The 71140-nt window shown below is 51.9% G+C and overlaps 1 protein-coding gene across 1 annotated transcript; it reads right to left on the reverse strand.

Moving 5' to 3' along the window:
• Window positions 1-22607: 22607 nt before the first annotated feature.
• GADD45G (growth arrest and DNA damage inducible gamma) lies at window positions 22608-24148 on the reverse strand. The gene is made up of 4 exons (XM_008156861.3): window positions 23990-24148; window positions 23625-23726; window positions 23310-23523; window positions 22608-23217 (listed from the first exon to the last, which is right to left on the reverse strand). Exons 1-4 carry the CDS (start codon window positions 24040-24042, stop codon window positions 23107-23109), a joined length of 480 nt encoding a protein of 159 aa, XP_008155083.2. The 5' UTR covers window positions 24043-24148; the 3' UTR covers window positions 22608-23106.
• Window positions 24149-71140: the final 46992 nt, after the last annotated feature.

The following is a 71140-nucleotide window of genomic DNA, read 5'->3' on the forward strand; positions in this document are numbered from 1 at the left end:
CTCGGGGAGAGGAGAGCCCTCTGTGGGCGCCCAGAGAGGAGGTGCGGGCCCTGCGGCCGCTCCCTGGCTTCTTCCTGCTCGTTCTTCTCATCTTCCACAGCTCAGCCCGTGCTGCTCGGGGTGGGCCCTTTCTGCTTTGTCCCCCCGAGTTCTAGAGAAACCACCCGCCACCTGGTCACTCCTGCTGGGGCACCGCACGCAGGCCACGACCTCACAGTCGCCCGGCTCTCGGTGCAATGTCCCTGCGCCAGGATGTGGAGTCGGCACCACGTGGGCTTGTTGATCACGCGTGTCAACTTCTGTGACCTCCTGACCTGTGCATGACACTCCACCCTGAGTCTGTCCCTGCAGGACCACGTGCCTGACTCCCAGCACAGCGCCTGGCAGGCAGCAGGCTCACAACATGTGCTGGGTGAGTAAGAGAATGCCAGGGGCACCTTAACTGAAGCCCCGAACCCACCTCCTGACCAGTCCCTGCCGCCCAGCGCTCTCCGTCCACACCACAGGCCACTCGCAGCGGCCGGCCCTGGGGTTTCCTGTCCACTGCATAAGGGCTGGGAAGGAGGACAGTCTCCCTCCCGGGATTCCGAGGTCTGCATTTGACCTTGTCAAAGTTCCCTGCATAAGCCGGGCAAGTTCTGACGTCAGGAAGTCTCGTCAGCCTAAGCCAGAGCCGCACTCGGCCACTCCTCCCACTTTTCAGAGGCCTGCCCTGTCCTTGCGGGCATTTCCACACCCCGGAGGGCACTTCCCTGATTTCCAGAAGAAATGTGAGCAAGCTGAACCTGACTCTGGCCGTGGCAGCCCCATTCACGTTCACCCACAAAGTCTTTTGGGAATTCAGGGCCACTCTGCCCAGTGAGCCCCCAGCCCCATCGGATGGGCTGCTGGAACCACCTGCAAGACACCCGAGCGGGCGGGCGGGCCCTGGAGATCCATGCGGCAGAGGTGAGGCGACTTCAGGTGGGCACCGCCTCTGGGGGTCCATCTCCTGGTGTCTCGGGTCCCCTTGGGCGGCACCAGGAGCTGCCCGGCGGCCACGCCCCTTCCCCTGAGCCACGGGCAGTGAGACTGTCAGCCTGCGTCTGATGAGTGCCGGCTGGGGAGGCCGGCTGGATGTTGCCAGGGCAGCAGGGAGCTGGGCTGCTCCTGCCCTTGGAGGAGCCACATCGATACCACGGGGGGAGCACCGTGGCAGGACAGACGCCAGGGAGGGGCCAGGCTGCAGGCCACGTGGACTTGGTCAGCACCAGAGAGACCCACACGAGGCCAGGCCGGATATGAGCAGGAAGGCCATCCCAGAAACGGGTGCGCCTCCAAAAAAGGGCTCACCTCCACCCCTGCCTGTACCCGAGGGGCGCAGGGCCACCGTGCCTCCACGTGCGTGTCAGCAAACTAGACCTGCTCACTAGCAGACCACAGGCCCCAAGTGATCTCTCTCCCCGCCCCCCCCCTCTCTCTCACACACACACACACACACACACACACACACACACACACGGGACCCAGTGCAAAATGAGAAGGGGGCCCTGGCTCACAGACATGAAGACATCAGGCCTTGCGCACAGGCTGCAGGCAGGAGCTGCCGGCGTGCACCTGAGGCAGCCGGCTCCACGGAGAAGGCCAGGCTGGACGCTCAGCTTCAGGCATGCCGCCTGCTGGTTTGGGGCTTCCTCAAATGTCTGTGGATGGGAGGCGTTTCCCAGGAGTGCACGCTGTGCCACGCAGGAGAGGGAAGTGCATCCGGGGCTGGATAACCCCTGGGCCGCCCAGCCCAGTGCTCCCTGCAGCCCACGGGACCCCTGGCCTCGGGCCTGGCCTCCCCCTGCCTCCTCTCTTCCCGCTCGCCCACTCCAGAGGACCTGAGTGGGCAATAAGGAGAAATCCATCCCCGGAAACAGACCCTTCGTGTCGCTCCGTATTTGGCACCGAGAGGACTTGTGCTGGGCCTAAATGACACTTTGGAAGCTCTGACTTGACGGCATCGCTGCTGTGTTCACTCTGCTGAGTTTCATGGACGGCCCACGGCTGCACCAGGCACCTCATGCTGGACTCAGCGGCTTCGATCACACTAACAGGGTGGCCACCGAACACTAAAGAGATGTGCGCTGGCAAAAGGCTTGAACTGCCCAACGGTGAATAAAAACCCGGTGAGACAGAAAGCTAACGTTTCTTTAAGCTAAACAACACTCATTACTGACAACCCTGAGAAGGCCAGTTTATTATCTCGTTTCCACGTGCCCAGTTTCAACAACAGTGGAAATGCCAGGTAACGGGAGAAAGTGCTCAGGGCCACTGGCGCTGGGCAGCCTCCTTCCAGGAATCCCTGAGCCACGCTGGCCACCGAGAGCGCAGTGTCCGTCTCACGCTGCCTCGTCGGCTGCCAGGGCCCGGGCGACCCACGCCACCCCCGGGCAGGGAGCTTCCCTGCAGGCCTGCCTCCTCGCCTCCTCACCTCCTCGGAGACAGTGCCTGGCGCTGATAAGTAAGCCCGTCACTGTGCCCTGGAGGCCTAGAGGAGGCAGCCCCCGGCTGTCATCCCCGCGGCGGCCACGCCTCCAGTCCGTCTCTGCAGCCTGGACCACAGCCACTGGCGGGCAGAGCAGACCCTCCTTCCCTGAGGCCAGGAGCCTGGTGACGGCCTCAGCCTCACCGGGCCCCACCCAGCCCCTCTGCAAAGGGAGCTTCTGAAACCTGTGCTGAGTGACAGAGCCGCCCTGCACCTGTGAGACGGGTCCCCAGGAAAGAAATCTGGGTCATCCACCAGGGAGGCCTCTTCTGTTCACTCCAGAAGGTTCCACGGCGGCGCAGGGGAAAGCAATCTCACCCTGCGGCGGCTTTGACTGGTGGCTGGGATCATGCACCACCATCCGCCGGTGTGCTGGTTCCCTCAGAGCCCCGCCCCGCCGCGCCGCCTCCTCTCCCACCGCCGTCCTGGGCCGCCCACTCCCACCAGGCACAGGAGGGGACAGGAGCTCAGGCTCACCCCTTCAGCCAGCGACGTGTTCCAGAACCGGCCCTGGAACAGAAGGACAGAGGAGACGTCGCAGTGCCCTGGGTCTGCTCCATTAGTATTGGGGCATTTCCGCCGAGCTGGGTTCTGGACGAGCCCCCACGAGCGTGCCCAGCCCCTGCCCGCAGGCTCACAGCCCTGCCAGGAGACACAGGGGGGCCGAGGAGAGCCAGGCATGGCACACACCTCTGGGCCATGCTCACTCCCAGTGCCCCGGGAAGTCCTGGAAAATCAGAGGTGAGGCCCTGGAGAGCTGCAGGCAGGGCAGGTGCCGGGAGGAGGTTGGGACTCGCTGGGTCTGAAGGCCTCTCCAAGTCCCAAACCCTGCTCCCAGGAGCCACGCCGCAGGCGCTCGCCTCCCCTCCCTGCCACCCAAAGCTCCGTGCCCTAAACCATGGCTCTTTAAAGCAAGTCACACACACCCCCGTCCCCCAGCAATGATGGAGCCCATGCATGTCCTTCACACCCTGAGCCAGGCCTCCGGGCGAGGGCCCTCTGAGCATTCTGCCAGCGGCCAGCTCCTCCTGCCTGACTCCCAAACTAGGGAATGCCCTTTAATGACTCCTACTCCTGCTGGTCCACAGGAAGGCCAACCAGCAGCAGACCAGCAGTCGCCTGCTGGGGGCGCCCTCTCACCCGGTTGCTGGAGGGGGCAGGGCACTGGGAGAAGGGTGAGCTGGTAGGCAGAGTTGCCCATGGACCTGTTACCGGCGGCCACGCACTTTGCTCAGAAGTAATGACAGCTATTAAGCTGCACGATCGACCCACAGAGGGAAGTCATTGCCGCTGAGAAACAAAGGGCCCTCAGTGCCACCGGGCTGCCAACCAGCTGGTGCAGGGCCTCTCGTGTGGGCAGCAGCTGCCCTCACCCATGGGGCCCTCTGTCCTCTCCGCTACCTGGTGTGGAACAGGTGCACACACCCCCGTACTGAGCAAACTGAACAGAGCCAGGACCCAGTCACTCCGGAGGGACACAGCCTGACAGTGGCCAAGAGGCCCTTTGCCTGCTTTCCATGCACTCTCTCACTCAGCCTGCCACTGGGGAGACCCCACTGGCTGCCCCCCTACACTCCCCTTAGAGCCTGGTCTGGGGGTTGGACATGCAGCAGGTGTGTGTCCTAGAGCCTGGGTCTGGGGGTTGGACATGCAGCAGGTGTGTGTCTCTGAGCCTGGGCCTGGGGGTTGGACATGCAGCAGGTGTGTGTCTCAGAGCCTGGGCCTGGGGGTTGGACATGCAGCAGGTGTGTGTCTCTGAGCCTGGGTCTGGGGTTGGACATGCAGCAGGTGTGTGTCCTAGAACCTGGGTCTGGGGGTTGGACATGCAGCAGGTGTGTGTCCTAGAACCTGGGTCTGGGGGTTGGACATGCAGCAGGTGTGTGTCTCTGAACCTGGGTCTGGGGGTTGGACATGCAGCAGGTGTGTGTCTCTGAGCCTGGGCCTGGGGGTTGGACATGCAGCAGGTGTGTGTCCTAGAGCCTGGGTCTGGGGGTTGGACATGCAGCAGGTGTGTGTCCTAGAGCCTGGGCCTGGGGGTTGGACATGCAGCAGGTGTGTGTCCTAGAGCCTGGTCTGGGGGTTGGACATGCAGCAGGTGTGTGTCTCTGAACCTGGGTCTGGGGGTTGGACATGCAGCAGGTGTGTGTCTCTGAGCCTGGGTCTGGGGTTGGACATGCAGCAGGTGTGTGTCTCTGAGCCTGGTCTGGGGGTTGGACATGCAGCAGGTGTGTGTCCTAGAGCCTGGTCTGGGGGTTGGACATGCAGCAGGTGTGTGTCTGTGAGCCTGGGTCTGGGGGTTGGACATGCAGCAGGTGTGTGTCTCTGAGCCTGGGCCTGGGGGTTGGACATGCAGCAGGTGTGTGTCTCTGAGCCTGGTCTGGGGGTTGGACATGCAGCAGGTGTGTGTCCTAGAGCCTGGTCTGGGGATTGGACATGCAGCAGGTGTGTGTCTCTGAGCCTGGTCTGGGGGTTGGACATGCAGCAGGTGTGTGTCCTAGAGCCTGGTCTGGGGGTTGGACATGCAGCAGGTGTGTGTCTCTGAGCCTGGGCCTGGGGGTTGGACATGCAGCAGGTGTGTGTCCTAGAGCCTGGTCTGGGGGTTGGACATGCAGCAGGTGTGTGTCTCTGAGCCTGGGTCTGGGGGTTGGACATGCAGCAGGTGTGTGTCTCTGAGCCTGGGCCTGGGGGTTGGACATGCAGCAGGTGTGTGTCTCTGAGCCTGGGCCTGGGGGTTGGACATGCAGCAGGTGTGTGTCTCTGAGCCTGGTCTGGGGGTTGGACATGCAGCAGGTGTGTGTCTCTGAGCCTGGGCCTGGGGGTTGGACATGCAGCAGGTGTGTGTCCTAGAGCCTGGTCTGGGGGTTGGACATGCAGCAGGTGTGTGTCTCTGAGCCTGGGCCTGGGGGTTGGACATGCAGCAGGTGTGTGTCCTAAGTGCTGAGAAGGAGGGCAGGAAGGGAAGGCTTTGAGCTGTGTTTATGGGGTACCAGAACAATAAAGATAAACTCCCACTCAACACAGGGATAAAAATAGCCCTGGTACAGGAGGTGCTGCCAGCAGAGGGCTGTGCCCTCAGGGCCTAATTGCCACCCAGCCAGGGGCCAAGGCCCAGGCAATGTGAGGACACGGGCAGGTCACCCCAAGTTGCCAAGGGAGTTGCCTCTGGCTCTGGCCTCAGTCGGGACGGATGGTTTCTCTCTCTCTCGTCTGGCTCCTTGGTTTGAGCAGACGTCCGAGAAGGCCAGTTGAAATCCCACCCTGGCAAGTAGAAACCACGCCTGGCAAGCAATTCCAGGAGCAGCTCTGGACGGTCGGGAGGCCGTGCTCCAGGAATCGCCCTCCCGCAGCCGCCCACCAGCACGCAGCGGAGACCGGGCACTGCAAGCCAGGCACCTCGATACTGCCCACCCCAGAAGGGGGCATGCCCGCTGGGGTCACAGCAAGGAACTCTAATTTGGAGAAAGTCCTTTGCTCACTGAGGAGCGTCCAGGGTGATCGTGATGCGAGGGGAAGGGCAGAGGTGCCCTGAGTGAGGGGAGCTGCGGCCACGGGCCCTCCCCTCCGCGCTCCATGAGGCACTGCCGAGCCCAGGGCCATGCTTCTCACTCCAGTGGAAGCTTTGGATCCAAACCAGGGGCCTGCTTCGTGCTTCCACGACAAGACGGACGAATATGCTGTTTCAGTTCCTCTCTGGCTCATGACGCAGTCGTGCTGCAAACCTCTCTGAACTGCAGAGCAGTTCCCCGTGCGTTTGGGTGGCCTTCTCTCTGCCAGAGAGACCGCGCAGGCCCCGGTACCTGGAGGCCTTCTCTCCTTCCTCCGATCAAAAAGAAATGCTGCCTCTCCGTGTACCACAAAGTTCGGTCCCACAAAAGCTGTTCCCTCCCTCAGGGGGGCTGCGTGGGCCGAGCCGGCTCCCCCGCGCCCTGGAGCACGCTTCTCTCGACGGCGCCCCTCCTGAGGTCACTTGCTGTGCCCCCAGCAGCCCCTCCTCCCACAAAATCGCCCACAGTGGCATGTTCCCCTGACAGCAAATGACGCAGACAGTCCTACAGAATAGCTGTCCCAGAGCCCACCCCTCCGAAGGGCAGGCGCTGGGCAGTCAGAACGCACTTGGGAAAGGGGGTCAGAGCCAGGCTTCCCTGGGGGTCAGCCTCACACACATGACTGCCACGGGCAGGGGGCCTGGGGTGAAGTGCAGGTGCAGGTTCAAGGTGCAGGAGAAAGTCAGCATCACTCACGTCCCCCGAGAGGGACAGGGAGCAGCTTTACTGGGCAACCGTGATGGAGGCCCTGCCGGGCGCCCCTCATGGCTCTGCTCAGTCCGTCCCTGCAGCGGCCCCGACTGTCCTCTGAGTGGGCTTGATGGATGGAGGAGACGAGAAGAGACCGGGAAGCAGGATCACTTAGTGAGGTCGACCCTGGGCAAGGGCAGGGAGTGGGGCTCGCGTGCCAAAGATCTGCTTTCCAGAAGGTTCCACCTGGAGTGCCAGGCCCCTTCTCCACAGGGCAGACACCAGCCAGAGATTTCTCCTGCCCCGCAAGCTCTGGAAGCAGCAGCTGCTGTGCACAGACATCTGACGGCGTGGCGTCTGCCCAGGCCAGCGCTGCTCAGTCGGGCGCACAGGCAGGCTCTGGAATCTGTCCCTGGGCCCGACTGGCCTGGAGGCTTCTGAGGTCTCGAGTTCTCCGTCACTCGCTGCAAACCTGTGCAAGACCCAGCGGGGAAGCCACCGTCTCGCAGCTCAGGACAGAACGTACTGTGGCCTGGCTGGCCACCCGTCACCTTACCCCGGGTTCCAGAAGGTGCAATGTTCCCATAATATAATCATTTAGTAGAAACCAAGCGTTCTAGCCATTACTTCTTCTGTCCTAGCCTGTTTATTTGAAGTAATTTGCAGATGTGAAGAAAAAAAATAATGAGTGTTAGGACAAAGAATGCTTGTAGGAAGAAGCGTGTTTTTAGTATTGCCATGCAGAAAAAGACAAAGACCTTTTGGGTCCTAGAGCTTTGAAATAGGATGGTCTCCTTGCATTTAAAATTGTTTTATGATTTTTATTTTTTATTTTTTTGAGAGAGAGAAGGGAGAGGGAGAAACATCAATATGAGATCAGCTGCCTCCTGCACACCCGCTACCGGGGATCCGCAGCCCAGGCCTGTGCCTGACCAGGGATCAAACCCGGAACCCTAAGTGCACAGGATGCTGCCCAACCGACTGAGCCACCCTGGCCAGGGCGTCTCCCTGCATGTTTATGGGACAGATGTCAGCCTCCCTGGGAAGGAACAGAAGCAAAGACAAAGGCAGAAAGCGCCTGGATGTTGTTCAGCGCGTGGCTGATGGGGCAGGGTCAGCGGAAGACAAGAGGCAGGAGCACCCGGGACCGCCAGGCTGTCCCGGAGAGCGCAGCCCGGAACGAAAGGAACCGAGACAAGCCCGTGTGGTTCCCCGGGCTCACCATTTTAAAAACAAGCGGCAGGCATGCTTGAAAGGCTCTCGCGGGATGTGGCCACACCTTCCAGACCGGGCTTCTAGTCCGTTCCAGGGCACCTTCGCCCTCTCTGAGAGGCGAGAGCAGACCCTTCTGCTGTCCCCATTGGTAAGCGAGCCCTGCTGACCTGCTTAAATCCTAAGGGGTCTAGCAAGACAGAGACTGGGCCTCACAATAGATGGCCGTGGAAATGTGTGTGCGTGCACATGTGTACGCATGTATGTGTGTGCATGTGTGTGCACAAAGGTGCATGAGTACATGTGTATGCCATGTGTCTTTGTGTCGGAGGAAGCTGCTAAGAGAACAGTTATTATGGGAACACAGGAAACCGGAACCCTCTAACTGAGTAACTTCAAGAGCCCAGTTTGCAAGCGGAAAGGCCCCGGCTCTGGCCAGTTCCCGGAGGCACTGAGTCACTTAGTGGGGCCGCCAGCACCGACGCCAAGCTCAGGTCCAGAATCAGTGGTCACTGTGAGAGGTCAGAATTCACTAAAATAAGGACATTAATGCTCGATGGGTGCCAAGGGTCATAGCTGGGAAGTAGTCAGGGGCCAGGAATTCAAAATGCGGGCCCCTGTCCTCACCCAGAGCTCTGGCCCAGCCTGATGCGATCCAGGGGCCGGGGCAGCTCCGTCTCTTGGTGTAGCTGGGACCCCTCTCTCTTCCCAACAGCCCCTCCACAGGGTTCACTCAGTCCTCCCGTCAGGGGTCGGGCTGCAGGTCGCTGCGTTTTGGATGACAGTGGAAACTCCTGTTCTGAGTAACTTCAGAGTTAGCCCATGCTGTGGGGGCTGGGCCTGTGCACCTTGGGGGGTGGGCGCGGCAGGTGGGGGGGGGGGGAGGGATGCTGCCTGGACCAGCAGCGGCCCTGCCCCCAACTCTGAGTCTGCACAGCCCCAGGGGATGGGCAGGCACTACGAGATGAGACGATAGTGGGCTGCGCCCCCAGGGCCAAGGAGACAGGCCAGCAGAGCTGAGGGAACGGCAAGTGGCCCTGGAGTGCGCCCACCTCCTCTCGGGGTGGCCTGGCCTTCCTCCTCGGGGGCCGCCCGCACCCCCGGCCTGCTGCCACGCCTTTGGCTCCCTCCTGAGGTCTGTCCTTGGCCACACTGGGTGGGTGCCCCGGGCTCGGATGCACAGCGCCAGGAGCCGCTCCTGCTGGTGGCCTGAGCCTTGGGCTGCCTGGCTTTTGAGCTTAGGGTTTAGTGGCGGACTTCCTGTGAGGAAAGCGCAGCGCACAGGAGCGGCTGCCCACAGTCCCCAGTCCTGTTCTTTTGCAAAAAAAAGGAGCAAGCCCCCTCCTTTAAAAACACACAGGCCACGGGGACTCCGCCAGCTCTCCCCGCCGCTTCGGGTGCAGGCGTGGTTCCAGGGGCGCTTGACGCCTCTGTCCCCCTGGTCCTCACACCCGCTGACGGGCAGGTCCTCCCTTGCAGGTGGGGTCACTGGACCCGAGTCACAGGGCCAGTGAGCAGGGGTTCCTCCCGACGCGGAGGGAAGGTCCTGCCTCAGGTCCGACTGAGGCGGAGACCGGGCATTGGTGCAAGTGGCTCCGGGATGTTCTCGGGAGAGGGCACAGGAGGCTGGAGAGGGTGGGGACAGCTCTGCAGACGCCCAGAGCGCCCAGAGTGGGTCCCGGGAGGCCATGGGCCGGCCTTCGTGCCCCCCTTTGACTGCAGGCTTCCCAGCCGGAGGCTCCCCGTGGCCCAGGCAGTTTTGCAGAGAAGGGTGGTGGGTGCACCTGCTGGGGAGGGAGGGAGTGGGCACCACGTGCCAGCTGCCACTGCTCTGTTCTGGGTTTGGCACAGCCACACCCTTGCTTTGGCCCTGGGAGTGGAGGGACAGGCCCGTTGGACTTGCCGGGCGATCTGCCCACGAGTGAGCCGGCCCGGGCCTGCCGAGGTGAGTGGAGAAGGAGGCCTCCACAGAGCACGTGGTGGCCGAAGGGAGGGGGAAGACATGCCAGACTCTCCCTGGCGCTCCCGATGGCCGGTCCGGGAGAAGCCCACAGGCAGGGCACAGAGAGAGGGCAGGAGTCATGTGTTGAAGAATGTGAGCCCAACACTAGATTCCGGATTTCAATGTGTTCGTTGTTACTGTTATGGCTCAAACCTCATTCATTGTGACCTTACTGTTTTTCTCACTGAGCAGGAAAGAGCAGTGAGTTCGCAGAGGAAGCCCAGGCTGGGTCTGAAACCCTGTCCCCAGCCCTGGCCTGCCCCCTGACCTCCGGCTGACTCCCTGGCAAATGAGGGCTCTCCTTGCATGATCTAACTGCCTCCCATCAATGCACCTGCTCACCTTCAGTCCAACAGATGCTCAGACCACCCAGATGTTTCCAATAGAGGACTTGTCTTTCAGAAATTTAAAACCATAAGCTCAGTGAGGAACATCTGAAGGGAGCTGGGTGAAGGCTGGGGGCTCAGGGAAATCGGGGCCACAGGATTTGCTTCTGGGGAGCAGGTCTGGGTGGGGAAGCCTGGATCAGGGAGACACTGAGACCACAGATGTGAGGCAGGGAGCGCTGGGGCCCAGTGCCTGGGGCAGGTGGCCGGGTTGCAGGCTCGATCCCCAGTGTGGGGTGTGCAGGAGGCAGGCGATGGGTGATTCTCTCCCATCATTGATGTTTCTCTCTCTCTCCCTCTCCTTTCCTCCCTGAAGTCAATAAAAATATATGTTAAAAAAGGAGAAAGACACACACCCGCAGGACTGCCTCCCATGCCAAGTGCAGGCCTGCCGCTCCGGTTAGCCAGCAGAATGCAGTGAGCTTGGGCCTGCCTGTCTGGGTGCTGAGGGCGCAGCGAGGGAGAACTGCCAGGCATCTCAGCAGCCCGCACTCTGGCTGAGTCCAGCCCCTGCCATGCTTTCCAGGGCTTCATCGCCTGAGAGGACTGCAGAGCCCAGGCCAGCCAATCATGAGAAGGGAAACACCCCACTAGTTTGGATGCTTTGTTCTTCAGGGGAACTAAGGCACGTGCCAAAGTCCCTCGAGAAGCTGAGGGATCGCTGGCCCTACATTCACTTCAACGCTTGCTGCCAGGTCTGCCCAGGCCCTGGGAGTCTCAACACACTGGGACCCCCAACCTGCCCCCCATAGCACCCCACATCCCCACGGATCCTTCCTGTCCGTCCTCAGTGAGTGTCCGTCACTCCCTCACCAGGAGGCCCATCTCACTTCTACAGGACACACTGCAGGTTCCATCTTCTTGCAACAGAGAGACAGGACCCTCCCATGCACGCCCCGCATCAGAGTCTCTCCCTGCCTGCACGCCTCCTCCTCCATCCTTCTTGAAGTCAGTGCTTCTCACTATTTGTCTTCCTACTGACTTAAAAAAAATGAATTGGTGTTGCTTCTCATAAAATGCAAGGTCTTCAAATCGTCTAGCACCTGTATTCCGTGACCAGGCGGGCACGCGGCAGATATGCCAGATGGTGGTGATGATGACGACAAAAGGGCAAATCCTACCCCAACTCCCACACTGGTATCAAACCAGTGTTCCTGCGTACATGGTTCTGCTTCTCCCCTTGCAGGAAGCATCTGAAGTGCAGTCCTGAGAGATTATATGGCAGAAAGCAGGCTTGATGTGCATACGTGCTCCGGAGAACATGGCATTCTTCCATCCAGGCAGTGATGGAGTGAGCTGCCCCAAGTCCCCCCTGGATTTAAAGTAGACACTCTGTCCCTCTCCATGAGGAGGGCTCGAGCTTGTCAGCAAGTCTCCGTGATATGTAAGAAGAGCCTTGAGAGGGGAGGAGACTTGTGGGGAAGGGGAGGAGACCCCCCCCCCGCCCCCGCCCCTTGACTGGAGCAAGGCAGGCAGAGGAAGCAACCGGATCTGTTGGTCCAAAGGGAAAGGGGGTAACATGAGGATACTGGCGTCAGCCAGCGCTGTGAAAGGTGGGTAGCAATAGTGGGCAGACAGGAAGCCTACGGCCAGCACAGAGGGGGTTGGAGAGCCGATATCTTAAAAGAGGAGACCCTGCACCAACAGTGTGGAGGGGGGAGGCAGGTATGGAGAGACCGGTGTAGACGAGAGAAACAGCTGTGGAAGACAGATGTGAAGGAGACAGGTGTGGAGGAGAGACAGCTGAGGAGAGGCAGGTGTGAGGGGTGACATGTGGAGGAATAAACAGGTGTGGGGGGAGATGTTTCTGCAGCAGGAAGGGCAGGCCAACCCTAAGGGCACTCCTGGTGGCTGGTGACTAGAGAGGGAGCACCAGGTCCAGCCCAGGCCTCACCGAGCACCGGGCCTGCAGGGGTGAGGGGGTGAGGGGGTGGCCCCTTGCCCTGGAATGAGGAACTTGGTGAGGGCTTCTTCTCCATCAACACGATCAGGGTTCTGAGCAGGGGCTTCGCATGGACGGACGAGCTGAGGCCGGGCTGTGCCGGCCACAGGAAGAGAGCACCCCTGGGCCTGGCCTTGACCTGCAGGAGGGCTGCGAGCCTGGGGCTCCCGCAGACCTCGGCCAAGCCACACTGAGGGCCTGGCAACTGAGGGCCAACCACCCCATTCCCGGGGCTGTGTCGTGTCATTCTTTTGGCCCCCACAAAACCAGAACCTGAGCGACTGGGTGCAATCCGAGGGCAGAGCATGAGTGCGCAATGGTCTCGGTGAGCCTCCCGGGCTCTGCCTGACCCCAGCAGCGTCCTCCTTCCTGGGATGTTTCAGCACCAGGTCCCTCGGGGCCCGGCGCTCCGGGAATGGCTTCGCTGCGGGGATGAGTCTGAGGAGCTTGGATCCTGCCGAGAAGGAGGAGGCTTCTCCAGTCTGCTTCGTCTTTCCCTTTTGCTTTGTATTGCTGTGTGAATGTGGATGCTTCGAATTCTATTTGTCTGTACTTCATCATAATAAAAAAACAATTTAAAGTCATCCTCCTGAAATATCCCCACTCAGGGAAGATCGGATTAAGTGAGTGCCACCCAAGCCACGGTCCCAGAGGCAGGGACAGCTGCAGAGACCACGTCCAAAAGCTGGAGCAGCTCACCCACCTCACCGCGAAGCCGAGGCTCAGAGCAGCCCCGGACCTGAAAATGGGAGTCAGGACCCGGGTCCCCTTGAGGGAGGAAGTAAAACCACATCAGGCGCCTGGTGGGAGAGAACGAGATGGCCAGTGGTTGTAGGACCAGAGCCCGCTTTGGGGGGCAAAGGAAAAAGCTTCTACGCCCTTTTAAGGACGTTCCCATAACTGACTTTGCTCTCCCAGCTGCAGCTCTCACACCCCAGAGACCCGCTTTCCTGCGTTTCATTGATCTGCTGCCCTCACAGCAGAGGCTGGGAGAAGCAGGTGTGTCGCCTCGGTAACAGGAAGCCACAAGCAGCCACGAGAAAAGGGCTTGGCTTTGACTAAAGTACTGCACTACCAGGTCTCAGGCATCAGCGGCAGGGTGACCCCATTCCAATCCCATTTCCCAGTCACATCCTCCCGGTCCTTTCTCCCTCTGAGACTTCTGGGCCCTCTGGCCCACGGCCTGCGTCTGCGTGCACGGGCCTCAGTGGCCGGCTCCCTGGGAGAGGGACCAGACCGAGGGCCAGTTGCTGGCACAGAGCTTCCTAACGGCTTGAAGACCTGAGTGATGGGGTGAGAGCTCTTCTGTCCTTCGTAACAAGCCCCTTCAGACTGTTACTGAGTACGCTAATGAGATGACTTAAATAGCTTCAGGACTGGGGCTGGTCCCCAGAAGAACAACCATGGAAATAGATGGATAAACTTACAGCCCCACCCCAAGCTCCAGGGAGGGAGGAGGGGATGTAGATGGAGCTGTCTCCACTGGCAACCATCTCATCAATCGTGGCAAAGTCCTGGAGCCTCCGGGACAACCTCCAGCCGTTGGAGAGCTTCTGGTGGTGAACACATCACGGAGCTGAGAGGGTGACGCCCAGGCACGGCGTGGAAACCCCGGGCCCTCCCCACGCTGTGCCCTGTGCATCTCTCCCCTCGAGGTTCCTGAGTGTTCGCTTCACAATAAACTGGTAATCTACTAAGTAAACTGTTTCCCTGCGTCCTGTAAGTTGGTCCAGCTAATTGCCAAGTGTGAGAGGGGTTGTGGGAAGCCCCACATTTGTAGTTGGCCATGCAGGAGAATGGGTTGCCTGGGCCCTGTATTTGTGGGAGCAGCCTGGTGGGACCAAGCCCGTAACCGGTGGCAGTCAGAACCGATGGAATTGCTGGACACACATAGGCACTGGAGATGTGGAGAGCTGGTGCGGAAAACACCAGGTGTGGGGATTCGGGGAATGACTCACTCTTTTTCTACAATTAACCAGAGAAAAGTCTCTGCTTCCCCTGGTCTCACGTGACTAGGCTTGGCCAATGCACAGCATCCCCTACTTTCTGATCAACTGATTATTAACCCTAATTACTTAATGAGATTAAATGCCTTAGACTCACCCTCAGTAACACAGGGCAGTGGTGGAACCCTGCCTTCCCGGGCGGCCAGGCTGGGCCAGGCCTGCTGGGGAGACATCTGCGACGAGGGCGAGCAGGACACATGTTTCCTCTGGCCGCTGGGCTTCCCGTGAGCTGCCCGTGGGTCACGCAGGGGCAGATCTGAGGTCGGCAGTTAGACAGACACGAGAGAGCAAGGACGACCCTCCAGGCACAGAAGGTCACGGGTGGGAAGCCCCAGGTGGCTAGCAATGGACAGTTGTAGGGTGGGACCTCACCCAAGGTCACCTTTCCTCTTCTGGCATATGGCTGGTCATGCAGTTTCACCCCTGACCTCTCCTCCCCAGAGATATCATCTGGGCCTCAGTTGTATTTCAGCTCCAGGCCCAGAAAAACAAGAAAACCAGACCAGTGACCCCATGGCTGACCTCAGGACCACCTGCATTGCATAATGACCCCTGCCCTGCACCCACCAATCAATCAGTGGAGACCTAGACCCTGCAAGGGCACACCTGGGAAGCTGCTGACTATTCACTGAGACCTTCCCCCGGGTCCTCCCCTACAGCCTCCACCCGGGAGCACGCCAGCGCCTCGCCCTCTCCCTTCCCCTCTGTCACCTTCTCTTCCTCACGTCTAAGCTCCAATGGCCCTTCCTCGGCCTCTATAACTTGTCTCCTCAGCCCATTTCTTCTAGGAATTGCTTCTCCCACCTCTGTGATTTTCCAAGTAAATGTTCTCTTATAGTTTGAGGCTTAGCTCTGAATTCTTTCCGAGCCAGAACCCAAGTACCAGGGCTGCTGTCTAACACCCAGTGCCAGTCCGCCGCCTACAACAGACCAACCAGTGGCCCATCGCCCGTTCAGAGAGAGCCGCCTGTCCGGGCCCAGGATGGGAAAGGCAGCTGGGCTTTGGTGGCCCCTGAGATGCTCACAGGATGCCTACCCACAGAACGCTGCTCATCTCAAGAGACGGTTTTGTGAGCTCCTGTGCTCCCCAACAGAGAAAAACTCTTCCTGTAATCTTCCCCGCACTGCAGCCTGACTCTCAGTTCAGTTTCAAGTGTTCGTTTCTTCACATCCATCCAAACGCTGCGCCTCGCTTAGGAGACACTCTGCCGGAGGGGCCTGCCCTCCCAAGAGGCAGAGAAGTAATTGGGCGCTGGTTCCACACCGAGCCACCAATATGTCCCGCCACTCATTCCTGGTCGGGTGTATCCCCTGCCCCTCCTGAGATGTTAGAGGCACTTTCCTCCTGTGAGAGCCTGGGAGGACACGGCCCCCTCCGCGCCCGGCAGCACCTGCTCCATCCAGAGCTGAGAGGCCAGCAGGGGAGGGTGGCCTTGGCCTGCTGGGACAGTCGCCCATCTGCCTCCACTTTGCACCACTAGCCTGATGCCTGTCTGAGGGTGAGACAGGCCAGTCAGCCAAGACAAGCAGAACAAGGAAACCCAGACAGATAGTTAAACCCAAGTAGCTCATAGCCACCTGGTAAATCGCAAAATCCTGTCTTCCTTAAGCCCAGACACTCAGAGTAAGTGGTTTACACTCTCCTCCCCAGCCAGAGGGCAAAGACCTGAAATCACCCACCTCGGGGAGACAGATAGCAGCAGTCCAATTAGTGCCATTTGCCAGCCACACCCAAGGACAGATGAACTTGGAGAATAAACCGAGTTTTAGTCCCCTGATCAAGCTGATGAATATTCTACTAAGATCCTCCCCTAAGACCTCCCCTAAACTCCCAGCCTTTAAAACCTTCAAATATCAAATTAAAAGTTTCTACACTACAAAGAAACCAACCAGAAAACAGAGAGGAAGCTGACAGAACGGGAGATGATATTTGCAAACAATAACTTCGTCAAAGGTTTACTATCCAAAATCCTATATAATAAAAGCCTAATATGCAAATTGCCACTTGGACAGTTGTTTGACCAGGAGTTCGACCATTCACTATGACGTGCGCTGACCACCAGGGGGCAGCGTGGAACATGGTGGGCGTCAGTGACGTGGCACTGGCAGCGGGCAGCAGTGGAGGTGCTGCCGGCCCCAATGGGCCCTGACAAGAGCAGGACTGTGGTAGGATGGTGGAGCAGGTGAGTGGGCAGCGCCAGGCCAAGGTGGGTGCAAGTTGGGGCCCAATCACCCCACCAATCGCCCCGCAGATGGCAGCCAGCAGTGGTGGCTGTGGGGACGTTGCCCAGCTCCCAGGTGCTGAGGGAGCCGGGGCGGGGGGGGGGGGGGGGGGGAGGCGCTGGCCCTGACCGATCGCCCCGCAGATGGTGACAAGTGGCAGCAGCAGGGGGGCCCAGCTCCGATCGATCACCCCACAGGCAAGATGGTGGAACAGGTGAGGGGGCAGTGCCAGGCCAAGGAGGGGTGCCAGACAGGGCTGCGGGGCTGTGAGGCTGGGGGCGTGAGCTAGGGTCTGTTCTCCGCAGGCCATCCCAAGGGACTCCACCCATGCACAAATTCATGCACCAGGCCTCTATTACTATATAAAGAACTCATAAAACTCAACACCAAACAAACCAACCATCCAATTAAGAAATGGGGAGAGGACCTGAACAGACAACTCCCCCAGGAAGACATATAAAAGGCCAACAGTTATATGAAAAGAGCTAGACTTCATTAGCTCTTAGGGAGGAGGGAGGAAGAGCAAACCAAAGCTACAACGGGCGTGCTAGCCAGCTTTGCTCAGTGGTTGGAGCGTCAGCCTGTGGACTAAAGGGTCACGGGTTCGATTCCCATCAAGGACATGTACCTCGGTTGCAGGCTCCATCCCCAGGCCTAGTTGGGGCATGTGCAGGAGGCAACCAATTGATGTGTCTCTCTCAAATCAATGTTTCTCTCTCTGTGTGTCCCTCTTCCCTTCCATTCTCTCTAAAAAAAAAAAAATCAATGGAAAATAGTGAGGATTAATAACAATGACAACAACAAAACTGCAATGAGATACCACCCACACCTGCTAGAATGGCCATTACCAACAAGACAGGCAATGACCAGTGTGGGAGAGGTTGTGGTGAACAGAGAACCCTCACTCACTGCCCTGGGAATGTAGACTGCTACCGCCACGTGGATAGCAGTCTGTGGGGTCCTCAAACAGTTAGGAATAGAGCTGCCAATGATGCAGCAACCCCTCTCCCGGTTCCCTACACAAAAAACTCAAAAGCGTGTATTGGCAAAGTTATATGCACGTCTAAGTTCACTGCAGCATTCTCCTCTGTGGCCAGGACATGGAGACGCCAACGCGCCCTGCGACAGGGGCTGGACAGAGAGGAGTGGTCCCCATGCACATGGAACACTGCTCAGCCACAGAAAGGATGAAGTAGCGCCATTTGCAGCAACATGGGTGGACCCTGAGAACACGGTGCTAAGTGCAGTCAGTCAGTCAGCAAAAGCTAAGAACCACATGATCTCACTCAGATGTGGGATATAAACCCGAAGCTCGTGGACACAGACAGCAGGGGGGTGGTTGCCAGAGGGCAAGGGTTGGAGGGGGCTAGATTGTGGTGACAGAAGATGGTTCCACTTTGTGGTGGGCACACAATGCAATATACAGATCTGGTATCATAGACATGTACACTCGAAATCTATATGATCCCATCAACCAATGTCATCCCAATAAATTTAATTTTTCAAAAACTCATAAAGAAGGTCCCATTACGTACTTCCCTTTCCCCTTCCCCTTCTTGTCCCCCCACAGGCATGCGTCTGCTAAACTCTAAGGGACCCCACGACTCTCAACCGGGGAGCACAGGGCAGCAGCAGCTTGGCCAGGCAAACCCCTGACCCTGCCTCCAAGGCCCCCTTTTCTCCGGCTTCTTCGTGAGCCAGAGCTGCCAGCCTGGACTCACCCCCCGGCCTGGTCCCTCTCCTGCTGCTTCTGCTGTCCTAGGCCCTTCCTGTTCCACTGTCCCCAGCTTTAATAAACGTCCTCGCAAAAGCCCCTGGACTCATACTGTGAAATCTTTCCTGCATGGAGTCTAGGGCCCACACACTACAGGCTGACAGCCGGGTCCCCTTTCCAGTAACAAGGGGAGGCAGCCCCCACCTCCTGCCCTAAGTGAGCCCTGCAGTCCTGGGCACTCGGTCCCCCTCCCCCTAAGGTGACCAGGCTATCAGGTGCCAGCCTCTGTCCATCATGCTCAGGGGCTCAGGCAAAGGCAGGAAGAAGGAAGAGGAAACAGAGGAGGAGTGGTCTGCTGGGGTCAAGGCCAGGCTCTGGCATCCTTCCCACTTCTCCAGGGTCTCCTTGGACCAGGCCCTAAACCAGATATTCTTACACCTGGGGAGGGCCCAAGTCACTCATGGCCAGGCAGGAGGTGGCAGGTAGACTAGACAGAAGAAAGGATGGAAAGCAAGAGCCAAGGAGGCTGGACGGGACCCTGAGAGTGTCCGGGAGACCTGGCTGTGGACCCCACATTTGCCTGGGGTGGAGTCTCACTGCCTGGCCCCCACAGGCCTGCCCTGGGTGCCGAGCCCACTGCAGAGGCCAGGACCCTGACTCCTAGGAGGACGCAGGAAACTCTTTCACTGGGCTCTGGCCCAGGGCAAGTGGACTTGAGGCTTAACCTCCAAGAGGTCAGGGCCTGAGCAGTGGAAGGGGAGGGGGCGACAGAGGCATGGGCTTGGGTCACCAGGGATTAAACAGCAGGGGCGGGAGAGCTGAGAAGGGGGAGAGCTGGATGCCCGGCTAGGGAGCCGTCACACCACAGGGAGGGCATGGCTCTGCCCCCAGGGCCTGGGCAGGGCAGGAGCTCAATAATTTGGGGTGGAGGGAGGAAAAAAGGAGAGAGGAAAACCAGAAGGAGGGAAAGAGGAAAAGGAGAGAAGGGCAAAAGGGAGCTAAGGACTGAGACCGAGAGAGGGTGGGAGGAGGCGGGGGGAGGGAGGGAGGGAAGCATAACTTGGTATGAGGTGGGAGGTCACTGAATGTTTTGGGGAAGAAACAGGTGGTCACAGCCCGAGAAGGTTGGACTGGAGAGACACCAGAAGAAAGGAAACAAATGGGAGAGGGAGCGGCAGAGCAGTTAGAATGCCATACGGCTGCGAGGCCAGTGTGACACATCTGTTAGGTGGTCTGGGTTCTCATACATCATCTACCCGCATGGGAAAACGGTGTTGCTGTGTCCCCATCTCACTTTCCTGGTTGAGTGCTCTGGGCGGGAGAGTGAGTGACCCGAGGCTGCAGCCCTGGCCCCGCACAGCAGGTCAGACCCCCTGGGCTCCTCCTCTGCTGGAGCCCTTCCTGGGAAATGCCCGGACAGTAAATGTCCACGGAACGAATGGAAGCAGCAATGAGGAGATGAATGAATGAATGAATGAATGAATGAATGAATGAATGAATGAACGAACGAACCATCCACCTCTCCCACCCCCAAGCCCAGGCCCAGGGCCATGCCTTCCTCCCCAGCCCAGCTCACTCGGGCTCTGAAGACCTTTGCTGCTGTTGGGTGGAATCGTGCATCGCTGGGTGTTTCCAGCCGCTCCCAGCAGCCACTTGCTCCCAGAATCCAGACTGCAGCCCTCGCCCTTCAGCGACGGCAGGTGCCATAGCCTCCCCCATGCCTGGGAGAGAGGCCTCAGGCGCTCTTTACATGTACACTTCACTTGCCAAAAGAAGTCAATTGTCCCGCATTCTTTTTCTATCAGTTAAAGAAGGAAAGGTTGGCCTATACTAAAAAATGGGCTCCTTACAAAGACCAGGATTACTTTGTCCTAGCACAGGCATCGAAGGCGTGTCATGGCTGTGGGCATCCCGCAGGCCCCGGTGGTCTCGCCTGCCAGCTCCACCCGCCTCCGCGCCCTTCAGCTGCACCAGGCGGGCCTGCCTCGCTGCCCCACTTAAGTAATCAAGTCTCCTCTGTGGCTGAGGAAGGACGGTTCCCTCTTGCCCTTTGGGGTCACACCCCATGAGGAGTGCAGGGTCTGGGAGCCGTGTGTAACAGCGTTGCATGTTTAAGTGTGGGCACCCAGGAGAAAGGAGAAGGTGAGAGGGAGACCAGAAGGTGACAGCTCTTTTCCTTCACTTCTGTTCCACAAAGTGGATAAATGGATACGAACAGATGAATGCCTGCAATGAATGCATAAAGCTTTGATAAGCTTACAAAGTTATCTTATGAAGGCAGCCTTCCTTCCGATGCCAGCGGCTGGCGCTGGGATGTGTGGCAGCAGGTGAAGTGCTGGGCTCTGGACCAGACAGGGTCCCAAACGCACATCTGCTTCGGGTCTGTGACCTGTACTAAAAAACGGAGCCCATTTTTTAGTGTAGGTCAAACTTTCCTTCTTTATCTGATAGAAAAGGAATGTTGGACAGACGCTGCCAGACACTTTTAAGTGTCCTTGTCGTTAATGTCAGTTCGGCATTTTCTAGATGCAGAGGACTGTGCCCAGCAGTCCACAGGCTCGACTCAACATACATGTGATCATTAGCTTATGTGTGCCACACTTCAGGTTGTCAAAGTATGACTGCAGTAATGTATTTTTAAGCACTGTGCATTTTTGTACATGTCCTCCAAGGTATTTCATTTTAATAGCATTCAACACCCATTCGTACAGAACATTGAAGCGCAACCTTTGGGGCTGGCACTATTTCCCAGCATGCACTTTCCCCCCCTGCACATTCTCCTAACCCCTAGGGCTCCATGGGGTGGCCTTGCTGTAAATTCTAATGTGAAGCCGTTTCTTTCTTTCTTTTTTTTAATATATTTTTATTGATTTTTACAGAGAGGAAGGGAGAGGGATAGAGTTTGAAACATCGATGAGAGAGAAACATCGATCAGCTGCCTCCTGCACACCTCCTACTGGGGATGTGCCCGCAACCAAGGTACTGCCCTTGACCGGAATCGAACCTGGGACCCTTGAGTCTGCAGGCCGACGCTCTATCCACTGAGCCAAACCAGTTAGGGCTGAAGCCGTTTCTTAAGGGCTACCAACTGAACTAGGGTCACTCAGCCAGGAAGGTCTGCCCGCCTGCTCGGAAGGGTCCTGCTAAATACACTCTCGGAAGGGTCCACTTGAAGGACTTATGCCCCACAGGTGTCTGCTACAGCTTGCTGTGGGAATGGCCACCTCAAAGGTTCTGCCTCAGCCAGGGAAACCCAGGGTTTTAAGCAGCTGAGTTATCCATTGGGCTTTTATCTTATAGAAGGAGAAATGTTTTTAAGAGCTGATAAATGTAAAACATGTTGCTTTCATTCCGGGAAGAATAGACTCGTATAGTCCGGTTGCACTGCGAATGCTTCCATGATGTGGAGAAAATGTAAAAAGCGGAAGCCAACAAGGCAAAACCGCCACCTGGACCTGCTCTAAACCGGTAAGCGTTCATTTTTAGAAAAGCTCACACCGCCCGCCCCCGCCCCGGAGGCTCCGTGGCCCCGGCAGCCTGTTACCAGCACGCTGGTCAGGCAGAGACCAACCAACCCACGTGCCTAATAAGAAAGGTTCACTTGGGACATTTCCCCCTGGGTCCTTCTAAAGTAAGCCTTTGCTGAAAAGATTTAAATTCTTTCTTCCACGCTCGCCATGGAACTGGGCCGCAGCAGTCCTGCGATGTGGGCAGAGAACCCGGAATAGTAGACAGCAGATGAGACTTGCTCACACCTACTTGTGTAGACGATGCCTTCCCATTTTTGCTCAGATCTTTTTTGTCACAGCCATGACAAAACGATGACTCATGCTTAAATGCAGCCATCCTGTCATAGGGATTGTTAATACCTTGGTGACATTGCTGGGCCATTCCTTTAAGAGGAAAAGGTTCCTGACAGCTGTCTGCCGCCAGCCTCAGGGACCACAAAGGGCTGCTTCTCGGCACAAGGCAAAGCTCATTGTGTAGGAAGGCTGCCTGCCCTTGCAAGCTGTTCAGATAAGCAGCTGTCTAAGGGGAAGGGGGAGGAGGGGGGAGGGGAGAGCGAGGCTGCTGTTATCAGCTTGGATAGCCAGCTTTTAGCTGTGGCACTGATGTCTTATCTCAAGTATGCTCCCATCTTGCAAATTTAAAAATCTTCCTAAAAGGAGAAAAACAGGAGCTGGTCTCAAGTCCTGCCCTAACTCTGGGCAGCCTCCCCTCCTCCACTTCCCGCTCCCTGGGGGCCTGGAACTCAGACCAGACAGGAGGCCGGAACAGGTGCCTCCAGCTCCATGAGCTGCGCAACATCTGCAATATCTGCGCCTGCAGACCATCTCCCCCGCAGGAAGGACCCCCTGCCCTCAATAAAGAGAGTAAGTTTGTTTCAGTAAGTTTATTGGAAAAGTCAAAGCTGCAGCAGCATAATCCTTTAGAAAATGAAGCATCGCCCGGATCCCTTTTGAAACAGTAGTGCAGACTGCTAGGTCGGTCAGAGCTCCAGTAGCTGCGCAAGTCCAGGCCGCCTGGCCTCGCCTTTCCCCTGCTTCCTGCCCACGGCGCAGGCTGCTGAGTCACGCCTGCCCGGCCAGTCCGTCCTTCCCAGCACCGCGGCCAACGTCCGCCTCTGGCCTTCCGGGGCGAGCAGCGGCTCCCCACACTTGTACTGTCCTGGGCTCTGGGCCAGGCTGCCCCTGCCGCCTCCGGGCCCCCTCCTTGGAGGGAGCCGCGCCTCCTTCTGGCTCTCCACGGGGCCCCCCCGCTTGCCAGTCTCCACGCCGAACTCCGGCGCCCTGCGAGGGCGCGTCCGCAGAGCCAGCCCGGCGCTAAGCGCTCGGGGGCGCCTCCACATCGATCAGACCAAGGCCCGCAACCGGCTGTCACTCGGGGAGGGTGATACTGGGCACCCAGTCATTCACACTGCGGCTCTCTTCGCAGAACAGGCTGAGCTTTTCCAAGGCGGGGTCCTTCCATGCGTCCTCATGGGGGTTCTGCGGGGAGAGCGCAGAAGTCAGCCAGGTTGGCCACCGGCGCCACCCGGGCCTGGGGGTGGGGGAGCGAGGAACCGGAGGAGTGCACTCACCGAAATGAGGATGCAGTGAAGGTCTCCGGGCGCGCCCGCCTCGTCGCCGGCGCCCACGATGGCCGCCAGCCGCTGCACGTCGCCCACACGCACGATGTCGATGTCGTTCTCGCAGCAAAAGGCCTGGATCAGCGTGAAGTGGATCTGCAGCGCAATGTCGCCCTCGTCCTCCTCGTCGGCGGCCAGCACGCAGAAGGTTACGTTGTCGGGGTCGCTGCACGGGCAAGGAGGGAGCGGTGCGGTCAGGGCAAGGAGCCCTGGTGTCCCCCGCCGCCGCCCGTTCCCAGTCCCTCCGCGCGCCGCGTTTGTACTCACACGTTCAGGACCTTGGCGGACTCGTAGACGCCGGCGGTGAGGCAGCCCTGGCGCTGCGCCGACAGCAGCAGCTCGTGCAGCGCTTTCCCGGCGCCCTGCATCCTGGAACAAGCCGGAGCAGTGAGCGCGGAAACGCACCCGAGAGCCCCGCCGACGTACACCCCGCCCGGCTCCCCAGCCGGCGGGCTCCCCAGCCAGAGGGCTCCCCAGCCGGCGGGCTCCCCAGCCAGCGGGCTCCCCAGCCAGCGGGCTCCCCAGCCAGCGGGCCCCCCAGCCAACCAGCTCTCGCCTGCCCAGTGGTGGCCAAGGCAGGGCAGGGCGAGGCTCCCCGCGCTCACAGACGTCCGGCACCGGCGCCTACCTACCTGGTTGTGCTTTCAGGAACCGCGTCCTGGCCGCGGATTTCTTCCAGAGTCATGGTGCGGTGCGGCGGGCGAGCAGCTCGATATCCACGCGGAGCAGGCGGGGCGCACCCGAGCGGAGGGAGCTGAGCAGTCCCGCTGGCGCGCGCGAGCGAGTTCGCCGGCCGCCGCTGCGCGCGCTTATAAAGGCCGCGGCAGGCGCCGCCAGCTGGCGCGGAGCTGCGAGCCCATTGGCCGGCGCCCTCTTTCTGATGCAAATGAGGCGGCGGCCGGCGGCTCGTGCCAGAAGGCCCCGTGGGGAGGGCTGCGGGGGATGACAATGCCTCAAATCTGCCGCTTTTGTCGGGGTGTTACTAGGCAGACTGGGAGCCTGCAGATTTCATCTTGCTTTTTTTTAAGTCCTTAAAAGGAAAAGTTATATTTAAAAACCCTGTTTGCGAGTAGGACTCTGCAATTTTTGAAATGCACCTTTGGAGAACCTAAAGGATTTGTCTTGCATTTATTTTTGTTGCTATCTTTCTAGTTTTGTCTTAACTTTTAAATTTGGAGTTTTTGAGACTGTTACTTTGAAACCGAAACTTAAAATAACCCCCCCTCCCCCAGCGCTGGTTTTAAGCTTTCAAAGATCTGGCCACAGCACCCTCCAGCTGACTCTTAAGCGCGGGCGAGGCCTCAGTGGGAGCTCAGAGTCCCGACCCAAAGGCGCTGGAAGGTCCTAGCCCCGCTCCAGCCCTGGCGGTGCTGCGGGACTGGGTCGCGCGAGCAGATTGTGGCCGGCGCACGCGGCTCGTTTGCATTTCTATGGAAGGCGCACAATAAGGAAGGTCTGGCGTGTGGCGGTTTGCAGGAGGGATAATCGAGGCTTTCTCTTCATAGCGACACTGTCCACCTGCCGCCGGGTGGGGTGGGGTGGGGTGGGGTGGGGTGGGGTGGGGTGGGGTGGGGAGGGCGGTGCCGCAGATGAGAGTCGGCGAGTTGCCTGCAGTGAGGGGGTCTGGGCCCCGTGCCGCTCCTGCGTCCTTGGGTGCGCGTCCGCTGCACGCGCCCCTTTGCACCCACGGCCTGTAATTCCGCCCCACCCAGTCCTCTCAGGCCTTCGGAGCAGCCAGGGGTGGGGGGTGGGATGTGGAAAGAACACCTTGGTGCTGCACCTGGTGCGCTCCGGCTCCGCCAGGACCCCAGGTTCCAGTCCCAGTCCCTTTCCCCCGGCGCCATCTACAGGCCGCCAGAAAGATTGTGACCATCCTCTCCTCACTTCCCCATTTCCATTGGCCTCTGGGGGTTGGCCTCCAGCCCTCAGGTCTTGGGGTGGCCCTGACAGGGTCCTCTGAGCCCCATCCAAGCTACCCCTTGATGGAAGTCAGAGTAGGGGCTGCAAAACCCACCCGAAGAGGAGGTGGGCACGAATATGGAGGGAAAGCCCATATTTCTTATGCTATTTTGAAATGTTTTATTTAAATATGCATATGTAAAAAGCTTGTTTTCCAGAAATAAATAGAATATAAAACTGGCCCTAACCGGATTGGCTCAGTGGATAGAGCGTAGGCCTGCGGACTCAAGGGTCCCAGGTTCGATTCCGGTCAAGGGCATGTACGTTGGTTGTGGGCACATCCCCAGTAGGAGGGTGTGCAGGAGGCAGCTGATCGATGTTTCTAGCTCTCTATCCCTCTCCCTTCCTCTCTGTAAAAAATCAATAAAATATATTTAAAAAAAAAAACTGGAAGAGACCTTGAGGAACTTTAAGAGACTTGGGACCTACAGCATTTCAGGCTGTTGGCTCTCTGCTACGGTGAAGCTGCGCCGGGTGCGCTGCACTGACCCCTCCTTTTCTAGCTCACCCAGGCCTTGGAGACTGGGCAGGAAGGACAGCGGCGTGGAGGGTTCCTGGAAGCCGGCAGGCTCCTCTGCAGGAGAGAGATAAGAAAAATAACCGAGAGCTGGCGCCTCCCGGTGGCTTCCTGGCAGAGGAGAGCTGCAAACCCGCCAGCGCTGGGATTCCAAGAAGTGGCTGTTTGCTCACCTGGCATTCCTGAAACTCCGTGTTATCTTCCCGGGCGCCAGGCGCTCCCTGCTGCGTTTATTGGCTATTGTTTCCTTTCTTGCTTGCTTGCTGGTATATAAAATGAGGGTGTGCTTCGATTGGATAAAATCTGTTTAAGTGGTTGAGACTTCGGCATTGTTCTTTTTAAATGTAATCTTCAAGGTCCCCAGGAAATGTTGCAAATATGACTTACTTAACGTCCTAGCCCCCTCCGCACCCCATTTATAACCCTAGAAATCGGCCTGCACTCGGGGCCGCAGGCTGCTGGGGAGGGGACAGGGGCCGGCCCTTGGCACTGAGCCAGCTCTGAGGAGGCGGGCTGATTGACAGCTGCTGGGCTGCTCTACTTTGCTGACATCCTTAAGGTATTCCGTTTCAGGGACACCACCTTTCTGACATAGGATATGACTTCACGTGGGTTTATGACGTCAGTCCAAATGGCCCCATGCCCGCCCCTCAGGAAAGAACCATTTTCTCCCGAGGCAAGGTTGGCCCTCCACCAGAAACCCCACCCTACCCTGCAGTGTAGACAATCCCAGAAGCGGTGTCTGGGACAGCACACTCCCCCGACCACAGGAGGGGAGGGTCCCCCACCCCAGCGCCCCCTCACCTGCAGACAGCAGACAGCAGACAGCAGACTGTTGACAAGGGGGGTGACGGGCACGTGCCCTGCTGATGCAGATACCGTTGTCATTAGCCTCGTTACTGCCAGGAAGGGAACGAAGGGGGGCAGCCATCGTAGGCATGCCAGGTGGACAGCTTCACCAGCAAGCTGTCCCAGGGGACTGGGCAAGACGACGGACACATGCCTAGTAAGGTTGCGGGGACAGAGGGCAGGTGCTGGCTGTCCATCACTGCTGGGGACAGAGGTGGTTGGCCAGCATGGGCGTGGCCACTGCAGGGCATGAACGTGGGGACCTTCAATCACCTGAACAAATGAATTGGCTCTTGTGCGCGTGCTGCTCTGGGGACTCCTGGAACCTGTGACTCAGCCTGTGGGCTCCCCTGCATTCGCCCGGGTCGCCCCGGCCGCGTGGGCCCCACACAATGGACGAATGGGCTGCAATGGCCTGATGCTGCACTGACCGGCTGCAACTCGGACAGGAAGCCCGGACTGAGTGCGCTCTGGCCTCACCGAAGGCTGTGGTTCCACGGGAACAGAGCTCTCCACCACGTCCCATCCTCCCCTGGGGCTCCGGAAATCTTGTTCCAGCAGCACCCAAGAACCCCACTTCCTCTCACAATGTGAGGACCACCCACGTTTTCACCGACGACAATGCTACCCTGCTCCCAAGCAGCATTCACCCAGGGTCTCAGCTGCCGGAGCCCCAGGCCTCGGGGGCTGTGCTGTTACTCCAGGCTCTCCGTGATTGCACCCCTAAACCTTCCCCTGAACCGTAATAATGCAGGTGACGGTGACTTTATTAAATAGCAGGTTCACCCCCCTTACACCCACAGCCCGCCCGAGGCTGCAGGGCGCAGGCAGGCTGCTCGGAGCTGCTGCAGGCGGCCTGGCCTTGGACCGGGGTGTCTTAGGAAAAGTCAGAGTCTTTGCAGCCTTTCCAAACAGGGAACTCTTGGCAAATGGGATTTGGCCACCATGTGCCTGCAGTCACACACACACACACACACACACACACACACACACACACATACACACACACACATACACACACACACACATACACACACACATACACACACACACACACATACACACACACACACATACACACACACACACACACACACACACACCAACTGAAAGGGAGGCACTGGGAGCCCAGACTGCACCCTCTCGGGGACCCCCGCTGCTTCGTCATTTCCCTGACCTGCTTGTCCCCTGCAGGCCTTCACATTTGCAATCTTTGAAAAGAACCTGAAGTTGGAAGGCAAAATAAAGGAGCCGGTGCTGAAAAGATGACCTCAAATAGGGCAGGCATTATCTGTGTCCCAGCTCTGCAGGCCGCCTCCCAGGGCACAGGCTCGGGCCAGGTGGCCTGGCCCCTCTCTACCAGGGCGCTGCTTTCACTCCGTCACCCCCACCCCTCTGCCAGCCCCTATTCAGGCAGGACAGGCCGCCTTGGGTTTCAAAAAGAGTGTTTTTCCCCAAAAAACTCATGGATGGGGTGGACAGAAATGACTCAGTGACAATACTACATTAACTCAAAAAAGAAGCCAGCCTTGCTGGTGTTGCACAGTGGTTAGAGCATCATACTGCACACCCAAAGATCAAGGGTTCGATTCCCAGTCAAGGAGGGCATGTCCCTGGGTTATGGGTTCGCTCCCCGCCCCCAGCTGGGGCGCCTTGGGGAGGCAACCAGCTGATGTGTCTCTCTCACATTGATATTTCCCTCTCTCTTTCTCTCTTTCTCTGTCTCTCCCATTCCCACCCTCCCTCCACTCTCTCTCTGAAAAGGAATGGAAAAAATATATCCTTGGGTGAGAATTAACAAAAAAGAAAGAAAGAAACCAAATCTTTGTGCAAGATACACACTTAATGCTTAAAACCCAGCAGTGTCACCTCAAATGTGTCCCAGAATCTAACAGGCACGGGGCGGCGCCCCACCCCCGCCACGCCCCCACCCTGTGAACTCTGAGGTCTGTCTGCGGATGGGGAGGCTCCCGGTGACAGCTGAGACAGGAAGCAGGAACCTGAGAAGGGAGATCCCCTCCTAGCAAAGCCGACATCCGTGGTCAGTGCCCACACGGACGGGACGGATGGGAGGAGCAATGGCTTAGCATGTGAGAGGGTCACATTCGCTCCGTGAAGTTCCTGAAATGGGGTGGGGGACACGTCATTCAGGCCCTTGGTACTTTCTCTGTCCTGAGTAAGAAATGATGGTGACCCTTGTCACAGGCGTAGGCTGAAAACCCCTGAAAAGCCACAGGTGCGCTGGCCTTCCCGGTGGCTGGGCCTGTCTGCTAAGCCTCGGTCTCCCGTACGAATGAAGATCTCCCGCGGGCCTCGCTGAGCCTCAGAGGGAGTTTCTGAAGGTCACGCCTGGTCCCCGTGGCCACCGCGGGGTTTGTTTGGTGGGCAATGTTCTGACACGTCTTACAAATTCGGGTCTGACTTGCTCACTTGTGTAAGCGGCAGGGGGTGGAGCATACTTCCCATGTCACCCTGGACGTGTCCCAGACGGCACAGGGGCTGCTGCACATCGAGCCCCACCTGGCCGCGGCAGACAGTGCGGTTTGGGGTAACTTCCTTTCTAACAGCACACAGTAAGCTGAGCCACTGTGGTCACCTTTCTGAAAACATTAACAATGTAGCCGGTTAATAGAACTTTCCAACCCAAAGCTCTACTTTATGTCCTGAAAGATAATTTAAAGCAAGTACATACACAGCCGGAAAGGGCGGCGTGATATCGAGGTTGCAGTGGGCAGAACAGGGCTCAAAGCGGGGTGTTGTTACTTACCTAACTTTGACCTTCAGCGGAAAGTTGGGGCATGATTTAAAGTTTAAGGTAAGACAAGGAGGTAAAAAGCCTGGACTTGAAAACTTATAAGACAGTGACGAAAGAAACTGAAGAAGATACAAGTAAATGGAAGCATACGTCATGCTCATAGACAGGAAGAATTAACACAGATGAGAGGTTCCTATTACCCAAAGCAGTCCTTAGATTCAGCACAATTCCTATCAAATTACCAATGGTGTTTTTCACAGAGCAAGTAATCCAAAAATTGTGTGGAACCACACACCCACACACAAAAAAAACAACACCCAAATAGCCACAGCGATCTTGAGAAAGAAGAACGAAGTTGGAGATCTATGCTACCTGATATCAAACTATACTACAAGGCCATCGTAATGCCAACAGCTGGGGCATGAAATCAGCTGCATAGATAGATCAGTGGGACAGAATAGAGAGCCCAGAAACTAACATGTATGGTCAATAAATATAGGACAAAGGAGGCAAGAACATACAATGGGTTATTAAAGACAATCTATTTAATAAATGCTGCTGGGAAAATTGGCCAGATACATGCAAAAACAATGAAACTAGACCACTATTTCACAACTTACACAAGATAAACTAAATGGATTAAAAACTTAAAGGTAAGACTAAAACCATGAAAATCCTAGCAGAAAACACAGGCAGTGAACTCTCTGACATTTCTCTTAGAAATATTTTTTTCTGACATATCTCCTTGGGCAAGGGAAGCAAAAGAAAAAATAAATACATAGGACTACATCACATTAAAAAGTTTTTGCACGGCAGAGTAAACCGTCAACAGAACAAAATGCAAGCACCTGGGTGAAAGAAGACATTCATCCCATAGAGAGTTGATATCCAGCATTTATAAAGAATGCAGACAGCTCAACAGCAACAAGCCAAGGAGGCAGTGAACAAGTGGGCAGGGGACCTGCTCAGACACCTCTCCAAAGAGGACTGGGACACAGGAAAAGATGTTCAAGGTCACTGGTCATCAGAGAAATCAATTCAAACCACAATGAGGTATCCCCTCACACCTGTCAGAATGGCTGTCATCAATAAATGAAGAAGCTGTGGAGGAAAGGGGACCCTCGGGCACTGCTGGTGGGGTTGCAAATTGGTGCCGCCATTAACAGTATGGAGGTTCTTCAAAAAAATTAAAAATGAAACTGCTTTATGACCCAGCAATTCCACTTCTAGCTATATGTCTGAAGAAACCCAAAACACTAATTTGAATATGGTTCGCTTGTTTTTATTGATTTTCAGAGAGGGGAAGGGAGAGGGAGAGACAGAAACATCAGTGATGAGACAGACTCACTGATAGGCTGCTTCCTGCATGCTCCCTACTGGGGATCGAGCCCACAACCTGGGCATGTGCCCTGACCGGGAATCAAACCTTGACCTCCTGGTTCATAGGTCGACACTCAACCACTGAGCCACACCAGGCCCCAAACACTAATTTGAAAGAATACATGCACTCCTATGTTCATTGCAGCAGTACTTACAATAGCCAAGACATGGACGCAGCCCCAGCGCCCTCCAATAGACATGTGGATACAGAAGATGTGGAATATTACTTGGCCAAAGACGCATGAAATCTTACCATCTGCGACAGCAGGGATCGGCCAGAGGGTATTATGCTAAGTAAAGTAAGTCCTAGAGAAAGACAAAGACTGTAAGATTTTACTTATATATGGAATCTGAAGAAAAAATAAACAAAATAGAAACAGACTCACCGATAAAGAGGACAGATGGATGGTTGCCAGGGAGGAGGGAGCTTGGGGGCCGGGCGAAAAAGGTGAAGGGATTAAGAAGCACAATATGGTAGCTGCAAAATAGTCCCCGGAAGGTACAGTGCAGCACAGGGAATACAGTCATTAGCACTGTAACGACTGCGGTGCTGGTGGGGGCTGGGAATAAAGTACATGATTGTCTAACCAGAATGCTGTGCACCTGAAACTAACAAAGATAATATTGAATGTAAACTGACTTAAATACAAACTTTAACAAAGAAAAAAAGCTAAAGAGTGAGTTAAGAGTCCATGCTTGTCCACACGATAAATCTACTTTTATTGTGTTTTCATAAAGAAATACATTCCAAAATACATACCACAAGGAACGGTTTACTGCGATCGCTCTCCTAACAGGGAGCGCGACTCCAGGGCAGGGACGAGCGCCAGGTCCCGGTGCAGCCACACCGACACGGGAGGAGTGGCCTGCCTGGTGCGGGCGGCGGGTGCTGAGCTGTGCGCTCCGCCTCGTGCCAGCGTGTCCGGTGCACAGGAGGAGCACGTGCGAGTACCAGGGTAGGCCGATGTTGTATCTTGAAGAGGTGCCATTGTAGACGTTTTTCCTTTCCTTCACTGCACTTCTTTGCAATTAAGCATCCTGCAATTTGATTTTAGGTAATACAGGCCTTAGCGCCAGGCCATCCACCCGGCTCCTGCTTCAGGCGCCGCGCAGAGCCACTTTCGACCAGATGGTAACAGATCAAGAGGCCAGGCATCTGCGGGCCGTGCCGCTGGGGAAGCAGAGGCCACAGCGTGACCTTTGGCCCCTGAACTGCTGGGCTGGCTGTGATGTGCTCTGTTCTCAGCGGAGAGGATGGTTCGGCCGCACTCGGGCGTTAGCTCTGGGAGGACGGGGACGGACTGTCAGGCGACACCCAGGCCGCGAAGGAGAGCCAGCAGCCGACGCCGGGGACCCACCTGTCCATAAAGTGCGCATTGTCGTCAGTAGCAACGAATAAAACTCTTTCACTCCCTTCGTGGCAAACATGTCTACTTTTACGGAATGAATTACAGCAATAAATTATGGAAAAATTTTCCATTGTGTGCATAATACATCAGGAATTCTAAAAATTCAAAATCTTTCAGTGTACGCAGTCCATTTCTGAGGCTCTTCTAAGCGCAGTGCAGCTTGGCAGTGTTGACTTTCACCATTCACGAGAGCGCTGCCGGTCTGAGCGCTGTTGTGGGGCTGAGGGCACTGGGCTTTACTCACCAGACTTTCACAGGCACGATCCCAGCACTTTCCGAGCAGCATTTAACCCTCAGAAGGACCCCAGTGGGTAGGGACTCGTCATCGTTGCCAGACGAGGAAAGCTGGGCGCAGAGAGGGGAAGCAACTTGCCTGAAGTTACACAGCCAGAAGGTGGCAACGCTGGGATTTGAACCCAGACCGGCTGGCTCTGGAGCGTCCGCCCAGCGCCAAGAGGAGTGACGCCGCCTTTTCTAGAGCCACTTCTAGACTGTTTTAGTCCGCGGAGGGCCCGGAGATCATCTAAGTGAGAAGAAACTTCCAAAAACCCGTTTGGCTGCCCTTAGGAGCCTGGTGGGGCCTGTCCTGGCCGTCACCAATGCAGAGCCATCTCGTGGCCGGGAATGTCCGGGCTCTGGAGAGGGGCTCGTCGCTGAAGTCTGCGTGTTTCCAGGGAGCCGCAGGCTCTGGTCCCACGCACGTTAGTGCACAAGCAGCGGCCGGTGCGTGAGCTCTGCACCGGCGGGCGGCCTGAGGGGCCAGGCGGTCGAGGGGAGGCTTCGGAAGGCTTTGCCACTTGCGGAGACAGGCGTGAGCTGCCAACAGAGGGAGACGCGAACCAACCACCGGAAACTGTGTCAGCGGCGGGACTCCTGCCTCTTCGCAGGCGGGAAACTGGTCATGGCTGAAGGCAGAGCCGGGAGGCCCTGCCCGAGACAGGCAGCGCAGCAGCACTCGGGGCGCGGGGCGTCCTGGGGCTCCGCCCTGCGCTCCTTTCCAGAGGGGCGCTCGGAGTCTCCGCGATCTCTGGGCTCTGACCTCAGCCTCAGCACGTGATGGGACGGGTATGGATTCTATTTCTTACAAACTCTAGGAGACAGATTTAAACGTTCAGGGACCCACAAGGCAAGACACAGACGTGCCCTGACCAGGGCCCAAACCCGCACCTCTTTGGTGCACCGGACCTCACTCCGACCAGCTGAGCTCCGACGGGGCACACGTGGTCCTGGCCCGGGGCTGAGACTCTGGGAGGGGGAGGCTGACAGATCCTGGGGAAAGGGCGTCTCCTCAGAGCTTTTAGTCTATCGCCGTGTGTGCTGAGTCTCCGAGAGAGATCGGGCACGCCACCTGTCACACTGGTTTGACCACAAAGCCTTGGTCAAAGACCATCAATCTGGGTTCCCTGGGACGTGGGTCAAGGGTGCAGTGCCCGGGCCGCCCACCCGGACACGCAGGGCTCCACCCACACAGGGCGGCAGGTCCCCACGCGCTCCTCCCGGGGGACTTGCTGGGAACACAGGTTCTCAGCCTCACTGCAGCCCCGGGATCGGCCACTCGGAGTGGCCAGCCAGCCATCGGCTCCGCGCCACACAGACCCGTCGGAGGGTCTGACGCGGGCCCAGCGTGAGAGCTACTGCAATGGGGACTCTGACAGCAGCTCGCACACCCTCCCACGTCAACACTGGGGTCGGGGAAGTGGCAGGGGCCGTTCCCCAAAAGCAACCACCACCATAGTAAGTGAATTCCAGGTGAATTACTCTTGATCCCATGGGGGAGGGGAGGCCGCTTGGCTCACACAGTCTGCTCTGTTGGGGGGGGGGGGGGCGCGGAGGGCCCTGGTGTTGGGTCCCTGTGGCTACCGCCCACCCCATGCAGCCTGTAGCCGCGAGGCCAGGAGAGGCAGACGCCATGCGGGATGGAGGCTCCCTCCCTGGGTCGGGATTGCAGACATCCGTGTCAGCCAGCTCAGCCAGCCGGCAGCAGCCTGCACTCCAGGGTCGTCTGCGCTGACAGGCTCCTGCAGAGAATCGCCAGGGCCCCAGAGGGCAGAGCCGCCCGCCCACCCCCCAGGACGCAGATGTCACCATCGTGGGTGTGCAGTGCACACGCTGATGGAACTTTTATTGATGGAAATTGGGCCAAGCTGGGCAGAAATGGCCTGGTGAGCCCCGCAGGCTGTTCTGCTGAGGCCAGCTGCCACTCTACCCCGCCCTCTCCCCCAGGGCAGGGGCTGGCTGGCTGGTCACCCCCTGACCGGCACCTTGTGACGACAAGATGCCAGAAACGCTCCTGTTGACAAGAGGGAGGCAGACAAGTGGGGCGAGGCCATGCTGAGGCAGAGCACGGGGCGGGGGGGGGAGGAGGGGGGGAAGCGGGGAGGGAGGGGGAGGGGACGGTGGCTGCATGCCACCTCCTCACGCTGCAGCCCCCTGGGGTCAGGGCAGGGGTCACCGGGAGAAGGGTGTGGGGATGATGCTATTGGGCCTCGTGCCTGTCCCTCCGCACTCACCGTTATGGGCACAGTAGCACCTGCCTGTCTGGGGGCCCTCTGGCTGTGCAGGCATGCCTGGCCCACACTCAGGGCAGGAGGGGTGTGCGGGGGGGGGGGGGGGGCGGCTTAGAACAGTTCAACCAAAGACAAATAGGATTTGGTCGATGCACCCCCACTCCCCTCAGGAGAGATGACCCTGAGGAAGGGCCTTGAGGGGTCCAAGAAGGACTGCATCCCCGGTGCCCACGTCGGCACCTGTCCAAGCTTTCTTGGCTGATTCCAGATACTTATTCGGCAAAACACAACTGCAGATGCTGCTGCGAAGTGTGTTCTAGGTGTGATTAACATTTAGACTCAGTGACCTTTGAGTAACGCAAACGACCCTCCATAATGTTGGTGGGCCTTGTCCAGTCAGTTGAAGAGAAAGAGACGCAGCTGCTCTGGGAAGACAATTCTGCCTGCAGGTGGCCTCCGGGCTCGAGCTGCAACATCAGCGCTGCCCGCAGCGTGTGGACGTGGCAGCCCACACCTGTGTCATGTGTCACGTGTGACCAGCACCGCCCCTGCACGTGGGTGAGCTGGTGAATCCAGTGGAGGTGTTAGGTGTTATGATCCGGCAAGGGTGGGGGCATTAATACTGGAGTGATGGGAGGGGGGCTGTCACCTACCAGCCGGGGTGTCCCCAAGGCATTGATGCCTTCCAGGTTCCGCCAGACACACCCAGGGCCTCGCGCACCCGCCAGTTAGGAAGCACGGCGCACATCTGACCCGCTGCCCTGGCAGCCAGAGAAGGCACTGCAGTCTCCCTTACTGGACGCGCGAGGGCGGCGCTCCTCTGGGCTGCCCGTGAGCTGTCCACGTGTTGGTTGGAGTGTCCCCCGCCCGAAGCCGATGGGAGGGAGGGCAGGCACCTCCGTGGCCTCCACGTGGCCCACCGCAGTGAGGGCTCAGGTCTCCGGGAGTGGCCCCCTGTTCCCTGCATAGAAGACATTGGGGTCCTGCAGAAGGAGCAGGGGCTCTCTTCCCTCTGACTGTGGGCCCGGGCCCGCAGGAGCCGTGCGGCGCCTGCCCCGTGCGCTCCCTGCGCTCAAGGACGCGCCGTCTTCTTGGGAGAGAATGCGGAGTGCGGCATCGGCATGCTCACAGCCCTCGTGGGAGCCCTCCCTGGACAACCAGACAGACCTGCCAGCCAGCTGCATGCCACCTCCTCACGCTGCAGGGGCAGAGCCGCCCACCAGGCACCACTGAGGCCAGGGCTCAGTCCAGCACGAGGTCAGAGTCCCTGCGGTCCAGGGGACGTCCCCCTCTCGGGGCGTGGGCTTCAGAGAGCAGGGGCTGCAGCGCAGCCTGGAGGGCAGCCGGGAGGAGGCCACGTGTGGGCGTGCACGCACCTGCCCGCTGCCACTTCCGTGTCGGTTACAGGAGCCGGTGCGGCTCTCCCCAGACAAGGGCTCCCCTCCTTGCATCAGGAAAGCATCCTTGTGCTGGGTGAATAGAGCCCCCACGTTCATGTCCAGTGGAAGCAGTGCGTGTGCCCCTCTTTGGAAAGAGGTCTTTGCAGAGGGTCACCTTAAGGTGAGGTCACACTGGAGTCTGACGGGCCCCAATGCAGTGACTGGTCTCCGGTAAGAAGAGGGAAATTGGCACATAGACAGAGAAGAAGGTCCTGGGAAGGCGAGGGAGCGGCTGAGTGGTGCAGGCATGAGCCAGGAACAAGGAGGAGGCCGGGGCAGGAGCACTGCGCACGGAGCCCCAGCGAGGAGCACCCTGCCCACACCCCCACTCCGGACTGCGGCTCCGGAACCGGGCAGGAATGAATTCCCGATATTTAGGCGCTTGGTCTGTGTACTGAGGAACAGACCTCGGGGAAGTGCTGTCCCAGACTTCCGAGGCCGGGTCCTCAGAGGTGACAGCTTGGCTCTCTGGGGCCGCAGCAGCCATGCTCTGAGGGAGCCCACACCACACGGGAGGCCACGTGCTCTGACCAGCAGTGGAGCTGAGGTCCCAGCCCAAAGCTAGCCTCAGCCTCCAGACATGGGCGTGGAGAAACCTAGGTAGACACAGCCACAGTGACGGCCACCACATGAGGCCCCGAGAGGCACGCCCAGGGGTCAGAGTGCAGAGGTCAGGACACAGCTGCAGCTCCCGGCTCTCCACTGGGGGTGTTGCTGTGCACAGTGGGGGAGGCAGGCCAGCCCACAGGAGGAGAGAGACTGCAGCAGCTGAGAATTACAGTCACGATGGTGCAGAGGGAATCGGGGTACAGAGGGAGCCCGGGCTCGGGGCGACCCCGGAGGCTGCCCGGCCACGTGTGGTGTGCAGAACGCAATCCAAAGACAGCCCTTAATTCCCAGAGACCCCACCAGCTTCCCAAGGAGGGACGGCTGTCCCAGCAGCCAGTGCCTGGAGCCAGGAGGAAGAAGGGGCCTCCAGGCCATCCCTGCCTCTGTCACAAGGTGGGGGGAGGGGGGACCAGGACCAGGCGCCTCCACTGCACCCCACCACTGGGGCCGTCTGCTGCTGCTCCAGGGCCTGTGGAAACAGAGGGCGCAAGTGCAGACTGCATTCCAGGAGAGCGGCCGGGAAGAGGAAGGCAGCGAGTGCAGGGCACGTGGGCCCAGGGGTCTGGAGACCGCAAGTGCCTCCGAGCGGCAGGAGCGGCTGGTCGGGCGGCTTGGCAGCACAGGGAGGGCGTGAGAAGGTGGCGGCGATGGCTGCAGGGCTGGGCAGAGGCAGGTCTCCCGCCACCCCAGGCGGGCGGTGGTCTCCCAGTGTGGCAGGGCCAGTGTGTGGCCTGCACCCTGCCCGGGGGAAGGGCGCCCCCTGCCACCCGAAAGAGGCAGCAGCACCGACGTAGACCGAGCCCCTGAGGGGACAGCGGTGAGCGCAGAGCCGGCCTCAGTGCTGTGGTCCGGGGTCTTCTTTGGCCAAGTGTCCTCTGCCCGAGTGACAGGGCAGGCAGACACCGCACGGGCACAGACCCTGGCGGGGGCTCATCGGGGTGCCTGAAATGTGTTATATCACAATTAGCAGGGTTACAAGGCTATTTGTTAGAATCCTCTGGATTGTTTGCTTAAAATGGTGAATTTTATTGTCCATTAATTTTACTCCTATAAAACTGACCAAATAAAGGGGAGAAAATAAGTATTTTTAAAAGCATATTCCTAATTTAAGGCCATTTTGCAGAAAGTTGAAAGGAAAGCAATAGTTTGAGGATCATATTAAACATATAAGGTTTAAACTTTAGCAATGAATCTGTGAATGCTAAGGCATCAAAAATGGGGGCACAGCACCACCTAGTGGTACACTTGTGTATTTGACTATACTAGATTTACCCCAGAAATGCCAACGTGAAAGGTGGTTGGAAAAAAGTCAAGGACATGGACAACCATGTGGTGATTGCTGGATGGAGACTTGACTTAGGGTGGTGAACACAAAATACAGTGAACTGGTGATGTGTTGTAGACATGTGCACCTGGAACCTGTATAATTTTGTCGCCCCAATCTATACTAATAAAAGGGTAATATGCTAATTAGACCGGGAGACCAGACATCTTCCGGACGTCCGACTTCCTTCTGGACAGTTAGGGGGCTACCAGGCCGGCAGGCAGGTGAGCGGTTAGGAGCCAGCAGTCCCAGATTGTGAGAGGGATATCCAACTGCCAGTTTAGGCAGGATCAGACCTAAACCAGCAGTCGAACATCCCCCGAGGGGTCCCTGATTGGAGAAGGTGCAGGCTGGGCTGAGGGATCCCCCCCCCATACACAAATTTCGTGCACCAGGCATCTAGTAAATTCAATAAAAAATGAAAAAAATAAAGATATTAATGTTATACTTTAACATTAAAAGGAGGTCCAGTAAAAATGTGTTTTGCTTAATTCACACAAGTAAATTTTTAACAGTTAATACCTTCTAGTAATAAAAAGTTGAGAAAGCTAAAAAGAAGAGTAATATTTAATTTTGAGTGACCATTAAAATCATACTTCAGAGTTATTCTCATTTTAGTTAGAAACAAAAAAAATTGCCAGCTATCACCTTTATTTACCATTTTTCTGCAAGTCTTAGCCAATGCAAAAGATTAAAGAATAAATAAAATATCATTGTTTAGAAGGAGAAAAGAAAATTATCGCGATTGGGAGATAATGGAGTAATGTACTGTGGGGGCTCTGACCGAGCACGCTGGTGTTAACGGCCCATTTGCCATACGCAGGCGCAGAGGCAATGACACGCGGTTTCCCGGTACGCACCGTGCAGGCGCGCCTCTCCGTAGCCCTTTATGGACCTAGTTTCCGTGCCTCTGACGTCCCTCTCTGGCAAGAAGCCTCTTCTGTCTGAGTCCGTGTAAATGTGCTACTGACCAGCGGGGGCTGGCTGCTTTGTCCGCGATAGGCATGTCCCCTCCCCCTGCGGCCACGTGTCTTTTCCAGTTGCCGGCGTCCGTGGTCCCGTGCCTAGCAGAGGAGCTCAGACCCAACAGCACATAACCAAACCCAAGAAAATCCTCTTGCAGTTCTTACCACGTACTGAGTGACCAGATACAACCCCAGAGGACGGGACACTCACGCTCTTCTGCAGCCAGCGATGGCCGGGTGTGAGCTGCAGGGGAGACTCCCTCAGCAGCAGCAGCAGCCACATGCCGACGGGCGGCCTGAACCACGTGTGGTGCCTAAAGAGAAGGCTCACGGTTCGCTAAGTGGGGATCAAAACGTTCATATGATGAGACACAACTTAATAGAGTGTGTACGTTTCTCCTCTTCGTTAACTTACATGTTTTACAGAACTTTATTCAAAATCATTACCATATCGTGGAACTTGTTCATGCAATTGAAGTTCATCTAATTACTACATTAGCATAGATCCGCAAAATGGATCGCATCGTATTGCTTCCTTTTTTATTTTGAATATTGGCATCACATGAAATTCATCGTTTGCAGTTTTCATTCTTGTGCACAAAATTACCACTTTGAGGAGCGTTCCTGTGACTGTATGTGGTATCTCTTGTAGGCAGGGTGCCCGGTTCATTCCTTCTCCTGTGGGTGGGCATTCCCGGGGCAATGTGCTGTGACAGCACAGCAGTGGCTGCCCGTCTGTCTCCTGGCGCACGCCCCACGTCTCATGGCAGGCTTGCCAGGCCACGGGCACGGCCCGCTCAGCCTCACCGACGGTGTGCCCCCGGCCGTGGAATTACTGCCTCCTAAAGGCCAGACTTGTGTACGGGCTGGGGTCTGTCCCCTCCGCAATTCATCCTCACCCCCGTGGACGGCATTTGGAGGCCGTAGGGAGATCATGAAGTTAGCCCGCCCTTTATCTGCGGCTTCCCTTTCCACAGTTCCAGCGACCTACTGTCCACCGTGGCCTGAAAACGTCAAAGGGAAAATTCCAGAAATAAACTCGTAAGTTTTTAATGGTTGCCGTTCAGAGCGCTGTGATGAAATCAGCCGTCCAGCTCCATCTCTTCTGGGCGTGACTCATCCTTTGTCCGGCTTGTTCCCGCCACGTGCGTACGTCCGCCAGTCCCTGAGTCTGCTATCAGACCGACGGTCCTGGGGCTCAGTGCTTGTGTTCAAGTCAGCCTTGTTTTACTTCGTAAGGCTCCGGGCCAAGCGTAGTGATGCTGACAGAGGGGTGTGCCAACGAGGAGCCGTAAAGGGCTTCCGTTAAGTAAAAAGCTGTGTGCACAGAGGGAAAACATGCCATGCATGCACTACCCACAGTCTCAGGTATCCACTGGCTCTTAAAACGTATTTCCTGTGGGTAGGGGGGAGCTAATGTAATGATGAAACTTCACTGCTTTAATTAATAAACTTTCCCCCAAGTCGTTTTCTCATTTCAGTCTGATGTGTATTTTGCAACAAGCTGAACCCTTAAGTTTAGAATACAGTGACATGTCATATCAATATTGTTATTATTTAAAGGTCTATTAAATGTATCATGTCTGAAATGTTGCATTTATTTTTAACTATGTAATAAAAAATGTTGCAGATTCTGACAGTATTTTCTACATTTCTTCATTTGTATTAATATTCTCCCATAATTTTTGCCCCCAAGGGTATATATAGCAAGCATTTTTGTATGTATCTGATTCATAATGTTACTTTATGTTTTGTCATTTATAATTACAAATTTCCTGTATTTGAACCATGAGCTTACCAGGATATTATTGCCCATTCTAATAAAATGTCTTTCATACTTTCAAATGTTAATGACTTTCAACATTTGCATCCAACATTTATGACATTAACAAAAATAAGCCACTCGTTTTTCTTAAAATTAGCAGATATTTCATGCCAGAAAAAGATATTAACTGTTTACTGTAAGGTATTGCAGGTTATCCAATTTTTGTGCCTGTTATAAATCCTTTCCAGAATCCCTCACCAGAAATAGACGTCTCTTCTGCGTGCATCAGGAACCCCATTGGGAGCGCACTGACCACCAGGGGGCAGCTCCTGCATTGAGCGTCTGCCCCCTGGTGGTCAGTGTGCATCATAGCAACCAGTCGTTCCACCGTTCAGTCAATTTGCATATTAGCCTTTTATTATTATAGGATTGTATCATTCCCCAGACCCATCTCCATTCTATGACAATTTCTTTCTTCTTTTGCTTCTCCCTGCTTTTAGTTCTTAGGGCAATGTCTTTATTCCTTGGAGAATACAAATCGTAGTTTCTAGGAAAATTATTTTTAACATGGTTTCTCTTCTCAATTTTTTTCACCCCAATTTCTTTGGTTTCTGTTTCTTTCATGGGAAGCTGGAAGCTTTCTTCAAATGTCTGCATCGTGGCTGTCTGACCTGAGGACAAGCTACACCTCTCCGGGGAGGGGGGGAGTGGGGACCGCTGCTTGGCGGGTGGCTTCTGAGCAAGTGACTTCTGAGCAAGTGACTTGCACACTTTCACCCAGAACAGCCCCTCCTCCTGGGCTGCTGGTTTCCCTGGAGAAGCCCTCAGGCCCCTGCCGGGAGGCGGTGCCCCTGGCTGCGCACCCTCAGAGGTGCTGGAGCAAAGGTGCCGGTGACCTTCAGCATCGACCCTCAGCAATGTCTGCGTCCCTCAGACCAGACCCCTCCCCGGCCCTCTGCAAGGAGCAAACATCCAGGTATTTCCAGGGCCGAGGAGGGGAGTCGGAGAGTGAGGGGAGGCTGGCGGGGTGGGGCAGGCATGTGAGGGTTTTAATGGCTCCTCACACAACCGTAAGCACCCCTGCTTCCTGCTGCACCGCGTCCCCCGGCCAGGGGATCTGCAGCGTATGGAGAAAGGCTGCCTCCTGGCAGGGTCCCCGCTGCCGGGGACGCGGCCCCTCTGCACGTCACTTCTCCCTCCCTGTCTCACCCCGGCATCCGAGGCAGCAGCTGCCATTCCCGCTTTCTCTGGTCCTTCTGGTGGTGCCTTCCTTCCGTCCTGTCACAGTCTTTCTGGATTTCGGGGTGAAAACAGAGGTAAAAGTAAGCCCATCCTTTTGTTCTCAGACTTTGGACAACTCGCAATACATTTTAAGACCTTCCCATGGAATAACTTGCTTTTTCAAATTAATGGAAAGATACACTTGCTACTTTCAAGGAAAGCCAGTGGCTTACTTGGATGTTAGTGACACAGCGGTTGGATGCAAATGTCACACAAAAGTTGCAGCATTAAAGGCGGGCAGGGATCAACAGCTATCAGAACGGCAGCGAGAAAGATCCCGACTCAGATGAAGACCGTGCGTGACCATCAACGAGAAAACAGGTAATAACACTATGAATAATCATCGTACAATAAAGCATTTGGAGAAAAGCTCATCAAATAATATGAATAAATTAAACAGCATTTAGAAAACACCATCGCAATTTAAAAGTTTCACTGTGTAATTAGAAGTAATTTGGCCTCTTCAGACGCAATGCATTTAACAGAATTGAGAACTAATGTGGTGTGGCTGTATCACAACAATCTGAATGTATATGATCAGTTTTCTGCAAAGTACAATCTCAGTGAAATAAGAAAACAATTTGGGGGACATATATAAATTGAGGCAGTAAAATCTTAATCTTAATTAATAGATCTTTAACGTTTTGTCATAAAAATTGTTTTTAATATATTTTTATTGATTTCAGAGAGGAAGGGAGAGGGAGAGAGAGACAGAAACATCAGGGATGAGAGAGAATCATTGATCGGCTGCCTCCTGCACCGGGCATGTGCCCTGACCAGGAATGGAGCCCAGGACCCTTCAGTCTGACCTCTATCCACTGAGCCAAACCGGCTAGGACATAAAAGTTATTGTAATAAGTTACTGAAAACATAAAATTCAAGATTGTTGTGGTGAATTAAGGGGTAGGGGGCTATAAGTTATCTGAAATAATATGTCAAACCCTCTTGCTGGTGTTCATACGACGAGGCATAGTGGGCACTCGTCCCCGCCCGTTTGGTGCCAGGAAACACGGGGCTCAGCGGCGTGGGCAGGAGATGGCTCCCCCGGACCAGCCGCACGCCTCCACCGCAAACGAACTCAGTGCATTTCCTCCCTGTCTTTCTCAACAAGCTTCACACTCCGTGGCCGTCACCTCAGCGAGGGCTCCACGGTGACAGTGGACAAGGGAACTAAATAGTGAGAAATGGAAAACAGCATTGGGGCTGTGGGCTTTGCTGCACCGGCGGTGAGGGGTGTGGGGGGACCCCGCACCGGTGGTGAGGGAAAGGGGGGGCGCTGCACAGGCAGTGAGGAAAGGGGGGGACCCTGCACCGGCGGTGAGGGAAAGTGGGGGGCGCTGCACAGGCGGTGAGGGAAAGTGGGGGACCCTGCACAGGCGGTGAGGGAAAGTGGGGGTCGCTGCACCGGCGGTGAGGGAAAGTGGGGGGCGCTGCACAGGCCGTGAGGGAAAGTGGGGGCCGCTGCACCGGCCGTGAGGGAAAGTGGGGGCCGCTGCACCGGCGGTGAGGGAAAGTGGGGGACCCTGCACCGGCGGTGAGGGAAAGGGGGGGGCGCTGCACCAGCGGTGAGGGAAAGGGGGGCGCTGCACCAGCGGTGAGGGAAAGTGGGGGACCCTGCACCGGCGGTGAGGGAAAGGGGGGGCGCTGCACCGGCGGTGAGGGAAAGGGGGGCGCTGCACCGGCGGTGAGGGAAAGGGGGGGGCTGCACCGGCGGTGAGGGAAAGTGGGGGGCGCTGCACCGGCGGTGAGGGAAAGGGGGGGGCGCTGCACAGGCGGTGAGGGAAAGGGGGGCGCTGCACAGGCGGTGAGGGAAAGGGGGGGACCCTGCACAGGCGGAGAGGGAAAGTGGGGGCGCTGCACAGGTGGTGAGGGAAAGTGGGGGGCGCTGCACAGGCGGTGAGGGAAAGGGGGGGCCGCTGCACCGGCCGTGAGGGAAAGTGGGGGGCGCTGCACAGGCGGTGAGGGAAAGTGGGGGACCCTGCACCGGCGGTGAGGGGTGTGGGGGGACCCCGCACCGGCGGTGAGGGAAAGGGGGGGACGCTGCACCAGCGGTGAGGGAAAGGGGGGCGCTGCACAGGCGGTGAGGGAAAGTGGGGGGACCCTGCACCGGCGGTGAGAGAAAGTGGGGGGACCCTGCACAGGCGGTGAGGGAAAGGGGGGTGCTGCACAGGCGGTGAGGGAAAGTGGGGGACCCTGCACCAGCGGTGAGGGAAAGTGGGGGGCGCTGCACCAGCGGTGAGGGAAAGTGGGGGGACCCTGCACAGGCCGTGAGGGAAAGTGGGGGACCCTGCACCAGCGGTGAGGGAAAGTGGGGGACCCTGCACCGGCGGTGAGGGAAAGTAAGGGGCGCTGCACCGGTGGTGAGGGAAAGTGGGGGGACCCTGCACAGGCCGTGAGGGAAAGTGGGGGGCGCTGCACAGGCGGTGAGGGAAAGTGGGGGGACCCTGCACAGGCAGTGAGGGAAAGTGGGGGACCCTGCACCAGCAGTGAGGGAAAGTGGGGGGCGCTGCACAGGCAGTGAGGAAAGGGGGGGACCCCGCACCGGTGGTGAGGGAAAGGGGGGGCGCTGCACAGGCGGTGAGGGAAAGTGGGGGGCGCTGCACAGGCGGTGAGGGAAAGGGGGGCGCTGCACAGGCGGTGAGGGAAAGTGGGGGGACCCTGCACCAGCGGTGAGGGAAAGTGGGGGGACCCTGCACAGGTGGTGAGGGAATGTGATGGACCCTGCACCGGCGGTGAGGGAAAGGGGGGCGCTGCACAGGCGGTGAGGGAAAGGGGGGTGCTGCACAGGCGGTGAGGGAAAGTGGGGGGACCCTGCACCGGCGGTGAGGGAAAGTGGGGGGACCCTGCACAGGCCGTGAGGGAAAGTGGGGGCGCTGCACAGGCGGTGAGGGAAAGTGGGGGGCGCTGCACAGGCCGTGAGGGAAAGTGGGGGCCGCTGCACCGGCGGTGAGGGTGGACACTGGAGTGGCCGTCGGACCAGGCACCCTTTGCCGAAGAGAGTTGCGATGGTTGGCGCTGGTGGGTTAAGCTGCGGGCGGCCGGCGAGAAGGAAACATGTGAAACAAAACGTATTCGTGAAAACAGAGCCGAACCCACCAGCGCACCGAGGGGCCGTGACCGGCCCACCCAGCAAAGCAACGGAAAGGGCTGGTTGCCTGAATCCAGAGCTTAAAAATGCATGTGTCGTGTGGTAACAAAAGTAAAAAAGATATACGTGGAACCAAAATTCCTTTTTTAAATATATTTTTATTGATTTCAGAGAGGAAGGGAGAGGGAGAGAGAGATGGAAACATCAAGGATGAGAGAGACTCATTGATTGGCTCCTCCTGTACCCCCCACTGGGGACTGAGCATGTGCCCCAACTTGGAATTGAACTGTGACCTCCTGTTCATTTCATAGGCCGGTGCTCAACCACTGAGCACGCCAGCTGGGCAAAACATACTATTTCAACTTGGAATTTTATCAACAGAAAGTTCTCTACTGAAGTTCTGGGGTCAATGTCTGAGCCCGGGTGTCAGCAGGCGTGCTCCCTCCGAGGCTCCGGAAGGGCCTCCGTGCCCCCCATCCCCACCCCACCCCCTGGCGGCTGCAGGCGTGCTCCCTGGCTGCGGCACATCACCCAGCCCCCTGGTCGCACGGGTTTTCCCTTCATGAGCTGTCTGTTCCTCACAGTATTAGTGATGTAAAATTTCTGACTATTACGTTTGTGGATTTCTTAGTAGACAATGTTGAAGATCAGATGGTAAGATGTTAATATTTACTATATTCTGGAAATTAGATTCTTTACAACTATTTACATTTCTGATGAAAATGCTTTGTTATTAACTTGTTAATATGCAAAAACACACTTGACTTTTCAAAGTTCTCACAGGGAGTCGTAAAGACGAGCTGGAGCACTTGCAACCAGACACACGGAGCCTCGGAGGCGGCCCGGAACCGCCACACGTGGGTCTGCGGGAAATGGGCGGGCAGCAGCGGCCCCAGCGGTGGGCACCCCTTCTCCAGCCCAGGCCGGCCAACCTGGAGCCGCGGGTGCTCCGGGGAGGGGCGGTGCTTCTGCCGGCTGCTTCCCCAGCCTTCAGGCCCCCTCCAGGCCGCGGGCTCGTCCCGACGCCCGGTGCTGACACCGCAGGAGAGAATCCTGGGAGCTCAGCCGTGGCGGGGGCCTCAGACCGACCCAGTCGCGGTCACGCAGCCGAGGCCGGCTGGCGGCTGCCCTGCCACCCTGAGCTCCCTCTGGCCACCGGCACTAAGGGACGGCGAGAGTCTCCCCGGTTCAGTTGTGCGCAGCTGCCCAGGGCCACCTCCTCAAGGCCACCCCTGCCCGGGTGGTCAACCCCAGAGACGCCTGGGACAGAGTGCTGGCACCTGCCAAGGGTGAGCACAGGGCGGGGCCGGGGCGGCCGGGCTGCTGTGCTGGGCCTGTCCCCAGCTGGCCGCCTTCCCAGGTGCTCTCCAGCCCGGGCCGGCCACAGCATCAGAAATGAAAACAGAGAGAAGGTGCCCTTTCAGGCTGGGCTTACGGGACCGAAGTCAAAGCCAACGTGCTCATTCCTCTCTTCCAGGGTCAAGAAATGTGAGGGGGCAGGGTCAGAAGAATTATTCTGTGGACAAAAGACACGCTTTGCAGATGTTGGGAATTTCCTGTCTAATAGTATGTGCTGAGCCCGCCCGTGCCCTCTGCGTGTTCAGTGATGAACACCAAGCGTCGAGCCACGCCAGCCCACGCCCTGACATGGGCTCGGCCATGCGCAGCCTGCGGCACGAGTGGTGCGTGCAGTGGCCTGATTTTGCGTCCAGCGTTCATGGTGAGAAATCTGTGTCCCCTCAGCTCTCAGGCCTGGGACAATGCCAGGAGAGCGGCCCAGCCGGGGCTCCTGTGCATGCGTGTGTACGTGCACACGTGTGTATGAGCGAGAATGACCAAGCCCGGGTGTGTGAGGGGTGGGGCGTGGGCGTGGTCCACCGTCCTCCTCGCTGTGCCCTAGCACCACCTTCTGCCTGGAGATGGGACTTCATGACCAGCCAATCAGGAGCGAGAGCAGAGGAAACCAGCCAGGGGACAAATGATCCGGCTAATAATGAAATTATCCATTTTTGGTAGAAATAACCTAATTGCACACATTAAAGGAAGGCGCATAATGCAATATACAGATGGTGTATATAAAATTGTACACTTGAACCCTACATAATTTTATTAATATCACCCCAATAAATTTAATAATATCTAAAAAAGTTTTAAAAAGAAAGGCAAACAGGTCATAAATAAAGTACTTAAGAGGCAATAAATGATCGGGTTTGATCGGAGAGGTGGCAGATCTTCTGGTTGTTCTGTCCACATTGATAACTAATATTCTAATTCTGCATAAACATTGCCTACCAAGCAGCGTCGGTGAGAAGAACTGGTCCCGGAGGCCGGAGAAGCAGGAGGGAGTAGCTTGGAATTGTGGTTAGTCGTCAGCCCGGCCTCCTTTCCGGGGAACAAACGAGCGCTTAGTGACCTGGGAGACAATTTGCTGAAGTGATGCTTCTGACCTTGGGAACTCCGTAACTGCAGCCCCGCGTCCCGCACAGCGGCCCTCGGGCCCTCACAGACGGCTCCGGCTTCCTGCGTCTCCGGAGGGGCTGCATGTCGGGGGCGCGGCTGGGGGACTGCTGGGCTCAAGGCCTCGGATCCGGTGGGAGGAAGCCTGCCGAGAAGAGTCTGCCCGCCCCGTGGGGGCGGCTCAGGAGCCTCGGTGGGAAGGCAGGTGTGGACAGGCTGGCCCAGGCCTGGGTCCTGGATCTCTAAGCGCTGGTGCTCCTGCATAGCCCCCCCACCCGACCCCGACCCCCCCATGGAGAGGGAGGGGTGCCAGGAGCGTTCCCTGGACGGCGGCGCTCAGTGGGAAGGGTGGTTACACGTTGGCGTGTTCCTGAAGAACGCGTTTGGAACCCTGAGAGCCCCAGGCGCTGGGAGTCCCTCGGGCAACCAAGCGCAGCAGCACTAAGGAGACGGTGGGGGGTCCATCGGCTTTGCTGTGGAGATGGTGAATGGATGCAAGGCAGGGAGCTGCCCCCACATTAGACCATTTACACATGTTGTTTGTTGCCATTTCCCTGAATTTACATGTTGTAACAGCCCGCTAGCTATCATTAAAACCACTTCCACACAATAGACTCCTGGCATCCCCTTGGCACCAGCTGTGTTTCCCGTGCGCTTTAATGCCCCTTTTCCGTGCTGCGGCCACAATGTGCTTATCTTTGCACTGGACGCTGAGGGGCCTGGCCCTGTGATGGCACGGCCTTCACAATGGCCGTCTCTGCCCGCCCTGCAGGGCCCTCGGCCTGTGCCCATGGTTGGCCTCGCCAGCCACCGGCGGGCACTCCCGGCTGCAGATAGCGCCACAATGAGCGTCTTCCTGCACTTGTTTTTCCCCTTCGGTTGTTTCCTTGGGATAACTTCCCAGGCTCCGTGTTACTGGGTCCAAAACTGGGAATGACTCCATGGCTCTGGGCAGCAGGCTTGCAGCTGCCCGGCCAACCGTGGCCTGGCCGTGCTGAGCACGTGGCATTGCCCCACGAACCCTGGCGGGGCCACGGCCCGAGCACTGGGAGCCAGGGGAGGAGCCCTGGTGGGGACTCCTCGATGGGAGAAAACGTGCCATTAGCAGGTCAAGGTCCTGCTTTGTTCTCTGTTTAAAGAGCATCAGCTGGGACTCCCACACTGACTGTCTGAGCGTGAGGGCGGCGTGTGGGCACATTGCCAGCCTTCGGCAGGAATCGGGCACAGAGGGGACGTCTGGGCTTCCCTGAGCACGCCTTGATGTTCACGTGGCAGCGCCACAGCAGTAAGGAGCGCACAGGAAGCCGCCTGCGGAGAACACGTTCACAGGCGTTGCCGCCGATCCCATTAGTTTTGTTTAATTCCAATTGAAAACCCAGCTCCTCAGTCACACTAGCCAGTTCAAGGACGCAATAGCTGCCTGTGGCTGACGGCTACCATCCGGCAGCCTGGACTTAGAGCTTTCCTGGTCCTAGGAGGTCCTGCCAGACAGTGCTGCTTCTAAAGACAGAGCAAAACCTTCACCTGACCTGCGAGCCCTCACCACTCCAACCTCAGCTGCCTTGGCGTTTCCCTGCGTGCACCACCTTCCGTCGCTCCAAACCTTAGTGCCCGGGTCCCTGCCCGCCTCAGGGCCTTTGCACATCTCTGCCCCGGCGCTAGCTTTCCTCTCCTCCCTTTAGAGTTCTGTTTGGTGTCACTGGCTCAGAGATTCTCCGGTCCTCCCAGAGGGGGTCGAATCCCTTGCAGGACAAGCTCATGAGTCCCTGTCCAAACACTCATCACCTTTCTAAGGTAAATAATGAACCGGATCGCTCATTGCCTACTTTCTCTTTCCCCAATGCATGGAAGCTTCGGGATGGTCACGGGTTGATACCTGTCTTGGGTGACGCCCAGAACCAGTGCAGTACCTGGCATTGGGATGACATAAATAAATATTTGTTGAATGAATAAATCAGTGTAAAGCCTGATTCAAACATGGGTAAATATTAGCAGAGTATTAACATCTGGCAAAGGGGGCACTCATCAATCTGAAGCTGGCAATGAAATGCCTGGACCATTGGTGCCCACTTCATGTGGCACTTACTGCAAGGACGGGAGGGGCCGGGCATAACCTAGAGGGAGAACGCATCAGCACTGGGTGGCTTAAAGGCCACAGCCCAACTCTTCCCCAAGCCTGCATGGTGCGTGACATTAGACTGTTAACACCAGAGGCCAGAGCCGAGGGCAGACCATGGTCCAGGAAGTCCGTTAACAGGCATTGCATACAATTGAGCCCTATGTCCTGCTGTGTTAGAGGTGCGTAGAATGGTGTGATGGCTGGGGTCTGCTTTCATGGGAATGGATATTCATGGGAAAAAGTGACTTCGACCCCTGCCTCACATCCTATATAATAAAAGCCTAATATGCTAAGTGCACAGTCTTCCATTCAACCAACCAAAGTGTAATATGCTAATGATATGCTAAGGCCGCTCAACCACTCGCTATGATGTGCACTGACCACCAGGGGGCAGATGCTCCAACTGGTGGGTTAGCTTGCTGCTGGGGTCCAGCTGATCGGGACTGAGTGAGATGGGCTGGACACATCCTGGAGCCCTCCTGTGATCCCTCCCCAGCTGGCCAATCTCCCACATCCCTCCCCAGCCTCGATCGTGCACCGGTGGGGTCCCTCGGCCTGGCCTGCACCCTCTGGTAATCCGGGAGTCCTCGGTGGATGTCAGAGAGCCGGTTTCAGCCCAATCCTGCAGGCCAGGTTGAGGGACCCACTGGTGCACGAATTTGTGCACCGGGCCTTTAGTTATACAATATTAAGTATGGGATAGATTGTAGACCCAAATTAAAAGCTAAACCTATAAGCTTCTAGAAGTTAATATAGAATGACTTCATGTCTTGGGTGTAGACAGTTTCCTTAGACAGGACACACAAAGCAAAACCATGAAAGAAAAAATTGGTAAATTACCCTCCAGCAAAGTACAAAACTACTGTGCACCAAGAGACCTCACAGGGGCCTGGCCGGTGTGGCTCCGTTGGTTGGAGTGCCATCCAGGCACCAAAGATTGCTGGTTCGAGTCCGGGCAGGGCCCACACCTGGGTTGCAGGCTTGATCCCTAATCGATATTTCTCTCTCTCTCTCTCTCTCTTTCTCTCTCTCTCTCTCTCTCTGTCTCTCTCTCTCTCTCTAATCAATAAAAACATATCTTTTTTATAAAGAGAGGGAGACATCAGTAAGAAAATGAATAGGCAAGCGAGAAGCCGGGAGAAACGCTCACAAACGTGTGAGGCCCACCTCATCTCGTTGCTTGTGGTGGGTTCTGGGCCTCAGCCTGAGCACTGGGTCAGGGAGCCGGACCGTCCGCCCGAGGGGAGATGCCCCGGTCCTGAGCGCCTCTGGTCACCACCTTCTCGTCGGTCCTGGAGCCGCAGCCTGGTTGTGTGTCTGATCAAAGACTCCTCTTCCATTGACAGCGTGGGTGCGTCCAGCGCTGCCTCCGCCTGCAGGAGCGGGGCAGCTCACGGCTCCCTCCACGGGCGTCCCCGCCTCTCGGGGGCGCACAGCACTCAGCACTACGCTTGGCCATTATACATTTTGAAATTTAAAAAAAAGTAAAAGAAAGAGAAAAGAAAAACCACGGCTCTAAAGAGATGGACAAAGGGCCTTTTTACAGCGGAAACGATGTGGCGGAGCGTCACTCTCAGCCTCAGCCGGGACTCGGGGTCCGTGACCCAAATTCCTCCCCAGCCCGTCCACGTCCCGGTGACACGGGGCCGTGCCGACCTGGGTTACCAGCACATTGCAGTGAGCAGGTGAGTTTCAAACACGGACTCACAAACAAGAGTGCTCTCTGACAAAGGGCTGCAATCGCGAGTATGTAACGAACAGCTGCAACTCAGCAACAGAAAGACAAGCAACCTCCAGCATTGTGATAGGCAAGCGATTTGGACCCGTTCGTCCAAGGGAAGGCCCACGCGTGCCAATGAGCACAGTGCCCAGCACCATTAGTCACCGAACCACGCAAACTTCACCCGCCCTGCGCACACCTCCAGCTCCCAACGGGGTCCCGAGAACTCTGGGGCTGTTATGGAAGCGTTCCTACTGAACTGTCCCTACTGAGGCAGCTCTGGCCCTTCCTTATGCCTAAGCATTACCTTCCCCCGACAGAGCAATTCCACTCCTAGGTATGTACCCAAGAGAAATGAGAGCATGCGTGTACACACACACACGCACACACATGCACATGTGCGCGCGCACGCACACACGCATGCACACACACAGCTCAGAGTGGCTTTACTGTCAGCAGCCCGAAGCTGGAAACAGCCTATGTGTCCACCAACAAGTAAATGGAATGCCCGCCAAGTGGAATACCACTCAGTAATACCAAGAAAACACATGAGTGAATCACAAAATCATGCTGAGTGAGAGTCTTCCACAAAAGAATACATAGGGTACGGTTCCAGTCACTTAGAACTCTAGAAGGGGCAGAAGCCATTGGCAATGGTAAAAACCGCAGCCATGTTTCCTCCTGGGGCGGCGGGTGGGGGGGGGTGCGGGACGGGGCCCTGGGAAGGGACAGGAAGGAACCTTCTGGGCGGGGAGATAGTCCACGTCTTGGTAGCGGTTTGGATCACAGGGGTGTGTGCATTTGTCAAGTTCACCGAAGGGTTCACTTGAGATTTATGAAGTTCACGGTGTGAATCTGATGGACGGACGGTAGTAGATGGATGATAGACGTGGTAAAGCAGAGATGAAACAAGATGGCAATGCATTGATTGCGGCTGAGTTTCAGTGGCGTTACTATACTGTGTGGCCTGTTTCTGTGTATGTTTACAATTCTCCAATACAAATCACCTACAAATTTTGACTCTTACAGGTTTGCGAACCTTCCAGAGCCTATATGACGTGCATTAACCCTGGAAAGGGCTCTCACCTTAAACCTTTAGCAGGTAACTGAGTAGAAGTGGGCTGATCGCACCACCGCCCTGTACGGGGGCTCGGCCTCACTTGGCCTAAGTGTCTCCCACCCACAGGAGTAAAACATGAGGAGACTTAGTGCAAGAAGATTGAAACAGGGGTGAGAGATGGGTCAGCAATGGATGCAGGGAAGGCAGTCAGGGGTCACAGCCAAGGAGCAGGTGGAGGGGGGATGGGAGACCACTCAGGAGACCTCTGCCGCATTCTCTGCATCCCCTGGTCCCTCCGCGCCCACTGAACTGGGCCGCTGTCTAATCCTCTGCCTGGGCTCCGATCCTCAGGCCCACATCTGCATGTTTCAGAATGAAGATGCTTCTCCAACCTCCCCAAAGTCGACTCAGGACAGCAGCCTCCGAGTTTCCTTCCGTGAATGTGTCAGAGGAGAGAGTGGTTTCCAAGGCGCATGGACCTGCCACGCAGAACGCAGGCTGTGGCGGCCCTGCTGCTCACCCGCCACCCCACCACAGTGTCCCGGGAGCCAGCGCTCACCAGGGAGAAAGGCCCATGCCGGGTGTGAGTGTGCATCCTGACCACCCAGGGCTGCGCAGGGTGTGTGTGTGCATCCTGACTGCCCAGGGCTGCGCCGGGTGTGATTATGCATCCTGACCCCCAAGGGCTGCGCTGGGTGTGAGTGTGCATCCTGACCGCCCAGGGCTGCGCCGGGTGTGAGTGTGCATCCTGACCGCCCAGGGCTGTGCCGGGTGTGAGTGTGCATCCTGACCGCCCAGGGCTGCGCCGGGTGTGAGTGTGCATCCTGACCGCCCAGGGCTGCGCCGGGTGTGAGTGTGCATCCTGACCGCCCATGGCTGCGCCGGGTGTGAGTGTGCCTTATCCCTTAGCACTCTGGCTAGAACCTAGGAGGAGACTCAGTATCTCTCATCAATTACCCCAGCCCAGCTGCTCCTCTGCAAAGTACCCCTTACTTATATTCTCTCCCAGATCATTCCTGAGTGTGCCTTCTGCTTCCTTCAGGTATTCTGACTAATATATTTTTGTTTAAAATATATTATAAAATAACAAGAAGTATTTTATTCAGTTGTTTCAAAGTTTAACGTATTGTCAAATGTGTGTAAAAGTACCCAAGCATTACTATTACTCAAACTGGAAATAACTTTAACAAACTACAAGAAATATTTGATTACATAGCTGACCTAAATAGCTAAATAATAACAATATATTAATATTTTTCCACAGAGGTGTCATGTCTTTGTGTATTAAATGAACTAGGTTAATCAAACCTAAAAAAGATCTCATTTTTCTTAAATATGGATCTCAATGTTTGAGGGTATGTGATTGCAAAATAATAGCAATAATAATACATAATAGTAATGAGGGCTAGTATTTATTATTTAATGAAAAACACTATGATTTATAAGGCACTGCAATTTGCATCAGTTATAAAAAACTAAATGAGTAACAAAGCCTATATGGATCCATTCTTCCAATTATTAAAACAAAAAACCAATAATGAAGATATGAAAAGGTGACCTAAGTTACCAATGATACCCCAAAATAACTGCCCCTTGCATATACTTTAGAAGAAGAACAACTGGATATAAATATAAAGTGTGCATTCTACCAAATTCTTTTAAGCAAGTATTTTTAAAAACTAAAATTATCAGCTTAATACATTACAGTAACATCTAGACGACATAATGTTGACCAAATACCTAAGTGCGGTGGCTACCTAGTTGACACATACAATTAACCATCGCAGCTTAAAATTAGGTTTGAAGGAAACCTCTATTTACCCTGAAATATAAAATTGTTGGGCTAATTTAATATGTAGAAATTACAAATCTTGGATATTACTGGTTTATTTTACAAAGAAAGGGAATGTTGCAGCACATGGTTTATTTGAAAAAGGAAAGAATTGTTTCTTAAAAGGCTTGTGATGCCCCTTGAATTAGCTTGTTAACTAACATTTGTGTATCAGCTTCACACCTTGGGAAGAGGTATCATCCCTATTTTATAGATAAACTGAGACTCAAGAGTGACTAACCTGGGACCCAGCCACAACAACAACAACAAAAAATAAAATAAAACTAAAAAATAAAATGTAAACATTAACAAGGATCAAAGAAAATTTTCTAAATAAAAGTAAAATAGAAATTGAGAGAGAATATGGAATTGTTCCTATGGATTTTAGGTGCAATTTTTACCTTAAAAGTTAATTTAAACAAAGATCTAATGCAAGATTTTAACTATATATCTCTACTTCTGCTTCTCCTGGATCCAGAGTAATTTTCTTTTATAAATTAGGTATAAGAATGATCACAGCCATACTAATTTCCTAAGTTTTTAAAGTGCATTAATAATATACTGTCTGATTTTAGATCTAAGAAACCTGAGGTGCAGAAAGCTGAGGTTGATTTAGCCGTCCCAGGTCATAGAGCAGTTAAATACTGGAGTTGAGAATTGTACCCAGGCAGCCTGGCTCCTGAGTCTCTATGTCAAAAAGATTCTTTATCAGCTGTGTGTACCTTTTTTCTTAGGCTCAGGGCTTTCTGACATTGAGAAATTTCTATGCAGTAAATGGAGAATATTGGTGGGGAGTGGTGCAAAAGAGAAAATTATATAATATCTTCTCAGAGAACTACTTTTCATTTCTTAAAGTGGGTCCTTTAATTTTATATTTCTATATTAATCAAATTGCATATAATTTATTTTCACGTGACAAATCATTACATGTTTCACATAATATCTAACCATACCATGAAATATTATAAAAGTACAATAAATTTATGATTTTTCTAGATAAATTACATGCAAGTCTGTTTATTACCACAATTTACTGCATTGCTACTTTTCCCTTTTGTAAAATTGTTTTTATCTATTCATATTTATTTCCCACCCTTACCTACAGCCAGAAAAACAAACATAATATAAAGCTATGCCAGGCAATTCTATAGTATATTGTCTCTCTTTTGTAATGAGGGGTCAATTTTCTGGAATCTCTGTAAGATATTCCCCTGTTTCAGTGAAGCACAATGTTTTCCAGATACTTATTCCTGACCTTTTTGTTCATGTGTAATGATACTCTGTCAGGAAAAAATTATAGTAGCATTTATTTTTTTATCACAAGTTTTATGTATATTTTCAACATTAAAAATTGTAGATATTTAAAATAGAAGCAAAGGGAAGAAATGTGACAACCACATCAGACGGGGCATTGCATTTGCCATTCTATACTCTCTAAGGTGGTAAGAAAATTAGAAATTTGCCTCCTTTTGGTAGAAGGATATCTAAAGTAAATCAAAAGAAGTCCATACCAATTTTAAAATTAATTTTTCCGTGTAATTATCAACACCAAGACACAAGATGATTGTTCCAGCACCTTCACCTCCTTCCCCATTTTACACTACTAAACCCAGTGTGTGGAGTGTTCAATTTTATATGATTGATGAGTAATAAAAGTCCTACCAGTTCCAGGCACCTTTCCTCCTCATCATAATTTAAAGAGTGATTTTTAATATAAACACACACACACACACAGAGACACCTGCATTTTTTTTAATTTAGGTTTTTTAAACCCCTGTCTCATTAAATTTTATTTAAAGGGTATTATGACATTAAGTTTGTTAAATGTTAAATGAAGCATTGAACAATTACTGCTACACTCCAAAGGCAAAAACACCAAGAAAGACTTCTCACAGGAAATCTTCAAGAAAGGGCGGAGAAATGGTAGGCCTAGTAAGGATCGTCTTTACAATTTCTTATCACTATTCCTAGTGTTAATCAGAATTTTCATCAGGTTCATCTAAGCTATAAAAACATTCATATAATAAGGATATGGATCATGAACAGGAATGTGATGGGGGAAGGCCTTACTCATGCTCTGTGTTCCCGACCCGAATCTCTTCCTGCCACCAGGCCTGCCTTCCTCAGAACCACAGGTGCATGCACGTGCACACAGCATTCGGAGCACAGAGGTTACACTTTCCTTGCTCAACTCTCCTTCCTTTTTTTCTCTTTCTTTCCTGCTTTTAACACATTTCCCCCTGGTTTTCAGGCTTTTGTTAACGCGGAAACTGGAGACATGGAAGGAATCCTGGAATGAAAATACTAAGACCAGGATTTGCGGGAACAGAGTAGGAAGATAAGATTTAAGGCAGTTATAAAGAAGGAATCTCCCAGGCAACCAGGAGATGTGGAAATGTTGGAAAGAAGAGAACACTGTGTTTTCTGTAAGTGTCACTGAAGGTTATGAATCAGGGCCTCCCAACAATGCCTTTAAAGGCCCAGTATTAAAGACTGTATTGCATTTTCATTACTTTTTTGTTTTTAGACTTTTTTACTTCGTTGGACAGTCAAAACATCATACAAGGAGGCTGGAATTTTTTGTTCTGTTTGTTTTACATATACACAGAGACAGATATAGGCTTCACCTAGAAAATATAGGTTACCAATTTATAAATTGATTTTAAAATCTTGTGTTATTTTTAAAACATATTGGCATAACTTTAACATGAAGGTGGTAAATATATCTTATAGTGAATGTATTTTTTCTAAATGATATAATATAAATACATTACTTAAATTGAAGTTTTAATTAAATATTTTTCCTAGTTAGTGACAACCATAATACTTTATCTCAGAAGAAAATATTTACACATTATGAATATTAATAAATTATTATCTAATAAATAAAAATATTTTTAGTTTAACATTGATTTATTTGGAAAAATATCTATAAACATTTTCTCATTCAAATTATATGGTATCTATCTATATATATATATCCTAAATTGTGTTATATATTTTTAAAAAGAAATGTACCATAATACCTAGAGCTATTTTAAATTTTTATGTTTGTATTTCCTAAAATAAAAGTATTTATTTCCATTACCAGATATATGTTTTAAATATACATAATTTAATTTTTTTTAAATATATTCTAAGAGTCGATTAGAATTCTTTCTTTTTTAAGTGTTCCCTTTGTTTTCAGTAGAATCTATACAGAATTCACAAAAGAAGCTAAATCAAATAATCATTATATGGAAATTTTTACTATACTCTAAGTGAAATTTTATAATACCTTTCCTATTTTTCATCTTATCTGATCTTAAGCTGTATATTAAATGAAAAGCTTTGTAAAATTAAATTTTGAAAAAAGTTTTTATATATTTTTAAAATATCTCCAGCTCATTCTGCTATAATTAAATTTTTAAAGCTTCATTTTGTATATTGTGTCTTTCTTGGAAAAAAATTGTTTCCATTAGTAAAAGGAACAAAATGATAACTGAATAGTGCCAGAAATGAAACAGTTCAAAAAACAGACTGACACCAGTTAGGGGTGGGCCTGGGTGGAAAAGGTGAAGGGATTAAGCAAACAAAGAAACTCTACATAGACAACGTTATGATGATAACTGGAGAGAAAGGCTGGAGGGAGATGAAAGATGGTAAAGATGGGATAAATGGTGACTGAAGACCACGTATGGTGGTGAACATACAATACAATATAAAGATAATGCATTATATAATTACATACCTGAAACCTATATAATTTTATGACCCAATATTACCCCAATAAATTCAATACATTTAAAAAATAAAATCAGAATAGCAATGCATGTCATGCAGGGTTATCATGATGATTAAGAATAAGAACTTTGTCATCAAATAGACCTAGGCTTCTATCCTGATTTGTAATAAAGGCTCATAAAATATGTAAGTTTCTAAAATTCTTATAATGTTTTTTAGTATTCATCCACAACTACAAAGGTTATTAATGAATAGATGAATAGATAAGCTAGCTTGAACCATCAAGCTATAAACAGTTAGATTTTACCCTAACTTTTATTCGAATTCATATTAAGTTGTTTATAGTTTATCCAAATAGCAATGTACTGTTCTTAACTGCACATGAGAGACTGAGGAAAAATTAGACCCCAGTAATGGTTATTTGTTCATGTTTTGTAATGACACATCTCTCAATCATCCATGTCACTTAAAGCATAACACCTATCTTATTGGTGCATCCGAACAGTTATGTTCTCTATATTCAATTGCAATATGGATTCTTAGTTTCATAAGTATAATTTTATATTCTTAAGAATTCTGATATTAATCTATAAGAAATTTTACAATGTTTATATGCTCAATCAAAATCATCATCTTAGGTAAGTCACTTCACCTCTTTGAACATCAGTTTTCTCATCTGTAAGGTAGGGTTAATAACAGCTAACTCTTCATATGTCACCAAGTTTGACAACAAATACAATTCTCAATGGCAAATCTTGGAAAATATATACTAACTATAAAGGTTCCGTCATGAAAGCAAACAAACAGCTCAAAGTGGTAAGCTTTTGCAAAAAGTCTTTATATTAATAATTAAGCCTGTTTCTAGGTTATATATATTTCATGCCATTTCTCTAAATTTAGCCCTCTTTATTCACCATAAAAGCCACAGCATATAAGAAGTAAAGAAGAATATCATGTACATTAAGAAAAATTAAACCACAAATGAAAACTTAATCGTTAATGTGAACAAATCTTCCCTTTCAGCAACTCATGACCATCCAATTTGCATTTGGAATCGTTCTTTGAGAATAAGATACTATAATTTCATTGGCACTGGTGATGTATGTTGTGGTATATGCTTCTAATTGCCTACTCAATATCCATTCTCATTGTCCTTTTTAATAACCTCAGTTTGTTGGGGGTGGAGGAATACACCCAGATAAATTTAGTCATCTTATAACACTTGCAGCTAGGCATGGTCATGGCGAACCATTTTGGCCAACCAGATGCAAGAATCACCTGGTAGGGCTTTTTGGAAATATCTGCAGAAAGAACATTGATATGTGCCCCTTCCAAATTAATATGTTGAACTTCAATCCCCAATATGATGACATTCTGGACGAAGCCAGGGCTGGGAGGGCCGAGGCAAGCAGCCGACATTTGGAGGTGGAGTCTTTGGGAAGTAATATGGTGGAGCCCTCGTGAATGGGACACCAATCGACCTTCTAAAAAAAGGCCCAAACCTCTATCTGCCACGTGAGAATACAAGAAGTTGGCAGTCTGAAACCTGGAAGAGGGCTCTCATCAGAACCCAACTGTGATAGCACCTTGATCTCGGACTTCGATTCTCCAGAACGGAGAGAAAAACATTGCTGCTGTCTGTAAGCCACCCCGTCTATGGTAATGTATCACAGTTGCCAGAACTCTCTGAAACAAAAATACTCAGCAGCCATGCTCCCTTTGGCCTTTTTAACTCCTGCCTTCTTCTTGTTGGGAATCCAGAAGTAAAGCCTTGGTCCCTTCTGTCATCCCTGAGATACTTCTCCAACCCTGGTTTGCCAGATCCCTAAGCTTCTTATTCCATGAAAAAAAAAAAAATGTCGCCATCAACTTCTGGCACCTTGGCATGTTGACTGCACTTCTGCTCACAGCCAAAAGTGTTCATCACTAATACTGGAGTCATCTTCAATAGTCTAATATCATAGCATGGTTGCATGATGATTAAATATATATTCACTAGAGGTCTGGTGCACAACATTTGTGCACTGAGGGGGGTTCCCTCAGCCTGGTCCGTGCCCTTTAGCAGTCTGGGGGCCTTCCGGGGATGTCTGACTGATGGCTTAGGCCCACTCCCTCCACTGCCACAGAGGCAGGAGAGGCTCCTGCCCCCACCAGGGGGCAGCTCCTTTGTTGCGCTTCTGTCCGATGGTGGTCAGTGCACATCATAGCTACCAGTCGTTCTGCCGTTCAGTAAATTTGCATATTACCATTTTATTATATAGGATAATATACATTTGAGAAATATAAATATAAAATATTTAAGAGAAGTGGAATTCAATATGTATTTTGGAGCTATATCAAAGGTATAAATGAACAAGAGGGATTAGAAAACCAAACAGAACAGTGAGTCAGGTTTAACTGAGTGTACTTGACCCCATTTCAGTTTTTTTTTAAATAAATCTTTATTGTTCAGATTATTACAATTGTTCCTCTTCCCCCCCCCCCCCATAGCTCCCCTCCACCCGGTTCCCACCCTGCCCTCTCCCCTTCCACTCCCCCCTCTGTCATCCATAGGTGTACGATTTTTGTCCAGTCTCTTCCCACACCCCCACACCCCCACACCCCTTTCCCCCTGAGAATTGTCAGTCCACTCCCTTTCTATGCCCCTGATTCTATTATATTCATCAGTTTATTCTGTTCATCAGATTTTTTATTCACTTGATTTTTAGATTCACTTGTTGATAGATATGTATTTGTTGTTCATAATTTTTATCTTTACCTTTTTCTTCTTCTTCCTCTTCTTAAAGAATACCTTTCAGCATTTCATATAATACTGGTTTGGTGGTGATGAACTCCTTTAGCTTTTTCTTGTCTGTGAAGCTCTTTATCTACCCTTCAGTTCTGAATGATAGCTTTGCTGGGTAGAGTAATCTTGGTTGTAGGTTCTTGCTATTCATCACTTTGACTATTTCTTGCCACTCCCGTCTGGCCTGCATAGTTTCTGTTGAGAAATAAGCTGACAATCGTATGGGTGCTCCCTTGTAGGTAATTAACTGTTTTTCTCTTGCTGCTTTTAATATTCTCTCTTTGTCTTTTGCTCTTGGCATTTTAATTATGATGTGTCTTGGTGTGGTCCTCTTTGGATTCCTTTTGTTCGGGGTTCTGTGCACTTCCTGGACTTGTAAGTCTATTTTTTTCACCAGGTGGGGGAAGTTTTCTGTCATTATTTCTTCAAATAGGTTTTCAGTATCTTGCTCTCTCTCTTCTTCTGGCATCCCCATAATTCAGATGTTGGTACGCTTTAAGTTGTCCCAGAGGCTCCTTTCACTCTCTTCATATTTTTGGATTCTTTTTTCTTTTTGCTTTTTCATTTGGGTGTTTTTTGCTTCTTTGTATTTCAAATTTTTGACTTGATTCTTGCGATCCTCTAGTCTTCTGTTGGATCTCTGTATATTATTCTTTATTTTAGTCAGTGTATGCTTAATTTCTAGTTGGTCCTTTTTCATATCCTCAAGGGTCTCACTAAATTTATCGGCCTTTTCTAGAAAATTCTTGAAAAACCGTATAACCGTGGTCTTGAACTCTATATCCAGTTGTTTGCTTTCCTCCATTTCTTTCATTTGTGACCTGTTTCTTTGTCTCTGCATTTTTGCTGCTTCCCTGAGTTGGTAGAGTAGATGTCCTATAGGGCCCAGTGGCTCAGCCTCCCCAGTTACCTGAGGTGGACACTCTTTGTGTGCTAGATGTCCTATAGGGCCCAGTGGCTCAGCCTCCCCAGTTACCTGAGGTGGACACTCTTGTGTGCAACCCTTTGTGGGCTATGTGCACAGTCTTGTTGTAGTTAAGTCTTGATTGTTGTTGGTATCACTGGGAGGAATTGACCTCCAGGCCAATTGGCTATGAGGATCAGCTGTGTCTACACTGGGAGAACTTCTGTGCTGGAGACACCCTTATGAGACAACACTTGCAAAATTGCAAAAGCCTCTGTGCTCAGCTTGGATGGGGCAGAGTCTCAGAGCTGAGCAGAGAGCAATGGTTTCCCATCAGCCCTGCCCTAAGAGGCCCCTGGGTTTCAGTGTCCCATGGTAATCGCTGCAAGCACCTCTAAGAGAAAGCCGCCCTTGAGTTTTGCCCACTGCCAGACAGTCAAGTTTCTCCCCGAATGAGTCTGGGTCCCCAGAGTCTCACCCGGAACTGGAGTTCAGAGCAGTAGGGAGCTTTTGTCTCCCTCCAGATTTAGAAAGCCAGCCACATACTCAGTTGCCAGCCGTCTCTGTGCACGTGCCTCCATACCTCTGCCTCCTGCAGCTCCTGTGAGTCTCAGTGTGCTTTTCTCTTTCCTTCTAGTTGTAGAATTTCCACTCAGCCAGCCTTCCTGTGGTTCTAGATGATGTTGTTTTGTCTTTTAGTTGTAATTTTGAAATTGTTGTGCGAGGCAGCAGTTTAGGTGTTTACCTATGCAGCCATCTTGGTTTCTCCCCCCATTTCAGTTTTGAGACATTCTACTGTTAAGCATACCCCATAGAAAATAGCAGTAGAAGCAAAGGCCTTTCTTTAGTTAAGACAATATACACATTTTTATTATTTACATGCACATACTCATATGTATGTTTATATATGCATACATATATATATGTATCTATAATAATAAAAGCATAATATGCTAATTAGTCAAGACAGCTGAACAACCTTCCAGATGTCCTTCCAGATAAAGCCGGGGCTGGGAGGCCCAAGCCCCTTGCACAAATTTCATGCACCAGGCCTCTAGTATATTTATAAATCTATGCATTACATTTAAATTTTAGAAAGCAAAGAGAACAATAAAGAAATAATCACAAGATTTTAAGAAGAAAGAATTATCTTAGTTACCAACTTGATTTCACAAATGTTTCATTTACCACATTGATTTAAGGTCACTTGCTAAATTTATGTCAGAGCAACTTCATGAATCTACATTAAGAAAATTATAGAAAGATAAAAGCACTTATAGCAATTATACTTTTCAAAAAAGATTAACTGATGTGTGTTATTTCTAAATAACATGGAAGCAATTGCTATTTAGCTCCATTAAATTCTATATCTTGAATCACCACTTTATAATATTTTGAAGCAAAAAAAGATTTTTAAGAGTATGTTGTTCAACTTATTTTTCCATTGTAAGAAAACTGAGTCCTGGAAAAATGATTAAATTACCCAATGATGTTCATTAAATTTTTTAAAAGTGACTTCAGGGTTAGTATCCCAGTTTCTAATAAATCCCTTTTTCCAACTTATAACTTAAAAAGTGTAAGTACGAAAGTATGTACATGAAAATTACAACTATGCATTATAGTTATAGAGGTTTAATGTGGAAAACTAATAAAATAAAAAATGAAGACACATAGGAAAACTTTAGAATTCCTTTTTAACCTGGATATAGAAAAGGGCAAATTAACTTGAGTTGCTTTATAGTTAAAAAAATTCTTCCCTTCTCTCTCACAAGCTAATTGTTAAAATAACAATAGTCATTAAGATAGTTTCTAATTGTATATTAAAGGAGAATAATTAAATGATATATGCAAATCTGTATCAGATTATGATGAAAGAGATATTTTACAATATTTGTTCCCTGGGTATGTCTTAGATCCATGAGATCAATGAAATTTATAAAGTTCATACCAGTAAGATTTTGTCTTTTCTTAGGTTTCTGGGGACACTGCTGGGTAAAGTTTCTTTTCAGTGACACTTTCTCATCCCTTACCCCACAGTTCATAAAGAAATTCCCATGGAAACAATTAGATGGGGAATTTGGATGTTATTAAGATGTCTGTCTTGTCCTTCCTCCCCACACCTTGCCCCATACCTTTTTCTTTTCACATTTGTTTTATTATTCCCCATGCAGACCAAGGCAAGCTGTGAAACACAGACAGGACCAGATTCAGATTTGATCCACACACTAAAAGCTTAGCAAGTAGAGGGGAGATTCCTTCACAATTGCAAAATTCTGGGAAAGTGTTTTGTTGGTAACGTTTGGGTCATAAATGCTCCATATTTTAATTACTCTATCCAAATAAATAGACCATTAGTGTTGTCTCATTTCAAATCATCTACACTCCAATTGATCATGTTATCCATCACTATGATTCACTTAAAACATTTGATGCAAATGGCTTTACAAACATTTTCCAGAATAAGGAAGGGACTGTTCAGGTTCTACAGTAATTTTTTTTTTAATTGGTCAGGTCAGTTACAAGCAGACCCACACAACAGTATCTGGTATAGGTAGTGCTGAAAATATTGCTAAGATTTTTTTTATGGAATTAACTAGAGACCTGGTGCACAGAATTCTTGCATGGGTAGGGTCCCTAGGCCTGGCTGGTGATCAGGGCCCATCGGGGCCTTCCAGCTGCTGGCCAGGGCCTTCCTTCATTCTGGCTGCGCCCTGGTGGTCAGTGCACATCATAGCAAGTGATCAAACTCCTGGTCTCCTGGTCAAACTCCAGAGGGGACAATTTGCATATTAGGCTTTTATATATAGATATAGATATTAACTGTTAACTTCCAGCTGCATCCTGATTAGACTTTTATTTTCCACTAGAAGCCCAGTGCATGAATTCATACATGGGTGGGGTCCCTTGGCCTGGCCGGCAATCGGAGCCAATCAGGGGGAGGGATCGTGGGAGGTTGGCTGGCCATGGGAGGTTGGCTGTAGGAGCACACTGACCACCATGGGGCAGCTCCTGTATTGAGCATCCGCCCCTTGGTTGTCAGTGCACGTCATAGCGACCAGTCGACCAGTCGTTTGGTCAACTGGTCTTAACGGTCACTTAGGTTTTTATATATATATAGAGAGTGTTACAGTGATGTGGAGACATAGAATTTCTAAAAATTTAGGCCTTGGTGAAAGAAAACACAAAATAAATTTTAAAATATGTATTCCCTTTTAAAGAATAAGTAAACATTGGATAAATACTGTTCAGGGTATATTTAACATATTTTTAAGTAAACTATTTAATTTCAAAACAGATTTCTTCATTTTGGCTTGTTCCTTAAGTCCATAGTTGATAACTTTAATGTAGTCCCACATTATTTTTTTAAATTGATTTCAGAGAGGAAGGGAGAGGGAGAGAGAGAGAGAAACATCAATAATGAGAAAGAATCATTGATCTGCTGCCTCCTGCATGCCCCTGGGATCAAGCCCACAATCTGGGCATATGCCCTGACTGGGAATCAAACCATGATTTCCTGGTTCACAGGTTAATGCTCAACCACTTAGCTATGCTGGCCAGGCTAGTACTGTATTATTTGTAATACTAGAGGTCAGGTGCACAGATTCGTGCACCAGTGGGGTCATTAAGCCTGGCCTGTGGACATCCCCTGAGGGGTGTCAGATTTTGAGAGGGCGCAGGCCAGGCCGAGGGACACCACCGGTGCACTATCAGGGCCAGGGAGGGACCACAAGAGGGCTCCAGGGCATGTCTGGCCTGTCTTGCCCAGTCTGGATCGGCTGGACCCCAGCAGCAAGCTAACCTACTGGTCGGAGCATCTGGCCCCTGGTGGTCAGTGCACATGATAGCCACAGGTCGAATGTTTGAACGGTTGGAGGGACAATTAGCATATTAGGCTTTTATATATATAGGTTATGTATATTTAATTTTTTAAATTCATAAATTAAATTTTTTATAAGTTCTGTTTTTTATTTTTTTAATTTTTAAAATATATATTTTATTGATTTTTTTTTACAGAGAGGAAGGGAGAGAGATAGAGAATTAGAAACATTGATGAGAGAGAAACATCCATCAGCTGCCTTTTGCACACCCCCTTCTGGGGATGTGCCCACAACCAAGGTACGTGCCCTTGACCGGAATCGAACCCAGGACCTTTCAGTCTGCAGGCTGACGCTCCATCCACCGAGCCAAACTGGTCAAGGCAAGTGCTGTTTTTTTAAAACTGCAATTCAAAATCTAGAACTTTATTGAGTAAATAGTGAAAGCCCCCACCTTTAACCCCTTCTCATTCTCCAGAGTAAATCACTATTAACAGTTAATAGGCTATCTGTTCAGATGTATTTCTGTACACATGAATATACACTCTAAAATACGATTTTTATGTCACCTGCTTTTTTCAGAGCAAGAATCTTTTTCATTTTAGTAGTATATGCTTTTCTGTCTTTTACAGTTCCATATTATTTCATTGTGTCAATTAATGCTATAAAATATTGAGTACATACTATATGCAGGTTAGTATTCTCAGTACTTAAAATGTCATATCTAAATCCACACAAACCAAATATAATCTGTCAGGTAGGAATTGTAGTTATTTCATTGATTTGGAAACTGAGGCAAAATAAGTAACTTTCAATACTTTACCTAATCATTCTTTTACTGATGGATATTTAGGATATAATACTGACAAATTTAAATATTTTAATGATTTTGCCAATCTGGTGGGTGAAAGTTTGTTTTTAACTGTCACTTAGCTTTACCTTTCTTTGATGAAAAAAGTTCTTCGATTTTAAAAAGTTAAGCATATTTTCATAGATTTTTTTAAATGATATGGATATATTTTTTTGCATGTAGGCCTGCTCATATCCGTATCCATTTCTACTGGGTTATATTATTCTTAATGGTTGATGTTTGTCTTTGTTTCCCTATGTTATGAACTGGAAATTAAAATGTGCTACTGAGACCTCCCCCTGCGGGGAATGATACTGACTCATGTCCTAGTGCTTCCCCGCTGAACCAACTGCCAGGTTCACTTACATAAGATGCTCACCAAGAGCTGCCCCAGCCAGTGACTAAGTCAGGCCCAGTCCACTGAGAGCTAGTGGTTTTCCATGTGTGACTTGGTCTTGAGGACTGTGCATCAGACGGGCAGTTATTATCTTGTAACTGTGTATTTGAAAGTTCAGGACTCTTCTTACCCACACCTCCTTTCTCGTTCTCTCCACATTGTCTCCTATTTCTGTTCTGAAGCCTCCACTCCCAGTTCTCACTTGGGTTTTGCTTCGAATGGATCTAAACTAATGCACTTTCTAATTTTGTTTATGAGAACTTTTTACTACAAGTATATAGAGGTTCCACATTCGTTTTGTCAAATTTATCTTTCCCACTCTGGTTTCTAAGTTTTACTCATGCCTTAAAATATTTTCAAACCACTATATTGGAAAATAAAATTTGTTTATGTTTCCTTCCAGTACTTCTATGCTTTCAAAGCATTCTTAAGGGCCCATGAATTGATTTAAAATTTTAATGTTGTGAGGTAAGGATCTAATTTTAAATTATTTTTGAGATATATCATTAGTTGCCACAATACCATTTATAAAATAAGCCATCTGTTCCCTATCACCTTTAATCCCTAAATTCCCATAGAATATATATATATCTATATATGTATGTATGTATTTCTTGATGTTTTAATAAGTCCTAATTTATTTGCAAATATTTGCTGTAACTTTGATATAAAGTTTGGTTAACTGGTATAGTGTATTTCCTACATTTTGCTTTACCATATTGCTTTATTTGTGGGGGCTGTTCTCATATTCTTGTATATTTGTTTTACCAGCTGAACATAAGCATTAACTTAACAAATCATTTGGGTACATTATTAAAAGTATATTAACTATATCAATAGAAGGCACAGATACTTATATATTTGAAATAATAGGTCTTCCCATTCTGTTGCATGATTGAACTCCCAATTATTCAGTATTCTTTGTGCCTTTCTGTAAAATTTTATTGTTTTTAGCATATAGCTTTTTTGTTGTTATTGTTAAATTGATTCCTAGGTATTTCATAGATATTGTTGTATTGCTTAACTTAATTTTTAAATGCTTTATTTGCTGTTGTTACAAACTGTTGAACTACAATGCATTTGATATATGTTAATTGTGCTAGTTTATATGGAACAAAAATTATATCCATATGTTGTGTGTACCATAAAGCAAAATCCTACCTAATAATAGACAAATATGCAAATTGACCGTACCTTCACTATGCCCATGATTGGCCAGGAGGCGCAAGGGGGGCGGGACTCAGGGTGGCCGGGGTGGCCAATTGGGCCAGCGGGATGCTGAGCTCGCATCGCCAGTGGCTGTGCTGAGGCACAGAAGGGGCCTCTGGGGCAGCGAGCTCACGTCCCGCCGCGGACCATCAAAAGTAGGGGAGCTGGGTGCCTGTCCGCTCAGGCACCAGGCACGGCAGAGGCTTCTGAAAGGCCTGGTGCACCAGCGGACAGGCACCCAGCTCCCCCGCAATCAAAAGCGAAAGCGTGTAGGGGACCCTACACGTGCATGATTTAATCATGCACTGGGCCTCTAGTAGAAAATAAATTCATCAAATAAAAATGATACGTTTTCTGGACATGATATGTTCTATTCATAAGCAAAAATGACAAATATATTTTTAAAAGATGAAAAAAATGAACTAAAAGTACTTTAACTTTGGCTACTTGACTACTTGAATTTTTTCTTATCTTGTTTATAAACTGAGCTTTCAAAATCAGTAGATCCTATCTATTTTAATTATCCTTAAGAAATTATAAAAATGAATTTTTTTTCAGGGATTAAGGCTAAATTTTTAGTTCCAAATCTTAGCTTGATTCTGAGTTTAATTAGCATACTTCCAAGATATAGAAACAGCTCTTCTATATGCTATTGAAGATAGAAAGATTGGAAGTAAGCAAAAGCCAGGTAAAATGCAAAAGTGATATCTTCCCATCAAGCTTATGTAGAATACATTTCACAGAACCCCAAATTATATTCCAAGCAACTGAATACATGTGCAACCTATAAGGGTGTTTTGTTGTTGTTTTTTTCAGATTGTAGCGCACTGCTTGTTTTATTATCAAGTGAAATATACCAGTGATATTTAATCACCTAGATTTGGGGTTTTTACACGTGTGAAACAACATGATATCTCCGACAAAAAATAATTGTTGATAGTTAATTAAGTTTCTCATTTTCTCTTGTATATAAAAACTAAATGAAGCAATGATTCACTTGTCTACTCATACATGGGAAATATCTGTTATGAATGGTTAACAGAGCATAATGAGAATATCAGTTTACACTTAAAATCTTTATTGGGTGCATATTGGAAATAAATTTTCTGAAACAAGGCAGAGTAACTAATTAACACCTTACCTTAAACATTTTACTTATCAGAAAGACATACAGTATAAGGATGCTGAAATAAGTGGTTGTAGATACATGCTTAAAGAACAAAAACTAATATTTGTCTAGTGCTTCACAGTTTGCAAAGCATGTACGTGAAGCATGTCTATGAAGAGTTTCATATTCAGCAGCTTGCCGGCTGGGTCCGGTTCTGCATAGGTACCTTGTAGTTCAGTGGCAGCAAACCAGTCACTTAGCTTTTGTATTAAATGAAGACAGTGATCCCTATGCCTCTCTCACAGGGATTCTGTGAAGATTAAATATCAGTGTGCATATACACCTTCTTTTTATAAAAATACTATGCAAATGTCAATGATGATCATTCTACAAAAATCATAATTCAAACACTTCATTTTAAAGTAATTTAAACATGCCAAAACCGGTTTGGCTCAGTGGATAGAGCGTCAGCCTGCGGACTGAAAGGTCCCAGGTTCGATTCCGGTCAAGGGCATGTACCTTGGTTGCGGGCACATCCCCAGTGGGGAGTGTGCAGGAGGCAGCTGATCGATGTTTCTCTCTCATCGATGTTTCTAACTCTCTATCCCTCTCCCTTCCTCTCTGTAAAAAATCAATCAAATATATTTTAAAATAAATAAATAAATAAATAAATAAATAAATAAATAATAAAGTAATTTAAACATTAAGCATGTCATTGAAAACAGCTGTGTTTGTTTCTCAGCTACCACAACCCCACATTTATAAAATCAAAGAAATATAATTTACCACAATGGGTAGCAACATCAGGTAAGGAAAAGTAATTTGTTCAAGAAAAATTTAATTTGCCCCTGTCTTCATGCAACTATCTTAGTTAATGGTGTATTTTACAGTACGAGGGAAATGTATGCTTTAGCAAGGGCATGAAACTAATTTCTAATTATATTTTTCACTCATTTGCCTGCTCCCATTCTCTCCCTGATCCCCTTTTCCCCTGTCTGTGGTTATGGGAAAGTTATTTCTTTCATGCTTGCTTCTCTTGGGTCAGAAGAAAACACATATTCGCTAAGATATATGCACCCCTATGTTCATTGCAGCACCATACACGGTGGCCAAGACATGGAGACAACCACCGCGTCCTGCAATAGAAGACTGGATAAAGAAGATGTGGTGCATGTACACAGTGGAATATACTCAGCCATAAGGAAGGGTGAAATACTGCCATTTGTGACAATATGGATTGACCTTGAGAATAATCTAAGTGAAACAAGTCAGGCAGAGAACGGCTAAGAACTATATGATTTCACTCTTATGTGGGATATAAAACAAATAAAATAAAACAAAATAAAATAAAATAAACAGGAATTGGGGACGAGTATTCCAGATGGCAGGAACAATCTCAGCATGTTTCAGGAAGGAAGGAAGGCTGCTCTCACTGACTGACTGACATTAAGCAAACAAATGACAAACCGAAAAGCAAGGTGTAGGCAGGAAAGAACTTCAAGGGCTAGAAACAAGAATAGGTGTTTAGCTTTTACTCCAAGTGTTAAAAAAGGTAAATTTACTAGACTATCTATAATAATAAAAGAGTAATATGCTAATTAGACCAGTTGTCCTTCCGGACATCCTTCTGGATGACCTTACAGACGAAGCCGGGGCTGTGAGGAAAGCCCGAATCCCGGGTGCCAGAGGGAAGCCAGTTCTGGCAGCCAGGGGAAGGAAGATCTACTCTTGCATGAATTTTGTGCATCGGGCCTCTAGTGTGAATATGATTTCCCATTAAAAAGTTTTTTTTTTCTTCTTAAGCATTCTAATACTTTTACATTGTCAACTACACAGCAAAATAAAATATGCCAATTTAAATATTAACATTTAAAATATTCAGTCTAGGCTCTGGCAATTGTGGCATAGTTGACTGGTTGGTGGTTCCATGCACAAGAAGGTGGCAGGGCGGTGTGTGC

Source organism: Eptesicus fuscus, chromosome 15 (genome assembly GCF_027574615.1).
Source record: "Eptesicus fuscus isolate TK198812 chromosome 15, DD_ASM_mEF_20220401, whole genome shotgun sequence".
In the NCBI taxonomy this organism is placed as follows: Eukaryota; Metazoa; Chordata; class Mammalia; order Chiroptera; family Vespertilionidae; genus Eptesicus; species Eptesicus fuscus.

Bases quoted from the DNA above. Each gene is read 5' to 3' on its own strand.
- GADD45G (XM_008156861.3), bottom strand. From the start codon at position 24,042: ATGACTCTGGAAGAAATCCGCGGCCAGGACGCGGTTCCTGAAAGCACA. The intron at 23,727-23,989 runs GTAGGTAGGCGC...GGCTTGTTCCAG, and splicing joins GTTCCTGAAAGCACAACCAG to GATGCAGGGCGCCGGGAAAG. The intron at 23,218-23,309 runs GTGAGTGCACTC...CTCTCCCCGCAG, and splicing joins TTCACTGCATCCTCATTTCG to AACCCCCATGAGGACGCATG.